Here is a 72,089-nt window from a genome sequence, read left to right as displayed (position 1 = left end):
ACCTGGACAAAAAATGATTCTAGACTTATGACAACCACAGGTCCCAATCTTCTATTGAACAGGAAGTGGGCCAGTAACGCTGCCTGCCCCAGTAAAGGATATAGTCCCTGATTCCCACTTCAGATATGACCAAAGAGAATAGTGGAAAAGGAAGAATCTCTTAGAGGTAGAATCTTGGTGCAATGAATAATAACAGATGTTCAAGGACCCAAGTCAGGACTCAATCAAAGGATAATCCCCACTTCCAGAAAAGGGGCTCTCTTCATGTTACCCAACCCGTGTGCATATTGAGTGAGGGGCAGATAACATTTTAGTTCACAAGTCTCCAGATCAAAAGAAGCCATATCCAGGCCTGATAGAGACTATTTATTAGGCATCACCTCCTTGTTCATGAACAGCCCATCACACATCACCCAGAGATCCTGGACTTTAAGTCTGGCTTTTGTTAGACTACAGAAATTTTGGGTAGTGTCCTTTGGAGAGGGGACAATTGTATTTTGAATGTGGAAAGGAGAGTGAAGCCAGTAATTGGTGACCAGGAAGGAGTTCTCTGGTAATTATTAGGACTGTTTGCAAATATTCCAGACCTTTCTACCTCCATGAGGAAGGTAGGATTCTTCTTAACCTTTAAAAGTTAAATGCAGACATATGACTTGCCTTTGCCAATGATATCTAAGTAGAAATTATATATATATCATCTCTGTAACAATACATTAAGAGCCCAGAATACAATTCCTCATATTTCCTTGGGTAATCATAATGACTGCAATTTAATGATAGCAGTCATTAAATAATTTTCCAAATGGTTGATATTCTGAAAGCCTGTATCCCTATGTGAGGAAATCCCCAGCTGACCCTCAGTTGAATAAGCAAGAAATAAGCTTTCATTGTTTTAAACCACTAAGGATTTGGGGTTTTTTGTTACCCTAGCAAAACCCTGAGTATTCTGGCAGATATAATGTGATTTGAGAAACCCTAGGAAAAGGGTGAGTTCTGCACTGAATGGCACAGGGCCAAACAGAGTCATCTTGTGAGGACTAGGAGACAGATGTTTTCTGGGACACATTTAGGGTATATGCATCTATGTTCATGTATATTCATTATTTTCTTTTTGTGCTATAATTTTTCAGTTTTTATATCAGTTATGCTAGCCTTAAAAATGGGTAGACAAATGTTATGGGTTCTGTTTTCATATGCTTTGGAAGAGTAAAAGGAACAAAGGAATGATCTGTGCCTTAATTCATTTTTTAAGTTCACCTATAAAACCATTTTGATCAGAATTATTTCACTCGCAAGTGAAGACTCCTAAATTAAACTAGCTTTAGCAAAAGAAAGAAAGAAAGAAAGGAAGGAAGGAAGGGAGGGAGGGAGGAGGGGAGGGAGGAAGGGAGGGAGGGAGGGAGGAGGGGAGGGAGGAGGGGAGGGAGGAGGGGAGGGAGGGAGGAGGAAGGGAGGGAGGGAGGAGGGAGGGAGGGAGGGAGGGAGGAAGGAGGGAGGAAGGGAGGGAGGGAGGGAGGAAGGGAGGGAGGGAAGGAAGGAGGGAGGGAGGGAGGGAGGGAAGGAAGGAGGGAGGGAGGGAGGAGGGGAGGGAGGAGGGGAGGGAGGAGGGGAGGGAGGGAGGGAGGAGGAAGGGAGGGAGGGAGGAAGGGAGGGAGGGAGGGAGGAGGGGAGGGAGGAGGGGAGGAGGGAGGGAGGGAGGAAGGAGGGAGGAAGGAAGGGAGGGAGGGAGGGAGGGAAGGAAGGAAGGGAAGGAGGGAGGGAGGAAGGGAGGAGGGAGGGAGGAAGGGAGGAGGGAGGGAGGAAGGGAGGAGGGAGGGAGGAAGGGAGAGAGGGAGGGAAGGAAGGAAGGAAGATGTATTGCCTCACACATGGGAAGGACAGGAGTAGCACCAAGGACTCAGACAATGCTGGAATCTTTGTCTTTTACTTTATTTCCACGTCTGAGTTCATGTCTGCATGTGTGCCTGTCTCCCTCAGACTCCATCTCTCAGTCAAAGAGTTTCTGACTGTGTGTCTGTCTGTCCTGTGTCACCACGCCCCTGCTCCTGGTCCTCTTCTCTCCCCTCCCTCTCTTTCTTGTCTTCCATTGCAGATGGGCTTAATTTGTATGGGAGGGAGTTGTTGCGACCACATGTAGTTACAGGCTTACATCGCTCCCATTTAGCAACCAAGACGAAGAGAACTTTTCCCACAGATGTGAACACAAAATTACCAGAAAAGACTTCGATTAACTGTACTGGGGTCACGTGCCCACCCTGGATCCTTATATACAAGGATATATACTAATACGGTTCAGCATGATTGGTTTACTTCTGTGGCCAGGAATCAGTGCACTATCCCACTATCATAATGTCATATAACTGAGGTGGGGGAGGAGCCACCCCCCAAAGGAAGAAGGGGTACTGACTGATAAAAGAAAAAGAAGAGAAATAAAAATGTAGGGAGAAACATGATAGTTAGGCAAATAAACACAGTAGATATACACCACCCCCCAAAAACTGGGCTCAGCTCTGGAGGGGAATAAATCTTTGGCAACCTTTTTCAACTCCCTCTGTGGTCATTGGTCTATTTGGGTTTTCCTAACTCCACTTGAGTCAATTTTGATAATTTATATTTTTATTAGAAAATCACTTATTTCATCCAGGTTTTCCAATGTACTGGCAAAAACTGAACAGGCTTTTCCTCATAATGTCCATCAAAACGAAAGCCAATGGCATAATGCCACGGGCAATTCCATACAAGCAATTCTCTGGGGAACTAAATCAAAAGTATTTCAGGCTTCAGCTCTCTCTTGGTTTGGTTAATCCAGGAATAAAATTGAGTGTGTCTAAAGAACAGATGGACTGAATATCCTTCAGGCAGTTCTCCATATATATTACTTTTCACGACTGAGCTTTTGATAGGTACTGGGCAGCAGAGATTTCTAGGTTATAACCTCTGTCAAGAACCTGGAGTACGAATTATTTTACAGTGCTTCATTTCATGTTTCATAGGTCAGTCAAAATGGAGAGAGTTGACATTCTCTTATGAAAGTTGAGACATCTAAAATAGGACACATGTCTGAAGAGAAGAGTCCTCAGGACCTTACAAAGGTAGGTCCATGGAATAAGTACTCATGGACAGGACCAATCTTTTCTCGGATCAACTAAACAGCTGAACGAACCACAAGACAGAACGACAGACAGCATTCTTTGAGAGCTTGGAAAGAGCCGGTGCACTGCCATCAGAGGGTATGGATAAAGCAGGTGGAAAAGAAAAATGACATACAGGTTTCATCACAAAAGTGGTAGTAGAGGGCTTCCCTGGTGGCGCAGTGGTTGAGAGTCCGCCTGCCGATGCAGGGGACACAGGTTCATGCCCCGGTCCGGGAAGATCCCACATGCCGCGGAGCGGCTGGGCCCGTGAGCCATGGCCGCTGAGCCTGCGCGTCCGGAGCCTGTGCTCCGCAACGGGAGAGGCCACAACAGTGAGAGGCCCGCGTACCGCAAAAAAAAAAAAAGTGGTAGTAGAGATGGGATTATAGGATGGGCGGGACTTCAAAGGGCAGAAGGGAAGCAGGGGGCGAGAGAGAACTCAATGAATGAGCACGTCTTGTGAAATAGATGCCTTTACAGTTTAGGGGATGCCTGAAGGGACAAAACAAAGGTTGGATGAAAAGAGAAACCTAACTATTGTCCGGCCACTGTGAGGTAAGGAGGTCCAGGCCGAATGATGTGGAAAGCGGCCACATGAATGACGCTAAAGATGATCTCAAGAAGCAGAGGAAAAGTGCAGCTGAGCCCGGCCTGAATTCAAACCAACGCTGAGAAATAATAAACTGTCGTGGTTCTAAGCCACTGCGTTAGGATGTGGCTTGCCCTATTAGGTATATGGTCAGGTCTGGAACTGCCTGCCCAGTCTTGTGCTACCCTTACACTAAGTAGTATAGTATACTACCCTTATAGTAATATATATTAGCATTCTGAATCTAAACCCTCCTTCACAAAGGATCCTGAATTTCTTCTATGAGAAGGAGGATGACAGAGGTCCATGGATACTGAAGAAAAAAAGTAAATTCAACACCAGGTTTGTTACTTATACTGTGTCTATTAACATTCACCTTGTGGGCACTTTCCCTTTCCCACATGATAAAATGTTTCCTTTTATTACGATTTCAACAATGCTTTGGATTACTGTCTAGGTGTTCAAAATCCAAGGTTCTATCTTTTTCCCATGAAGGTGTACATGATGACTGACATTGACACGAGGGACACATTCATGTGGGTTTATTGCAGGGCTCTGAAAGCCCACCCCTCTGACTCTATAATCCTCTTGCCTTCGTTCTGTACTGCAGCCAGTTTGGAGGGGTTAATTTTGTGAAATATTTATGAAATATTTGGGAAAACTTAGAAAGCAATTTGAAAAATCATGGAAAGTCTGTCGGAATAACTTGTTCCTTGATTCAACTTTCCTCGACAATGGGAGAAAAAAACACCCTGATTCTTTGCTTACACCATTCCCCTCTATGAAGGCGGCCCTTCCTTCTCTTTCACCCCTAGATAACTCAACCTTTGATAGCCACTTGCTCTCTCTAATACCTTCTCAAAAAGCAGAAATCAATTGTTCTTTCAACTGGTTCTCCCAGCCTTTTAAATGTACATCTATGACACGGAACTGCGTGTTCTTAAACTACTTCTGTATGTGTCTCTCACTGTGAGGGCAGGTCCAGTTATCACTTTTACTTTTCCAGTTCTAGGATCAGTGCACAACAAATAGCAGGCACTTGGTAATTCTCGGCAGAATTAAAATGAAATGTGAAAATTAAAAATGTTAAGTGTTTAACAGAATGTAAATAAATTTAAATGGAAGAAAACAGTCTCGATTAATTTTGGCAGGACCTTTTTAGAAAGAAATAATTTGTGAAATGATGGAGAATAAAAGAAAAAATCAGAATCAGAACAGCTCAAATAAACATGTAAAAATCGTGATTAATTCTAAAAAATAATTAATAATGCAGTGATAGCACAATTGCTTTTTTAGCTTTCTAGTATCCTCTATTCTTTCTAGAACTTTACATCTGGCTTATAATTTGACCCTAGAAACAATTACTATATTCCAAGTCAGTATATTATCTAAGACGATATGGAGATCCTTCATCGTTAATCACAAGGCACGGGCTGAAACAGCAGGAGAATGGAGAAAAGGGGAAACAAAAATGCTGACATTTAGGACTTTAATTCTTTTACTTATCTTTATGGCCACAGAGGAAATAGAGGTAAATCAGAGGCTGGAGAGAACTATTATAACATTCCAATTAATATCATCAGATAATTTGGGAGCTACAACCCTCACTGAAACAAGAACAGATATCAACACAAATTCTTAGAAATGCACAACCTTCCGAGACTGAACTAGGAAGAAATAGAAAATATGAACAGACCAATCACAAGCACTGAAATTGAAACTGTGATTAAAAAACTTCCAACAAACAAAAGCCCAGGACCTGATGGCTTCACAGGCGAATTCTATCAAACATTTAGAGAAGAGCTAGCACCCATCCTTCTCAAACTCTTCCAAAATATAGCAGAGGGAGGAACACTCCCAAACTCATTCTATTGATTTCTTTGCCATCCACCTTTTCAATCAACTTTACTGAAGTATAATTTACATATGATAAACTACATTTATTTTACGTATGCCGGTAGAAGAATTTTGACAAGTTATAACTACCACCATGTGTAACTACCACCATAATCCAGATACAGAACATCTCCTCACCCCAAAATGTTACTGTGGCTCTTTGTGGTCAACCCCATCTCACTCCCAGCCCTAGGGAACCGCTTCGCTTACCTGTTTTCTATCCCAGTAGGTTACATTTTGCATTTTCTAGAATATCAAGTAAACAGAATCACACAAAATGTACTATTCTTTGGCTTCTTTGCTGCATAATAATGTTTTGAGATTCTTCCATGTTGTTGTGTTCCTTTCTCTTTATCACGGAGCAATATTCTGTCATATGGCTATACTACAGTTTGTTTATTCACTCACTTCTTGATGGACCTTTTTTTTTTTTTTTTTTTTTTTTTTTTTTTTTTTTTTTTGCATTACACGGGCTTCTCACTGCTGTGGCCTCTCCCGTTGCGGAGCACAGGCTGTGGACGCGCAGGCCCAGCAGCCATGGCTCACGGGCCTAGCCGCTCCGCGGCATGTGGGATCTTCCCAGACCGGGGCACGAACCCGTGTCCCCTGCATTGGCAGGCGGACTCTCAACCACTGCGCCACCAGGGAAGCCCTTTGATGGACCTTTGAGTTGTTTCCAGTTTGGTGCTATTATGAATAAAGTTGCTATGAGTTCATGATTAAGGCTTTGTGCTGACACATAATTTCACTTATCTTAGGTAAATACCCACACATGGAATTGCTAGATAATATAACTGCATGTTTAACTTAAACTATATAACTGTTTTGCAAAGTGTGTGTACCATTTTATACTCCTTCCAGCAGTGTATAAGTTACAGATGCTCCACATCTTTGCCAACACTTGATATTGTTAACCTTTTTCATTTTTTAAGCATGCTATGGGGTCAGTAGCGGTATATCACTATAGTTTTTGTTTGCATTATTCTGATAAATAATAATGCTGAGCATCTTTTTATGTGTTTATTGACCATTTGTATATCATTTTTGCCACATATCTGTTCAAATCTTTTGCTCATTTATTATTGGGTTGTTTGTCTTCCTATTTTTGAGTTGTCACAGAGCTTTATGCATTCTGGATGCTAAAAAATAATCCAGAACAAGGATAAAAGTACCTTTTTCGTATATATGTATTGAGAGTAATTTCTCCCAGTCTATGTCATGCTTTTCACTTCCTTAATGGTGACTTTCCAAGAATAAAAGGTTTTCACTTCAATGAAATCTAATTTATCCTTTTTAAAGATTTTACAGTTTGTACTATCTCAAAAACTACTGCCTACTCCAAAGTCACAGAGATTGTCTCATACCTTCCTCTTAAGTTTTATAGTTTTGGCTTTTACATTTAGGTCTATGATCCATTTCAAGATAGTCTTTGTGTAAAGCGTGAAGTATATGCTGAGAGTCATTTTATTCCATGTGGATATCCAATTATCTCAACATCTTTTGTTGAAAACATTACCATTTAATCCACTGAATGACCTTGAAATCCTATCAAAGATCATTAATGTGTGTATATATATATATATTTTTTTTCTGGACTCACTATTCTATTCCATTCATCTGCGTGTCTACTCTTAGGCTAAAATTCATTATCTTAAGTCCTATAACTTTATGACATCTTGAAATTAGATAGCATAACTTCTAACTTGATTCTTATTTTTCAGATTACATTGGCTAGTCTAGATCTTCTGTATTTCCATATAAATTTGCCAATATCTATAAAAGAAAGGCTACAGGAATTTTGACTGGGACTACATTGAATCAATTAAACAACTGGGGGAATTTTGAAATTTTAATAGCATTGATTCCTCCAATCCATGAATCTAATTATGTGCATCCCCATTTGTTTAGATTTTTAATTTTCCTCAGCAATGTATGGTAATGTTCTATATGCAGATATTCAATATATTTTGTTAAATTTATTTTTAGGTATTTTATTTTTATGCTATAAAATACTATGTGTTTCTTTTAATTTGATTTCCCAATTATTTGTTGTTAGTATTAAAAAAATTCAATAAAATTTTGTATATTGAACTTGCGTCATCTGGCTAAATTCACTACTAGTTCTAGTAGTTTTTTTGCAGCTTCATTGGGGTTTTTTACGTATACTATCATCTTCTACAAATAGAAAGTTTTACTTCTTTCTTTCCAATCTATACACCTGTTATTTGGTTTCTTGCCTGTTGCAACAGCTATAATCTCCAGGAAAAATCTTGAATAAAAGTAGTGAAAGTACATACTCTTGCGTGTTCCCAATCTTACAGGAAAAGTATCCAGTATTTCACTATTAAATATGGTATTCGTTGCAGGGTCTTCATACTCCCTTTATCAGGTTGAAGGAGCGTCCTATATCTAGTCTCCCAAGGATCTTTTAAATCATTAATTAGTGCTGAATTTTTAAAAGTACTTTTACTGTACCTATGAAGATAATAATGCTTTTTCCCTTTTATTATTCTTTAATTACATTTGAATTATATTAATTGATTGTTGACTACTAAGCCAATCTTGCATGTCTGGGATAAATCTAATTTGGTCATGTGTGTTATCCTATTTATAGATGATGAATTTGATTTGCTAATATTTTGTTAAGAACTTTTCTGTGTTCCTAAGGAATAATGGTCTTATCTTTTAATATCTTTGTTATCAGAGAATTTCTGGTCTCATAAAATGACTTGGGAAGGGTTCCTCTTTTATTTCTTCAAGCTTTTATGTACGACTGGTATTATTCTTTCTTAAATTTTTGGTAGAATTCACTAGTAAGTCCATCTGAGACTAGAGTTTTCCTTGTGGGAAGGTTTTTAATTATAAATTCAAATTATTCAAAAGATATAATGCTATTCAGATTTTGCTTCTTTTTGTATCCATTTTGATTATTTGTGACCTTCACTTATGTCCATTTTCATTTATCTCAATTTTACTAATGTATTTCTGTCCTTTGTATCTTTTTTGTCTGATACAAACGTGTAAGAATTTCTGTAGGATATATACTTAGATGCGAAATTTAGTGCTTTGTTTATCCTCTCCGTTGTATCTTTATTTTTGTTTATATTAATCTCTGCTTTTATTTTTGTATTTTGTTTTCTTTGGCTTTCTTTTTCTTTATTCCATTTTTTTTCTAACTGTATGTCTTCCTCCTTGATTTTCAACCTACATTCTTTTTCTTTAAAAAGCATTTATTACTATAAATTTCCCTCTAAATACCTTTGTTGCCCATCCCTCAAGTTTTATCCTTAGTATTTTCATTATCATTGAGCTCTAAGCATATTTTAATCTTCATTATTATTCCTTTTTGACTTAGAGTTATTTAAAAATACATTTTTAAATGTTCAAAAGTGTGGGGTTTTGCATTTTTTAATATCTTTGTTATTTTGATTGTATACCAGATTGCATTACTGACAGAAAACATGAATTACATGATACCTAATCTTTGAAATCTGTTAAGGCTTGTTTTATGGCTTAGCACATGGTCAGGTTTGTTTGTTTGTTCATTTGTTTTAATGTTCCTCATATTCTCCAGTATAATATGCATTCTTTAATCAGTGGTTCTAGAAACATGGTTCTATAGATATCTATTAACTCACAGCTGTTAAATGTGTGATTCATCTTCCATATATTCATTATATATTTGGTCTACATGACCATCAATAATTGACAGTCATGTGTTGAAATATTCCATTCGAATATTTCATCTGTCCACTTCTCATATAGTTTTATCAATTTTGTTCTATATATTTTGAGGCTTTATAAATTTTACATTGTATTTTAGATATTTTATTGAGCTCTGTAAATTTAGAATTACTAGAACTTCCTGTTGAAATAAACCTTTTATCATTTTTATGACTCTCTTATCCATAACAATATGTTTTGTCTAAAAGTCTACTTTAATATAACTACAGAAACTTGAACTTTCTTTTGGTTAGTATTTTCCTGGTATGTCTTTTTAAATTCTTTTAATTCTTTTACTTTTCTTTCACTTTCAACCTTTCTTAGTCCCTATGTTTCAGGTGTGTTTCTTATAAACATGCAAATGGATTTTGCATTTTTATATCTAACAACCTCTGTCTTTTGGCTGATAAGTTCAGATGATTTACGTCTGAACTTGTTCCTATCATCTTGCTCTTTCTCTTTACTGTACTTTTTTATGCTTTTTTATTCTTTCTTTGAGCAAATTGTGGGTTTGCTCTCATTTAAAAAATAATTTTTACAGTGAAATACAAATAACATAAATTTGCCATTTTAATCATTTTTAAGTGTACAATTTAGTGGCATTAGTTACATTCACAATGTTGTGCGACCATCACCACTATTTCCAAAACTTTTTCATCACCCCAAACAAACTCTGTAACAATTAGACAATAATTCCCTTATTCTTCCCGTCCCCCAGCCCCTGGTAACTTTAATCTACAGCTGTCTCTATGAATTTGCCTATTCTTGATATTTCACATAAGTACACTCATGCAGTCTTTGTCCTTTTGTGTCTGGCTTATTTCATGTAGCATAAAATTGTCAAAATTCATCCATGTTGTAGCATGCATTGTAACTTCATTCCTTTTTATGTCCGAATAATATTCTATTGTATGTACATACCATAATTTGCTTATCCATTCACCTGCTGATGAACAGTTGAGTTGTTTCCATCTTTTCTATATTCTGAATAACTGTGCAGTAAAAATGGGTATGCAAATATCTGCTCAAGTCCCTGCTTTCAACTATTTTGGGTATATACCTAGGAGTGGAATTGTGGTTTGCTTTCTTATTTGATTTTTTCCTTCTACTGGCTGAAGATTACAGACTCTGTGTCTACTCTTTACTGATTATCTTTTAAATAATATTGGGTTAGCCAAAAAGTTCATTCAGGTTTTTCCATAAGACATTATGGAAAAACCCAAACGATCTTTTTGGCCAACCCAATATCTTGCATTCATAATAACTAACAGTCTATAGTTAATATTTTAACCCCCTCCAAACAATACAAGGAGTTTAGAAACTTAACTCTGATATCCTCCCTCTTGGCCTACATATATTTGTTGTCTAGAATTAGGTTTGTCTTCTTTTTAACCCCATAAATTATTTATTATCATCATTATAATTATTATTACTGGTATGCTGATATGATACAAGTTAAATAACACCACTGAAAGAGTATAAGTAGAGTAAGACTTAAAAAATAAACAGGAGAAGGAAAAATAAAATCTCGATTTAAAAAAAATTGGAAAAGTATCCAGATATTTTTAGCCACTAATAAAAAAACTAATTAATTAATTAAAATTCTCAAAAAAAAATCAACACTGTGCAGAGCAAACAAAACTCCAGGGTAGCAAATTTCTGCCCAAGTTTAAAAATCTGTGATGTTAAGGTGACATCGCCACTATGTCTAACTCTGGTTTGCTGATATTTACAAACTGATAGAATATATCATTTATCTTGACTGTACAAATGCGTTCTGAACTAAGTACCTAATTTCCTTCCTCAATGCTTTATCTGTGGCTTAACAGGTCAGTATGGTTCAATTGTTTATTCGGTCAGCATATAATCCTTGAGTGCCTGGTACATGGCAGCACAGTTCCAGGCATGAGTAACAAAGCACTGAATCCACAGATGAAACTCAATGCCTTCAGACATTATTAAACATTTCTCCAAAGACATACAAATAGCCAATAAGCACATGAAAAAATGCTCGATATCACTAATCATGAGGCAAATGCAAATCAAAACCACAAGGAGATTCTTCCTCACACCCATTAAGATGGCTACTATAAAGCAAAACAAAACAAAAAAAGCAGAAGATAACAAATGTTGGCAAGGATGTTGGGAAATTGGAATCCCGTGCATTGCTTGGAATGTAAAATGCTGTAGTCACTGTGAAAAACAGTATGGACATTTCCCAAAAAGTTCAAAATAGAATTACCATGTGATCCAGCAATTCCACTTTTGGGTACATATTCAATTGAATTGAAATCAGGGTCTCTGTGGGATATTTGGGATATCAGGGATATATGTATACCCATATTCATAGAAGCATTATTCACAATAGCTAAAATGCAGAAGGCATTCAAGTGTCCATAGACAGATGACTGAATAAACAAAAGGTGATATATACATATAATGGAATATTATTCAGCCTTAAAAAAGAAGGAAATTTTGACATAGGCCACAACATGGATTAATCTGGAGGACATTATGCTACGTGAAATATGCCACTCACAAAAAGACAAATACTGTTTCATTCTAGTTATATGAGATACTTACAGTAGTCAAAATCACAGGGACAGCGGAGCGGCTGGGCCCGTGAGCCATGGCCGCTGAGCCTGCGCATCCAGAGCCTGTGCTCTGCAACGGGAGAGGCCACAACAGTGAGAGGCCCGCGTACCGCAAAAAAAAAAAATCACAGGGACAGAAAGTAGAATGGTGGTTGCTAGGAGATGAAGGAAGAGGGAAATGGGAAGCTATTGTCTAATGGGTATGGAGTTTCACTTTTGCAAGATGAAAAGAGTTCTGGATGTGGATGGTGCTGATGGCTGCATAAAAATATGAATGTTTTTAATACCACTGAATGTCATACATAAAAATGGTTAAGACAGTAAATTTTATGTTGTGTATATTTTATCACAATAAAGAAATTTTTAAAAAATTATTTCAAGGAGTTTACATATAGTGAGAAAGAAAATGAACAAATACACAAAACATATGATGTGTCAAATCGTGGAATGTTCTAAAGAAAAACAAAACAAGGAAGGAGACAGGGAATGCTAGGGTGGCCTGCAGGTGGCTGCAGTAGTCAGGGAAGACTTCACCAAGGAGATGATGCTTGAGCACAGACCTTGTGTCGGAGAGGGCCAGCTGTCCACAAGCATTTGCACTCCCCTTCTTAGAGTAGAACTGTCGCTACGAGGTGGCCTCTGAGCCAGGATGACATTTCCCAAGCCCTCTCACATCTGGACATAGCCATGTAACTAATTCTCACAATGGAATTTGAGCAGATGCGCTTTCTCTTACCTCTAAGCTGGGGTTTTTATGAATCTGAAGTGGCTCCTCCACTGTCTCTTTCCCTTTCTGCCAGCTGAGGCAGAAGACTCTGAGGCTTTAGAACAGGGCTGTCCAAGAGAAATACAATGTGAGCCATACATGTAATTTTAAGTTTTCTAGTAGCCACACTAATACATGTATTATTACTTGGTGTAAAATATATATATATTATAGCTTTGTGTAGTGGCAGTACTGTAGTCGAGGAAGTTCATCCAAGATGTGATTATTGCTAGCAGAAATGGGTTAAATTCATTTCAATAATGCATTTTTGTGCCCAATATCTCCAAAATATATTCCAGTATACATTCAATATAAAGTATTCATGAATACTTTATATTCTTTTTTCAAAATCTAGTTATGTGTTTTGCACTTACAGCATATTTCCAGTACTGATGGCCACTTTTCAAGTACTCAGTAGCCACAGGTGGCACCACATTGGACACTGCAGGTTTAGAATATGCTGGAGCCAAGATGAAAAGAGGTGGGTCCCTGAATCTCCATGTGGAAGACACCCACCCACCAACAGGATATAATAACTTTTAGTGTTATATGAGAGAAAAATAAACTTCTTTTATGTTAATCTTCCAAAGTTTTGAGGTCCATTTGTTACAGAAACTGATTCCTTGAAGTGATGTCTTAAAAAAAACCCAAAAAACTAAAATATAGAGAATTGACTTAGCAATCAGGTAGAAGATGGCACAAAACAGACATTAGAAGCTGGAAATCAGAGACGCATGTAAAGTTAAACTATTATGTGTGCACACTTGTAAGACAAAACAAGTACCTAGTGATCCTGTAGCATTAGAATAAGTAGTTTGAAAGATCCAGAATGCCAAAAGACGCTGTATTGGTCTACTAGGGCTGTCATAATAAAATACCACAGACTGGGTGGCTTACATATCAGAAGTTTATTTTCTCACAGTTCTGGAGGCTGCAAGTCCAACATCAAGGTGCCAGCAGGGTTGGTTTCTGGTTAGTCCTCTCTCCTGGGCTTTCAGATGGCTGCCTTCTTGCTGTGTCTTCACATGGCCTTTTTTCTGTGCATATGCACTCCTGGTGTCTCTTCCTCTTCTTATAAGGACACCAGTCCTATTGGATTAGCATCCCACCATTATTACATTGTTTAACCTTAATTACCTCCGTAAAGGCCCTATCTCCAAAAACAGTCACATTGAAGATTAGGGCTTCAACATATGAATTTGAGGGGGTAAAATTCTGTCCAAAAAACATGCTGAATACTCCTCTCTGCACTGAACAAAGAGTTCAAGAAAGAAATGTGCTCAGGAAAGAACTGGCTAGCTTGCAAACAGAAATGGAACAGAATAAAGAAAATCTAGGAGGGGCTTCCCTGGTGGCGCAGTGGGTGAGAGTCCACCTGCCGATGCAGGGGACACGGGTTTGTGCCCCAGTCCGGCAGGATCCCACATGCCGCAGAGCAGCTGGGCCGGTGAGCCATGGCCGCTGAGCCTGCGTGTCTGGAGCCTGTGCTCTGCAACGGGAGAGGCCACAAGAGTGAGAGGCCCGCGTACCGCAAAAAAAAAAAAGAAAATCTAGGAATTAAGGTGGGTTTGAGGCCTTGCAGGCTTAGAAAGTTGACTGCTTCTAGACACCAAGCAGTAGGAGATAAGACCTGAAGTGTTTTGAGCAAAAGTACCCATTAAGTTGCTTTCGTTAAGCAGAGGTGTGCAAAGCTGAAACACAGATCATGGGAACTTATTCTCTTCTCATCAAGCCTATTGCTTCAAGGGGCCTCCAGTAGCCCCATTAAATTAAGGGAAGTATAGGGGAAAGAAAGGAAAGAAATAGAGCAGGTGTAAGAATCACTTCTAAGAAAGAACTTGGGATATGATTACTGCACATGGAACTAACTAGAAATCAAGGGAATAATGTTTCTGAAGAATAGTGGTCTGGGCCTTACAAAGCCTGTGACTGTAAAACTTCCTCCCCCAAGGACCTCAATATCTACCAGCAGGAAGCAGGCTGCAACAACTGTGCAAGCTCCAAGGAGGTCATATTCCTTAATGCTCATCTTAGGTATCACCAGAAAGGATAATGGACAAGACAGAACATCCCAGAGGCCAGAGCCAAGGACCACAGAGAACAGTGAACAAGCAAGTTCCGCCCACTGATCAGGAGCGTGGTCTAAGGAAGAATCTGCACCACGTTCAGGGCAGGGAGCCTTCACAGCACCTGCCCAGTCGCATTCCTCATTGTTATGGACCAGTTACCGCCAAGGATCTCCCAGTCTGCCCTTTCACAAATACAAGTTTCTGTTGTGGCTATCCTGTTCCTGGTCCATATTTTTTATATGAGGTTTGTTGGGAGTGGAAGGGAGAGGTGGCAGGCACTTTGTTTTTGAATTCATAGGTCTCTGGACCAAAGGAACACATTACCCAGAGTGCCTGGACTTTGTCATGGATGAGGCACCTGGGTGGTACTTTGGGTTGTTTCCTTTAGGGAGGAGGTCACACAGATATTTGGTGGCCAGAAGGCAGTCTGTGACAGAAATGACTAGCTGCCCCAGGAGTTCTTACTCCCTGTTCATAGCGTTAAATTTTTGCTAGGACATGCTACAGAGCCAGTGACTATGATCACAGCTCCCCCTTGAATCCAGCGTGGCCCTGTGACTAGTTGTTCTCTCAAGAGGATGTGAGTACAAGTGACGTATGCCATGTCCACTGTCTGATTTTCCTTCCACTAACAAGAAACAGAGGCCCTGGGGGCCTGGCCAAAGAGACTGTAGAGTCACAAAGAGAAGGAGCCTGGGTCCCAGAGTTGCCACTTACAGGAAAGCCACCTGCCATCCAGGTACACCATAATCAGCTGTTATAGGAGTGAGAGGTACACTTCTGCTTTGTTAAACGCACTGTAAATTTAAGGTTTCTTTGCTACAGAAGCGAACAGCACCCGAATTAATGCTCCTGAAAGAAGTGAAGGAGAGAGGTAAGCAGCTCTCTGGACAAACAGCATTCCAGGCTTCCGGGTAAGATGGCGGAAGAGTAAGACGCGGAGATCACCTTCCTCCCCACAGATACACCACAAATACAGCTACACGTGGAACAGCTCCTACAGAACACCTACTGAACGCTGGCAGAAGACCTCAGACCTCCCAAAAGGCAAGAAACTCCCCACGTACCTGGGTAGGGCAAAGCGGAGAGATTCCCGCACAGAGGAGCGGTGCCGAGCGGCACTCACCAGCCCGAGAGGCTTGTCTGCTCGCCCGCCGGGACGGGCGGCGCTGGAAGCTGAGGCTCGGGCTTCGGTCAGAGCGCAGGGAGAGGACTGGGGCTGGCGGCGAGAACTCAGCCTGAAGGGGGCTAATGTGCCACAGCTAGCCGGGAGGGAGTCCGGGAAAACTCTGGAGCTGCCGAAGAGGCAAGAGACTTTTTCTTCCCTCTTGGTTGCCTGGTGCGCGAGGAGAGGGGATTCAGAGCGCTGCTTAAAGGAGCTCCAGAGACGGGCGCGAGGCGCGGCTGAACGCGCGGAGCCCAGAGACGGGCGTGGGACGCTGGGGCTGCTGCTGCCGCCGCCAAGAAGCCTGTGTGCGAGCGCAGGTCACTGTCCACACCGCCCTTCCGGGAGCCTGTGCAGCCTGCCACTGCCGGGGTCCCGGGATCCAGGGGCAGCTTCCCTGGGAGAACGCACGGCGCACCTCGGGCTGGTGCAACGTCACGCCGGCCTCTGCCGCTGCAGGCTCGCCCCGCACTCCGTGCCCCTCCCTCCCGCCCGGCCTGAGTGAGCCAGAGTCCCCGAAGCGGCTGCTCCTTTAACCCTGTCCTGTCTGAGCGAAGAACAGACGCTCTCCGGCGACCTACACGCAGAGGCGGGGCAAAATCCAAAGCTGAGACCCAGGAGCTGTGCGAACAAAGAAGAGAAAGGGAAACCTCTCCCAGCAGCCTCAGAAGCAGCGGATTAAAGCTCCACAATCAACTTGATGTACCCTGCATCTGTGGAATACATGAATAGACAACAAATCATCCCAAATTGAGGAGCCAGGAGTCAGTGCTGTGCCTCTGAGGTGGGAGAGCCAACTTCAGGACACGGGTCCACAAGAGACCTCCCAGCTCCACATAATATCAAACGGCGAAAATCTTCCAGAGATCTCCAACTCAACACCAGCACCCAGCTTCACTCAACGACCAGCAAGCTACAGTGCTGGACACCCTATGCCAAACAACTAGCAAGACAGGAACACAACGCCACCCATTAGCAGAGAGGTGGCCTAAAATCATAAAAAGTCCGCAGACACCCCAAAACACACCACCACACGTGTACCTGCCCACCAGAAAGACAAGATCCAGCCTCATCCACCAGAACACAGGCATTAGTCCCCTCCACCAGGAAGCCTACACAGCCCACTAAAGCAACCTTAGCCACTGGGGACAGACACCAAAAACAACGGGAACTACGAACCTGCAGCCTGCAAAAAGGAGACCCCAAACACAGTAACATAAGCAAAATGAGAAGACAGAAAAACACACAGCAGGAGAAGGAGCAAGATAAAAACCCACCAGACCTAACAAATGAAGAGGTAATAGGCAGTCTATCTGAAAAAGAATTCAGAATAATAATGGTAAAGATGATCCAAGATTCTATTTCCAAGATCCAAAATCTTGGAAATAGAATAGACAAAATGCAAGAAACAGTTAACAAGGACCTAGAAGAACTAAAGATGAATCAAGCATCGATTAAAAACACAATAAATGAAATAAAAAATACTCTAGATGGGATCAATAGCAGAATAACTGAGGCAGAAGAACGGATAAGTGAGGTGGAAGATAAAATAGTGGAAATAACTGCTGCAGAGCAAAATGAAGAAAAAAGAATGAAAAGAACAGAGGACAGTCTCAGACACCTCTGGGACAACATTAAATGCACCAACATTCGAATTATAGGGGTTCCAGAAGAAGAAGAGAAGAAGAAAGGGACTGAGAAAATATTTGAAGAGATTATAGTTGAAAACTTCCCTAATATGGAAAAGGAAATAGTTAATCAAGTCCAGGAGGCACAGAGAGTCCCATACAGAATAAATCCAAGGAGAAATACGCCAAGACACATATTAATCAAACTGTCAAAAATTAAACACAAAGAAATCATATTAAAAGCAGCAAGGCAAAAACAACAAATAACACACAAGGGAATCCCCATCAGGATAACAGCTGATCTCTCAGCAGAAACTCTACAAGCCAGAAGGGAGTGGCAGGACATAATTAAAGTGATGAAGGAGAAAAACCTGCAACCAAGATTACTCTACCCAGCAAGGATCTCATTCAGATTTGATGGAGAAATTAAAACCTTTACAGACAAGCAAAAGCTGAGAGAGTTCAGCACCACCAAACCAGCTTTACAACAAATGCTAAAGGAACTTCTCTAGGCAAGAAACACAACAGAAGGAAAAGACCTACAATAACAAACCCAAAACAATTAAGAAAATGGGAATAGGAACATACATATCGATAATTACCTTAAATGTAAATGGACTAAATGCTCCCACCAAAAGACACAGAGTGGCTGAATGGATACAAAAACAAGACCCATATATATGCTGTCTACAAGAGACCCACTTCAGACCTAGAGACACATACAGACTGAAAGTAAGGGGATGGAAAAAGATATTCCATGCAAATGGAAACCAGAAGAAAGCTGGAGTAGCAATTCTCATATCAGACAAAATAGACTTTAAAATAAAGACTACTAGAAGAGACAAAGAAGGACACTACATAATGATCAAGGGATCGATCCAAGAAGAAGATATAACAATTGTAAATATTTATGCACCAAACATAGGAGCACCTCAATACATAAGGCAAATACTAACAGCCATAAAAGGAGAAATCGACAGTAACACAATCATAGTAGGGGACTTTAACACCCCACTTTCACCAATGGACAGATCATCCAAAATGAAAATAAATAAGGAAACACAAGCTTTAAATGATACATTAAACAAGATGGACTTAATTGATATTTATAGGACATTCCATCCAAAAACAACAGAATACACATTTTTCTCAAGTGCTCATGGAACATTCTCCAGGATAGATCATATCTTGGGTCACAAATCTTGCCTTGGTAAATTTAAGAAAATTGAAATTGTATCAAGTATCTTTTCCGACCACAATGCTATGAGACTAGATATCAATTACAGGAAAAGAGCTGTAAAAAATACAAACACATGGAGGCTAAACAATACACTACTTAATAACGAAGTGATCACTGAAGAAATCAAAGAGGAAATTTAAAAATACCTAGAAACAAATGACAATGGAGACAGGACGACCCAAAACCTATGGGATGCAGCAAAAGCAGTTCTAAGAGGGAAGTTTATAGCAATACAATCCCACCTTAAGAAACAGGAAACATCTCGAATAAACAACCTAACCTTGCACCTAAAGCAATTAGAGAAAGAAGAACAAAAACATCCCAAAGTTAGCAGAGGGAAAGAAATCATAAAAATCAGATCAGAAATAAATGAAAAAGAAATGAAGGAAACGATAGCAAAGATCAATAAAACTAGAAGCTGGTTCTTTGAGAAGATAAACAAAATTGATAAACCATTAGCCAGACTCATCAAGAAAAAAAGGGAGAAGACTCAAATCAATAGAATTAGAAATGAAAAAGGAGAAGTAACAACTGACACTGCAGAAATACAAAAGATCATGAGAGATTACTATAAGCAACTCTATGCCAATAAAATGGACAACCTGGAAGAAATGGACAAATTCTTAGAAATGCACAACCTGCCAAGACTGAATCAGGAAGAAATAGAAAATATGAACAGACCAATCACAAGCACTGAAATTGAAACTGTGATAAAAAATCTTCCAACAAACAAAAGCCCAGGACCAGATGGCTTCACAGGCGAATTCTATCAAGCATTTAGCGAAGAGCTGACACCTATCCTTCTCAAACTCTTCCAAAATATAGCAGAGGGAGGAACACTCCCAAACTCATTCTACGAGGCCACTATCACCTTGATACCAAAACCAGGCAAGGATGTCACAAAGAAAGAAAACTACAGGCCAATATCACTGATGAACATAGATGCAAAAATCCTCAACAAAATACTAGCAAACAGAATCCAACAGCACATTAAAAGGATCATACACCGTGATCAAGTGGGGTTTATTCCAGGAATGCAAGGATTCTTCAATATACGCAAATCAATCAACGTGATACACCATATTAACAAACTGAAGGAGAAAAACCATATGATCATCTCAATAGATGCAGAGAAAGCTTTCGACAAAATTCAACACCCATTTATGATAAAAATCCTGCAGAAAGTAGGCATAGAGGGAACTTTCCTCAACATAATAAAGGCCATATATGACAAACCCACAGCCAGCATCGTCCTCAATGGTGAAAAACTGAAACCATTTCCACTAAGATCAGGAACAAGACAAGGTTGCCCACTCTCACCACTCTTATTCAACATAGTTTTGGAAGTTTTAGCCACAGCAATCAGAGAAGAAAAGGAAATAAAAGGAATCCAAATCGGAAAAGAAGACGTAAAGCTGTCACTGTTTGCAGATGACATGATACTATACATAGAGAATCCTAAAGATGCTACCAGAAAACTACTAGAGCTAATCAATGAACTTGGTAAAGTTGCAGGATACAAAATTAATGCACAGAAATCTCTGGCATTCCTATATACTAATGAAGAAAAATCTGAAAGTGAAATCAAGGAAACACTCCCATTTACCATTGCAACAAAAAGAATAAAATATCTAGGAATAAACCTACCTAAGGAGACAAAAGACCTGTATGCAGAAAATTATAAGACACTGATGAAAGCAATTAAAGATGATACAAATAGATGGAGAGAAGTACCATGTTCTTGGATTGGAAGAATCAACATTGTGAAAATGACTCTACTACCCAAAGCAATCTACAGATTCAATGCAATCCCTATCAAACTACCACTGGCATTTTTCACAGACCTAGAACAAAAAATTTCACAATTTGTATGGAAACACAAAAGATCCCGAATAGCCAAAGCAATCTTGAGAACGAAAAATGGAGCTGGAGAAATCAGGCTCCCTGACTTCAGACTATACTACAAAGCTACAGTAATCAAGACAGTATGGTACTGGCACAAAAACAGAAAGATAGATCAATGGAACAGGATAGAAAGCCCAGAGATAAACCCACGGACATATGGTCACCTTATCTCTGATAAAGGAGGCAGGAATGTACAGTGGAGAAAGGACAGTCTCTTCAGTAAGTGGTGCTGGGAAAACTGGACAGGGACATGTAAAAGTATGAGATTAGATCACTCCCTAACACCATACACAAAAATAAGCTCAAAATGGATTAAAGACCTAAATGTAAGGCCAGACACTATCAGACTCTTAGAGGAAAACATAGGCAGAACACTCTATGACATAAATCACAGCAAGATCCTTTTTGACCCACCTCCTAGAGAAATGGAAATAAAGACAAAAATAAACACATGGGACCTAATGAAACTTAAAAGCTTTTGCACAGCAAAGGAAACCATAAACAAGACCAAAAGACAACCCTCAGAATGGGAGAAAATATTTGCAAATGAAGCAACTGACAAAGGATTAGTCTCCAAAATTTATAAGCAGCTCATGCAGCTCAATAACAAAAAAACAAACAACCCAATCCAAAAATGGGCAGAAGACCTAAATAGACATTTCTCCACCGAATATATACAGACTGCCAACAAACACATGAAAGGATGCTCAACATCTTTACTCATTAGAGAAATGCAAATCAAAACTACAATGAGATATCATCTCACACCAGTCAGAATGGCCATCATCAAAAAATCTGCAAACAATAAATGTTGGAGAGGGTGTGGAAAAAGGGGAACACTCTTGCACTGCTGGTGGGAATGTGAATTGGTACAGCCACTATGGAGAACGGTATGGAGGTTCCTTAAAAAACTACAAATAGAACTACCATATGACCCAGCAATCCCACTACTGGGCATATACCCTGAGAAAACCATAATTCAAAAAGAGACATGTACCAAAATGTTCATAGCAGCCCTATTTACAATAGCCCGGAGATGGAAACAACCTAAGTGTCCATCATCGGATGAATGGGTAAAGAAGATGTGGCACATATATACAATGGAATATTACTCAGCCATAAAAAGAAATGAAATTGAGCTATTTGTAATGAGGTGGATGGACCTAGAGTCTGTCATACAGAGTGAAGTAAGTCAGAAAGAGAAAGACAAATACTGTATGCTTACACATATATATGGAATTTAAGAAAAAAAATGTCATGAAGAACATAGGGGTAAGACAGGAATAAAGACACAGACCTACTAGAGAATGGACTTGAGGATATGGGGAGGGGGAAGGGTAAGCTGTGACAAAGTGAAAGAGCGGCATGGACATATATACATTACCAAACGTAAGGTAGATAGCTAGTGGGAAGCAGCCACATAGCACAGGGAGATCAGCTCGGTGACCGCCTGGAGGGGTGGGATAGGGAGGGTGGGAGGGAGATGCAAAAGGGAGGGGATATGGGAACATATGTATATGTATAACTGATTAAATTTGTTATAAAGCAAAAAAAAAAAAAAAAAAAAGAGCATTTCAGGCAGAGGGAACAGTCAATACAGAGCCCTCAGGCAACAGAGTAAGTGTGTCCAGGGATCAGCAAGGAGGAGAGTGTGGCCAAAGCCAAGCAAACAAGGGGAAAAGCTGAAGATGATAAGATCAGAGGTGTAAAAAGAGGTCAAGTCCTTAAGACCTTGTTGGCCATTGTAAGGACTTTGGCTTTTACTTTGAATTAGTTGGGGAGCCATTGAAGTGTCTGGAGAATGAGAACATGACCTTTTAAGTTGGACCACCATAGCTGGTGCTTAGGGATAAATTACAGAGGGACAACAAATAGAGAGATCTATTAAAACAATCCAGGGAAAAAAAAAAAAAAAAAAAAAAACAATCCAGGGAGGAGGTGAAGGTGGCTTGGAATCAGGAGGTGGTGGTGGAGGCAGGGAGCTGTGTTTGGATTCTGGGTATGTCTTTAAGGTAGTGCCAAAGGCTCCTTGTCGGAAATTCAGGCATAAATGCTATCTATGCTTCTGGTTGGCTCACGTCAGACTACTATATATGCATCGAGAGCAGAAATTGGCTCCCAGCAGCTCATAAAGTACTTGGTGTCCTCTGTAGTGAAAAGGGCTCTGCCAATGCAGAACAGCATTATTGTTTCATTACAGGTATTAATAATTAATGTGTAGGGACTTCCCTGATGGCGCAGTGGTTAAGAATCCGCCTGCCAATGCAGGGGACACGGGTTCAAGCCCTGGTCCGGGAAGATCCCACATGCCACAGAGCCACAAAGCCCAAGAGCCACAACTACTGAGCCTGCGCTCTAGAGCCTGCGTGCCACAACTACTGAAGCCTGCGTGCCCAGAGCCCATGCTCTGCAACAATAGAAGCCACCGCAATGAGAAGCCCACGCACCGCAACGAAGAGTAGCCCCCGGGCCTCCCTGGTGGCGCAGTGGTTGAGAGTCCGCCTGCCGATGCAGGGGATACGGGTTCGTGCCCCGGTCTGGGAGGATCCCATATGCCGCGGAGCGGCTGGGCCCGTGAGCCGTGGCTGCTGGGCCTGCGCGTCCGGAGCCTGTGCTCCGCAACGGGAGAGGCCACAGCAGTGAGAGGCCCGCGTACCACAAAAAAAAAAAAAAAAAAAAAAAAAAAGAGTAGCCCCCGCTCGCCACAACTAGAGAAAGCCCGCACACAGCAACCAAGACCCAACACAGCCAAAAATAAATAAAATAAATAAATAAACTTATTTAAAAATAAATAATTGATGTGTAAAAAGTAAACAAAACTAACTGAAGGTCTTATGAATGCTTTCTGAGCTACCCAGCGCATAACAACCTTTCACTGAGATTTAATACTATTAAAATATATTCATCCACAGTGCCGTCATTAATATTAACCCTGAAACTGCCATTAGCCTGAGAGACAAGATTGCTCTGGGTTCTTTCAAACAGCCAACTGTGACTGTTCTAAAACAAACAAAAATGGCAGGCTACCACTTTAAATAGGAAAACGATCAAGATGTCAGTTTTATAGCCATGAAAGTCGGTGAAGCTTGACTCACAGACTGCATGGAGGGTTAACCTCTCTTACTTCTAATTGCATATGTAACAAGAGAATTATTAGATAATGGTGAGAGCAAAATTAATTTCTTACTATTGTACAAATTTTAACCCATCTCTTGCTTTTCCTTTTAAAACTTTAGTCCTATCGTTACAACATGTGGTATTCCTCTCTGGCAATATTGTCTGCTTTCCTCTCTTTATAATATGTTCTCAGTTATGCCTCAGCTGAGTTTGTAATTTTTAGCTAGTTTAGAAGAGTCACTGAAAAAAAAAAGGAATCCAGTTACATAACTGTATTGTTCTCCAAGTAGCAACTTTGCCTTGTTTAGGCTGACACTGACTAAGGTGGAAACTTCTTGAAATCTGTAATTATTTTTTAAAAATCACAAGATTACAAAAGGTTTAGGAAAAGAGCAAACACAAAGTACCCTGAGGATACTCTAGCATCATGTCACTGTAATTGCAAACATCAATAAAATATTTAACCATGAGACAAGAAATCAGTAAAATGGAAAAATCAATTCCAGAGTAAATTTCAGCAAGCTTAAGACAATAATAAAAGTGGCCACATGGGAACATAATTAAACAATAAGAAATCCAGTAAACTGGGTGTTGGAAACAGGAAGAAGTCTTCCTTGAGTCAAAAGGATAGGCAGAATTTAACATCATCAGCTAAAAGCATGTTGAAAACTGAAACAAAGAGGAATTAGACACATACACACTCACAAAGGATATTAGACCAGTTTAGTAAAGAGGTGTAAGGCCTAAGAGGGGAGAAATAAATGCAACAAAATATTAGACATTATGTGCAAAAAGCAAAACACATAAGGAATAAGAAAATATTCTTGGGACTTCACTGGCAGTCCAGTGGTTAAGACTTCACCTTCCAGTGCCTGGGGTGTGGGTTCCATCCCTGGTCAGGAAGCTAAGATCCCACATGCCTTGGGGCCAAAAAACCAAAACATAAAACAGAAGCAGGGGCTTCCCTGGTGGCACAGTGGGTGAGAGTCCGCCTGCCGATGCAGGGGACACGGGTTCGTGCCCTGGTCCCGGAAGATCCCACATGCCACGGAGCGGCTGGGCCCGTGAGCCATGGCCACTGAGCCTGTGTGTCTGGAGCCTGTGCTCCGCAACGGGAGAGGCCACAACAGTGAGAGGCCCACGTACCGCGAAAAAAAAAAAAACAAAAAAACCCCAGAAGCAGTATTGTAACCAATTCAATAAAGACTTTAAAAATGGTCCACGTCAAAAATAAAAAAACAAAAACAAAAACAAAAAAACTTTAAAAAAAATTCTCACTTTACTTAAACTACATAAAGCATAAGATAAAGGAAACTATGCTGTCTTACAAATAAGGACTTACAACTTTAAAAAATAACATTAAACAAAAGAAATAATGTTTTGGCACTCCTTTGCACAAAACACAATCACTTTTTTTTTTTTTTTTTTTTTTTTTTTGTGGTACGCGGGCCTCTCACTGTTGTGGCCTCTCCCGTTGCGGAGCACAGGCTCCGGACGTGCAGGCTCAGCAGCCATGGCTCACGGGCCCAGCCGCTCCGCGGCATATGGGATCCTCCCAGACCGGGGCACGAACCCGTATCCCCTGCATCGGCAGGCGGACTCTCAACCACTGCACCACCAGGGAGGCCCCACAATCACTTTTGATGGGACTTTTATAACAGACAACATGTGGAGAGGGGAGAAAGAGAACTTAATTAAAGTAATTATGGCATCATTAAAATGTAGACCAAAAGACTATGTCCTAATTTGCAAGGCCTTACAGGTCCCTGTGCTAGATGGTATCATTCTTTATAGTAGGTGCAGCCAACTATAAGAACAAGTCTCTGTTGTACCATCATGGACATGGCAGTTTATTGGATAGGCATGCTGTATCTAGAGATTTTATTCACTGCAGATTTTATTCATATCTTAAATCTTTGACAAGAATAATAATCCAGGGATCCCAAACAATTCCATTAAGTTGGTCAATCAAGCCTCCATTTTCTCACACTCCTTTCTGAATCTTTCTCCTTTTCTCAGGAGATTCTTTCTCGTCCTACCCCACTAGGAACATAGTCACCTCCATTCAAGCTTTCCTCCTGCTCCCAATGTTACCTGATTCCACTTCCATCTGCCCCACTCAACTATGCCTGCCCTGAGCTCTCTCTCCGTGTAGGTCCTATTGTCTACAGACACGTTGATAAACTTATCTAAGTATAACGAGGACATTAATACACATCCACGAATTGGTCCTCTTAGTTTGCAACTAGAGGAGGAGAGAGGAGCATTTGGGGGAATAATTCAACCAAGGAGACCAAAATTTGGTCCAATTACAATGTCTCAACCATGGGGAGTGGGGAGGAGTTATGAGTATAACACAGTGCCTACCACCCAGATGTGGTCCCCAGCCTGAATGCTTAGGAATAAGGATAATAAGCGAAAAACAACCACCAAGAGGGATTGTTCTCTGACTGCCTATGTCAGCACAGAAAGGAACTGACCTGATAGGACTTTGCTGGGGGGTGAGAGGACGGTGCAGATGGGGGCCAAGGCCATCTCCCATACTCTCTGGCAGCAGCACCAGCGAAGAGCCAGATCTGGCTTCACTTGATGGCGGCGGCAGCAGCAGCTGGCGCCCTTGGCAGAGGACACAGTGGCATCACAGAGCATCCCTGACTTTCTGAGTGACAACAGCTTCATCGGCAGGAGTAGCCAGGCTACATGGAGATATCTGATGTCATGCATCCCCAGTAGGGGTAGAAAGAAACCAACATATTGCAGTGGAGGCCTTGGGTATCAGGGAGGTTGAAGGGACTTGTTTCAGAGTATGTGTGACTGGGGGCGCCCAGAATTCACGGGAGAGGCAGGAGTGAGTCTCTGAACAAGGCTAGAAGGTCCAGTGTTTTATAGAAGGTATTACAGAGAAACAATGTTTTGTACTTTAAGGTTAACCCAATTTTCACCCCCAGGTGTGGTCTGAGGATAAATGTCTTAACATGCTACATGGATGATGTTGGTTAAGTGACTACTCTTTCCAGGAACAGTCTGCATTTTAAGAGGGACTTCTTGGAGACAATACCTTAACCTTTGCATATCAACACTTCCCCCAACTGTTTAGTGAACTTGTGGGCTAATGTATCTCCATTTGAGCTCAATACGCTACTTGTCCAGTTTTTCCAAGGCTGAAGGCCCCTGTATATGATGAGATGGCTCTAGGTTAGGAAAAGATAATATTTGAAGTATTTAAAGTTATGTTTCCAGTCCCTGAGCCCCTAACCCCAAACTCTTCTTTCCACTTCACAGTGAAAACATTTTCATTTGGTCCTACAAAGCATTATAATGAAAAAATGCTATTAAAATAATGCTCTTAGGAAGGTATAAAAAGTTACCTGCAGCCATTTAATTCTAAGCTTAGAAAAATAAAGACGACAAATGTCAGTCTTCGGCCTGATGTTTTTTAACATTCTCATTATTAATGTATGTATGTACATAATGTAACATGATTAGTAGAGATGTGTCCAGTTTCACCAAATATGGAAATTAAAAAGTGCCTTCAGCATTCTTACACATCCACACTACGTGATTAGGCGCCCACAGCAAATAGTTTTAAGAGGATATCCTAAGTGTCCAATAAACACTTAGAATGACAGAAATGGAAGGTTCTTCAAAGGTCCTCCAAATCAGACAAACCATTTTAAAGAAAAAAACTGAGGCCTAGGTAGGCAATACCTTTTGTTCCACGGCCAAGCTTGATCTAGAACCTATGTCTCTCCACTACTCAAAGTGAATTCCTTCCCTTCTAGATAAGGCTCTGGAGATTAACGGGATGCCTGCCCCCCATTTTATCCAGAATCTCGGTTCCAGGGCAGTGGTCAATCTCCATTTTTACCCTCCAAACATTGAGGTCTCTCCAAACAACCGCGCCCAAACCTGCAGCATAAATGTAGCATCATGTAAAGGGGTGTCCCACTATACACTCTCCATTATCACATTATTCCCAGAAACACCCAGCCCAGCTCAAAATCCATCCTATCTGTTGTGGTCTGAAATGTTACAGCACAATCCACTCCCTGCATCCTTGCCTATAACATGCACACATTAAGTACACACACGCAAACATGCACACAAAATATGCCACCTTTTCATTAAGTGAGGACGCAAATCCCACAATCATTAAGGAAACTGACCTTGCTCAATAGTGCCCAGGATGACAAGGCGTCTGTAAAGATAAAGAATGAATTCCCTCTGTTCCCTATGGGACATGTAACCACAGCTTAAGCAGCTCTCTTTGAACAGCTGGACATCTGGATGTCATTTGAGATGGGAGCCATAACTGCCCTTTGGTATTAATATCTTTTTTTTAAATTGTTGCTAAGGCCATGAGTAGGAACCAATCATGAACTCATTCTCCTTCTGACATTGCTTATGGTCAGCCAAGAATAAATTTTCTGCCTTCTCTGAACCTGCAAGCAGTTAGAGAAGCAAATATATCACATTCCCAGACCCAGGAATAGCTGAAGACAAAGGCCATTTTAAATGGCAGCCCTCAGTTTAACAAGAACCGTTAAACGGATCCACTCAGAGACCTCAGAATTGCCAGGATGTGAAGTCAAGGTCCTTCTGTTATCCATGTGGTGAAAAATCAGTTTCTAATTCCCTTCTGTGACTGAACTCTTGCGAACAGATGTTACACCAAGATGACTGTGCTTGCAGTGTAGAAAGAAAGGAAAATATCAGAGGAAGCTGATACATTAACTGGACAACTCAGACTAAATGACATGGATTGCATTTCACTACATTTATTCTTTCTGTAAAGTGTGATAAATCTTGAGATTCAGAACCCCAAAAGGGCAAAAGACTATTTGCAAGTTTGAGAAGGCATGCAGTACGTCTTGTATACAGAGGAATGTCAGTCATCTGTGTATATTCTGATCACAGCTCTTGCTATTCATTCTTCTGTTAACCTCCACCTGCCCAGCAGATTTCTCATTTACAACCTCATCTCCTTCCAAAGACCAGTGATGACATAGCCATAAACCAGGAAGACTCAGCCCTTTGAAACCTCTGCATCGATTCCAGAGAGCAATACACCTGCCCAACTCTTCCTGTCCTCACTGATGGGACCTGAGGATCCATTTCTGAAACCACCGAGTCAGAAGCATCCAAAGGAATAGATGAATAACCATACAATTAGCATGTGCAAAGGAACAAGACACTAGGAATTGAAAAAAACTTAATACCCAAGTCCAATTCCAGATGAAGTACATTAGAAATCTCTGAGTGTGCCGTTCAGGTATAGGTATTTTAAAAAAATCTCTCCAGGTGATTTTAAAGCACGGACAGGATCGAGAACCACGGGCTTAGCACAATACAGAACCCTAGGGACTGTGGCCACGTAGGTAATATTATACTGTTCCGAAGTCAATGATCTTTCAGGCAAAGATTATCGAGGTAGAACTGTAAAATACTTCAAATAGCATGAAACGTGGTGTGGCGATTTTAAAATATGGCCCCAAATTCTTTGTTACTTCTCCCATTGAGAAGTAGGGTATATGTCCTCACCTCTTAAATATGAATGGATCTTTGACTGCTTCGTTTTAAAAAGTACAGCAGAATTTGATGCTATCTTAGTTCTGAGGTTACATCACAAAAGTGCACAAAGTAAAATTTCCACTTTGTGGGCTAGGAGACTCTTTTTGGAGCCCTGAGCCACCATGTAAGTCCAACCAACTTGAATCACCATGCTGTGAGGAAGATCAAGTCACATGGAGAAGGCACATTTTCTTGATGCCCGAGCTGAGCTCCCAGCCACCATCAGCTTCAACTGAGAAACTGACAGATTATTTACAATTCTGGGACTTGAAAACATCAATATAAATAAGTGGTACAATATAAATGGAGTACTGTCTCTGAATTTGCCCAACAAACATGCATTTTCTAGTTTTCTTCCAAATCTAAGATCACTCTTGCTTTAAGCAATCAAAGAAATTACAGGTGTTTGAGGCTCCATATTGTTTTTCGTGTTTTGAATAGATAGAGGCTACATTTTAATTGAAATAGATGGAGAAAATACTCTGAAAATGCTAGGAAAAGGTCTGTAACATAAAGCTGCCTAACTTCAAAGAAACAACCAATATTATTTTGAAATATTAGGGAAATGAATAGACTTTAATCATTGAAATGGTGATCTAGAAGGCTGAATGGGGGTCCCCAAAAAAGGCATATCCATGTCCTAATCCTTGGAACCGGTAAATGCTACCTTATTTGGAAAGGTCTTTACAGACGTAATTAAGGCTCTTGAGATGAGATCATTCTAGGTTGTATAGATGGGACCTAGATCCAATGACAGGTATCCTTTTTAGTGGCACACAGGAGAGATTTAAGACCCACCAAGAGGAGGCAATGTGACCACCAAGGCAGAGAGCTGAGTGAGACAGCCATACATTCGTCAGGACTGCTTACAGCCACCAGAAGCTGGAAGAGATGAGGAAAAGATTCTCTTCCAGCGCACCAGAGGGAGTGTGGCCTTGCCAACATCTTGATTTCAGACTTCTGGCCTCCAGAATTGTGAGAGAATAAATTTCTGGCTTACCAACCAGTCTGTGGTAATTAGTTACAATAGCCACAGGAAATTAATACAGTTGGAAAAAAAAAAATCTTCATCTAATTTTCTGCTTCTACACAAGTGCAAAATTTAATAAATTGCAATTTTATTCTCTATAGTTGTCTCCTTATGCTTCTACTTACAAGACAGATTTCAGTTTAAAATATCATTTCTATTATAAAAGTGTCAGATTTTTATAACTATTGTTATTTTTCTTTAAGTTTAATATTTCCCATGCTTTTTTTTTTTTGGCTTTTTAATGTATGATCTAGCAGTGATTTTTAGGCTGTATTTATCAGCAAACTAAATAGAGTACAAAGTGAAGCACTTGACTGAGCATTCTGAATTCTGCAGAAAGTTTGTTTAAGTACGTTTATATATTTAATATATAAATTCGGGAGGTGAGGGGTGGAAAGTGAAGCACTTGGTACAGAAAGGATAATAAGGAGAATGATATCCTTGCTAGAAAGGATACAGTTTGTAGGGAAATGTTTGCAGACATGCTTTAAAGAAGGCTGGCAAATTCTAATAGTGGAACATCCTACAAAATAACTTACCAGTACTCCTCAACATTGTCGAGGTCATCAAAAATGAGGAGAGTATGAGAAATTGTCACAGCCAAGAGGAGCCTATGGAGACATGAAGACTAAATGTAATGTTGTATCCTGGAACAGAAAAAAGAACATTGGATAAAAATTACTGAAACCTGAATAATGACTTTAGTTAAGAATAATATAGAAATATTGGTTCATTTAACAAACGCACTACACAGTAAAGATGTTCATGAATAGGTGAAACTGGGTGCCAGATATGCGGGAACTCCCTGTGCTATCGTCTCAATTTTTCTGTAAATTTAAAGCTGTTCTTAACGTCTATTAAAACACACACACACACACACACACACACACACACACACACACACACGGCTGTCTCTATCAACATTCCTATTTTAAGTAAGAAACTAAGGTTGAGGGAAGTGAAACATTTCATACAAATCAGCAATGTTGAGGAAATTTTCTCGACTTTCCCAGAATGCCAGTCCATACTGCAGAGTTATTTAATAAGGCAAATTATTGGCGATGTTCTGAAAAGGTAACAACACCAATAAACTTTTCTGGACTTGCAAAGAAAAAACAGCTGGTTCTGCTGGCAGTCGAGTTTCCAGAGCTAACTGGCGTGCCATCTGCTCGCAGCATAGAGTGGTAACCATGGTTCACGTGTCACACCAGCGTTCGTGTTAAGAAGTTTGCCTCAACAAGCCTGGACAACTTCGCTTCCGCGCAGGTTGCTGGGGGGAGGGGTGGCGGGCAGCATCCAGAGCGTGTATATCGTTTTTCCAAACTCCATCTGCTCTCCCCTCCCCAGGCTGTGCCCGCGGTCTCCCCGCGCCGCAAGCCTCTGGACGGGCGGGTCTTTTACGCATAACAAAAGAGTCCTCCTCCTCCTCCCGCCGTCCCGCGCCGCCCCCACCTTGGCTTCCCGCGGCCGCCCGGGCCCGCGTCCCCGTCAAGAATTGGCTCCCGGGCCCGAGGTTTCCAGGTACCCGGAAGGGGGAGGGGGCGAGGCGGCAACAATTGGGCGGGTGAGGTCGAAACGCGCGCCCAGGAGCGCCAAGACTCCGAGGGGCGGCGAGCCCGGGCCGTGCCGCCGCGCGATTGGCCGGGGCAGCCTCGCCGGCCGTCGCTGATTGGTGGATTCTCAAATTCGGTCTCAAGGCGCCAGAGGAGGTGTTTTAGCGGGGACTGCGATCCGGGGCTGGAGTCGCGCTCGGCGTGTCGGAGCGCTGGCGCTGCCCGGATGCCGCGCGGTCCCCGCTAGCGCAGGGCACTCGGAGCGGGGAACTGCGCGCCTCGCTTTCCCCGCCCGATGTCGCCGCCCGGCTGCTGATCGACTCGCCCAGCTGATCCCGCGCTGCTGTGGGGTCGTGGAGGTCCCGGTAGAGGCAGGAAGGCTCCTTCGCAAAGGGGGAGTAAGTAGCGTGAGGCCCCGGCGCTGGCGGGGAGGCGGGAATTGGGGCTCGGGGGACCCTCCCGCCCCGGCTGCCAGCCTGCCACCCCTCCCCTCCACGGCTGCCTCAGGACCAGGCGTGCGAGGGGTGTCTGGGCTCCAGCTCTCCCTCCGGCCGGGCAGTAGGGAACTTGCCCTTCCTCACGATCTGGGGGTTTCATTGGAAAAGTTTATATTTGGGGTCTGCTCAGAGGCCTGGGAAAGGGCTGCGCTGAGCGCTGAGTGGGTTTGGTCTAGCGATCAGGTTTCCTTCCCCCCTGATTCAAAACCCCTCGAAGCCGAATTCCTCCCCGTTCTTTGCGCCAAAATTAACTGACCTATAGGAGACCCTGTGCTTTCTGACAGATTTGCCCGACACTCTCCTGACTTGAAACTTAATTTTGTCCTGTTGCTTTTCATTAAAAAGTATTATTTTTGTCGGGGTTTTTTTCTTCCCAATTTCAGTAATTACTAAGCACACTTAAGTGTTTGTGCTCGTTCGTGTGCGTTTCGGAGAGTTGGAGTGGCCACAATCCTGAAAATTCCCAGGATGAGTTTAGGGAGCGGAAGTTCATGTTCATGAGCAAGTAATAGATATTTTTGTTGAAGCAAAGAGTATCCAATTTAAAGTCATTTTCTAATGTAACTGTGCATTACAGATGGAGGTAAATTGTTTAACACTAAAAGACCTGATCAACCCCAGACTAGATTTTGCAATTGAAGATGGCGAAAATGCACAAAAGGTAAGTGAACTTAAATACCTTAAGTTCTATCATATTTAGGATGGTGATGTCTAATTCACTTCAGGATTCCAACATGCCACTTGTATTTGTCTTATAAACATAATAACCTTGATGAACATTTTAGGACTATGCTTTTCTCTTTTATTTTTAATGGAGGAGGCATCCAACCATTATTGTTGAATTTCTCAGTCATTGTGCAGTGGTTAGATGTAATGTTGAAACTGACTTATATGAATCAAAGATATGCTAGACACTGCAATCAAAAGTTTGTAATAATTGTAGTTATCAAGAGTAGAATTAGCTAATGCTGGGCAGGAATATTAAGCCTCAGTTCCCAGGAAAATAGACTTTGTTACTCTAAATGCTAGATTATTAAAGTGCAGTGAAATGTTCTTCATCCTGATGGACCAGCTCCTAGAGATGGTTTCATTCTCCCAAGAGCATGACCAGTGTCTCCCATATAGGGAGATAAAGTGACTGAGCTCACCAAGGACTCTTTGACTATTTTACAGTGTTACTGCTGGTTTTGCACTGAGCTTTCCCTTGTGGTTTTTGCATGCCTTGTGATTTGTAAGACAGTAGTAGCGTCTTCAAGAAACATTACGAAGTAAACCAGCCATAGCAATGTCTAAACAGGACCCATGTCAGCACAATGCCCTCACCAGCCGGTGCCCTACCAAAAAGGTATAATAGCTTGTTAGTAGCGAACATCTAAGCATTTTTGGGCAGAGGCAAGTAGATATGACAAACCCAGGTTTAGAAAGTTTAAATATCAATCTGAGCATAGCAACTTCCATAGGCATTGAACTTCTCTGGTTCCTGGGCTTAATTTTAGGCTTAGCACCCACAATGAAATTGCCTGGTTGCAAAGCACCTGTTATATGGGCCTTTGAAGAATACTTGACAACCGTTAATTTTGGGTAGGTGTGAAACTGTATGCTTTTTCACATAGGGGTTTTTTCCCCCCAGCATTTGATTTATTTTTGTTAGGAAAAGAAGTATACCAAAACATTATTCTTTTAAAGAGCATTTTTAAAGAATTCACTATGCCATCTGAGAGTGGCAATGCCCAGACTTTAAAGGATATATTCAGAGTTTTGGCTTTGGGAGTTTCAGAGCAAAACTTTTTGTTTTCCTTCTAGTTTGGATGGGACAGCCTTGAAAGAATGTGTATACATTTATATAAAGTCAAAGTGTCCACCTCTTTCCTTCTGGGTCAATGACTTTTTATCATGCCTTCAACAAGGGTACTTCTCCTACTCTAGTTAGCCCAGTAAGTGCTGTGCCCAGCTGAGCTTCCATATTTTAGTGGGTGTAGAGAAAACCTCAAATGACGCCATAGAGATTTGGGAAAGTGGTTAAAATGTTTGAAATAGAATACACGAGCAGGGCTTATTTCACCTGTCAAAGAGACGGCAAAGGAAGAGAACAGAGTGCTCCTGCGAGATGCCAGGCTGGGCTTTTGTCTCTCTTTTCACATTGCTGTGAAGTAAAGGAAGGAGGATTTCTAGGGCTGCCGAGAACATGGGATTTGGAGTCAGAGAGATCTGGACTTGATTTCCCGCTTTACCATTTGTTAGCTTCATAACCTCAAATAAATATTTATTAAGTCTTTCAACAAATATTTATGTTTCAGGGGCTGGGGGTACAGCAGTTGAATAAGTCTCCTAGCTTCCCTAAGCCTATTTTTTTCTTCCATAAATTGAAATGAATAAGTAGCCTCTCCTCTTTGGGTGTCTGTAAAGCACCCAGCAACCCATACTGTTCACACCTTACTCATTTGAACTGACAGCCCAAAGATGAATATGATGCAGGCCTGGCCCTCGGTTACCTGAGACACTTTCAGGGACTGAGATGTAAAACTCACCAACTAGACTGTGATTTGGTAAGAGCTATAGGAGTGGGAACCAAGTGCCCCAGCAGAACAGAAGATTAAGAAAGAAACTCATGGGGAGTCTAGAGAAAGTTGGAAAGCTTCACAGAGGTAATATGTGGGCTGAGGACTTCAACTATAAGGAAACAAGGAGGAGTAAGACGGTCATTATAGGCAGAAGAGTCTATATGAGTATATGTGCTGTGGACATTCAAGAAATGTTCAAAGTTTCCAGAGTGGCCAGAAGCTAGTGGTACTTCTTTTTTTTTTTTTTTTTTTTTTGCGGTACGCGGGCCTCTCACTGTTGTGGCCTCTTCCGTTGAGGAGCACAGGCTCTGGACACGCAGGCTCAGCGGCCATGGCTCACGGGCCCAGCCGCTCCACGGCATGTGGGATCTTCCCGGACCGGGGCACGAACCCGTGTCCCCTGCATCGGCAGGCGGACTCTCAACCACTGCACCACCAGGGAAGCCCTAGTGGTACTTCTTGAAACCCTCTGGTGGGTGCCTGGAACAGTATCCTATGGGTCAGTCGGCATTTAGAGGACTTATCTTTCTTGACTGTCTGATCTTCATTGCTCAAGATCTATAGGTAGGCATGCATCTTCTTACCACTCACGGAGAAACTTTTCTTTAAAACATAAAGGAGTTTTCAACGCCATTACCCAATCTTACTGTGCCCAAGTTGTGAGATTATAAGCAAGACTCTTCTCTTCAGTTGTCTACAGTGCATTTAGGAATGACAAAAATAGAAAAAGGATGGTTTGGGATGAAGCGGTGGACAGCAAGGATTGAGCTGTTGGGAGGGCTTTGTGAAGGAGATAGCACTTGAGCTAGGGCTTGAAGGGATGAGTGCTAAGACTTAGGCAAGTAGAGAGGAAGGAAACTAGTAAAGAAGTAAGTCAGCATGGTAAATTTGGGGACATGCCTAGACTTAGTGGGCATGGGTTTTCTTTGAAGGTCATTCATCTTTTGGGAGTGGTTAAAAAAGGTGAGTTCAACTTGGAGCATATATTTGTACCCGTGTGATTACAGGTAAATAAATATGTGCAAGAGGCAGTTGGTTGCCTGATCTGGGAACTCACGGAAAGTCCTAGCCAGATACAAACCTGGGAATTAACAACATACAGGTTGGTTTTAAAGCCTTGTACATGAGTGGGTGAGCTGCCCTGGAGATAGCAAACAGGGAGGTGTGGACGGCTGAGTTTCTAAGAGTGGAAAAAGAGGAGCCAGTGAAGGAGGCTGAGAAGGAACAGTCAGAAGAGAACTAAGAGAGAAAAAAGTGTTAGCTCAGCAGGACAGAGAGTTTTTTTGTTTTTTTTTTTATGCAGTTCGTGGGCCTCTCACTGTTGTGGCCTCTCCCGTTGCGGAGCACAGGCTCCGGACGCGCAGGCTCAGCAGCCATGGCTCACGGGCCCAGCCGCTCCGCGGCATGTGGGATCTTCCCGGACCGGGGCACGAACCTGCGTCCCCTGCATCGGCAGGCGGACTCTCAACCACTGCGCCACCAGGGAAGCCTGGACGGAGAGTTTTATAAAGCAAATAGTCAACAGTCTTAACCGTTGCAGTGAGGTCAAGTGCAATATTTTGCCATTGACTTGTCAACTGACAGATGACCTAAGTGAGAGCAGTGGATCAGAGCGGACTGGTGGTTCGAGGAACCCCCTGGGAGACAAGGCAAGGGAAAGCCCTTCGTGGCTTACTCATTCTGGAAAGTGTGCTCTGAAGGGAAGGAGAGTTTTTAGTCAATAGCTAGAAGGAGACGCCTCCTGACGTGCCTGTCATATTTGCAATGAGTCTTAAACAGTAGGTCGGGTTTCAGTGGGCCAAGCTTAGCCCATGGCGTTAGAGTCAACGTGATGGTGTGAGCAATGGCTCAGATGTGATAAAATTCAGGACAGGTTTGAAGAAGAACAAGTGGACTGTTTGGGCAAAATGTGGGACGTGCATGAGATGGGACCGGAAAAGACATTGGCAAAATGTCTCCAAGGGCCTTGAACAGGCTGATGACTATGTACTGTTTGAGGTAACATGATCAAAGCTGTATCTGAGACAGAAGCAAGACTAGAACCAAGATCTTCTAATTACCAGCTCCTTTCCATGTCAGCTTACAGCTCAGTCATAATGCTGGTATAATAAATAATGATGATGATGATGGTGATGAACATTTGCACAGCACTTCACAGACTACAAACTGCTTTCACTCTCATTATCTGATCTGATCCTCACAGCAACTGCATGGCAGGTAAACCAAGGTGCATCACCTCCATTTGCACATGAGAACTGGAGAGCCTGTATCCTGGGGACTCTCTCCAGGCCCTCTCTAATTGAAGAGGTGATTTCCAGGGTGTTGCAGCTTGACTTCCTGGCAAGCAGATCTGACATGGAGGTTAGTGTGCAGGTGCTTTATTAGGGAGTGCCCTGGGGATGGGTGCACATTTAAGGGAAGGGAAGGCAGCAGAATTAGACAGACGGAGAAGCAGACCTGCAGAACAGTCTCGGTGGAAGTTGGGTTTACCCCATAGGGAGTTCTGGGACGACCCCTTGGAGTAGTCCTGAGTCTGGGTAAGGGGACCAAGCTGTTACACGTCAGTGCTGCCTCTCCCAGCCACTGAGGACAGTACCGGCCTCTCGGGAAGGTGTGTGATCCCGGATGAGTCAACCCTCTTCGGCCAAAGCATGAAGAGGCTTACTCTTGGCATTACTCCAGCAGCTGGGGAAATGAGTCATTCATCCCAGAAGTGAGCCAGGTGCATCCCAGTGTCCACCACATGGCTGGGTAGCCTTGCTGGAAAGCCTTGGAGATACATAATTTGGTCTGAACCCCTTATTTCAAAGATCTGGAAACTTGGGCCCAGACAAAATGAACAATTTGTGCAGTATCAGAAAGACACAGGGTGGAGTCAAAAACCGCTGTACTTCTGAACTCTCATTCCAGTCCCCTTTCTTTTGCCTTCTATAGTGTCAGGATTGCAGGATAGACAGACGGATGGGGCAGGGTGTGATTAGACTGCAGCTGACTTTCTGCCCACCTGAGACCTCAGAAAACAATTTGCTTGGCACTTGTTTCTGTTGAGTAGAGGTGTGATAACGATCGGAACCTACCACGTGACGTGACTCCCCGCGTACTTTAAGTATTACGTAAACTGTAGTGAAACTATGTCCACGTGCTGGAGGAAATAAGTCATCTGAATTGCTCCTTGGTAGGGAAAAAGTAGGAGCTCAGTGTTCCTGGGAGGACAGGTACCATGAGGGCCGTGGAGAAGAAGGATGGATCTCTGCACCTCAACAAGCCTGCGACACGCCCTCCACCGTTGGGATACCTTTTTTTTTTTTTTTTTTTTTTTTTTTTTTTTTTTTTTTTTTTTTTTTTTTTTTGTGGTATGCGGGCCTCTCACTGTTGTGGCCTCTCCCGTTGCGGAGCACAGGCTCCGGACGCGCAGGCCCAGCAGCCATGGCTCACGGGCCCAGCCGCTCCGCGGCATATGGGATCCTCCCAGACCGGGGCACGAACCCGTATCCCCTGCATCGGCAGGCGGACTCTCAACCACTGCGCCACCAGGGAGGCCCAAAAGCTATGTGCAGTTTTTTGTTTTTTTTTTGTGGTACGCGGGCCTCTCACTGTTGTGGCCTCTCCCGTTGCGGAGCACAGGCTCCGGACGCGCACGGTCAGCGGCCATGGCTCACGGGCCTAGCTGCTCTGCGGCATGTGGGATCTTCCCAGACCGGGGCACGAACCCATGTCCCCTGCATTGGCAGGCGGACTCTCAACCACTGCGCCACCAGGGAAGCCGGGATACCTTTTGAAATAACTAGATAATCAAGGCCCTGTGTTCCTTGAGCACCTGCGAAGGGGAAGGCATTGTGCCAAAAACTATGAGGAATGGGACGTGTGGAACTAGCTCCCTGACCTCCAGAAGAGCACGGTCTCGTCAGTGAGACAAGACACATGCCCAGGAAGTTAAATAGCAGTACAGTGTGCTATGTTATATTAGCTCTGAGGGCCAGGATGGATGGTAATAAAGAACAGGAAGTGGAGCGGGGGGAGAGAGAATAGCTTAGTTTTATTGAGTGATCACTATATGCCAGGAACTATTCTCATAACTCTGGAGATCAGTGTTTTTATGAACTTCATTTTCAGTTGAGAGAATTCAAGTGAGAAGGGAATTGCCTGCTCTCACCCTGCTGATAAGTAGCAGAGGCTGGTAAGCTGGCCCTACCAGCCCGCATGCAGAACTGCTTCCCATGCTGCCTCTCCATAGAGGCTAGTGGAGATCTGTGGCCTGCTGGATACCTTTTGTTGGAGCTGCGAAAAAGATTACTTCCTCCCAATTCACACCCAGGGCAAGCTTACTTCTAGATGCAGAATTTTGGAAACTTCTGCTGTCAGCTATTTCTTGCCTTACCAATGACTTTTATACTGAATGAGGTTGTATGTGACCTTGGACAAGGCACCCTCTGTGTGCCTCAGTTTCTTCATCTGTAGGCTAGAAAAATACTACTACCTCGGTTACAGGATTGGATGAGGAGTTAATAGGTGTAAAGTGCATGAAACAGGTATCATGTGTAGCACGTAATATGCACTCAGTACATTCCCTTGAGAGTTCCCTCGTAGAAGACTTCATCAGAATTGTATACTAGTAGGGATTTGTTAAGAGATGTGAATAGATGCACTGCCTCAGGCTGGATGCTTACTGCGGCAGTGGCATGAGAAATCGTCACCCCCATCTCCACACCTTTCCTGCTACCCTAGGACAGAACCTCACCAAGGCTAGCTGGCAGCTTTTGCTGATCCAGAGAACAAGAGTTGGCCTGCTACCACGAACTCCAGTTTCTCCCAAACAATTTATTTATTTATTTATTTTTGGCTGCGTTGGGTCTTCATTGCTGGTGCGTGGGCTTTCTCTAGTTGCAGAGAGCAGGGGCTACTCTTCATTGTGGTGCACGGGCTTCCCATTTCAGTGGCTTCTCTTGTTGTGGAGCACAGGCTCTAGGCGCACAGGCTTCGGTAGTTGTGGCACGCGGGCTCAGTAGTTGTGGATCGCAGGCTCTAGAGCGAAGGCTCAGTAGTTGTGGCACACGGGCTTAGTTGCTCCGCAGCATGTGGGATCTTCCCGGACCAGGGCTCAAACCCATGTCCCCTGCATCAGCAGGCAGATTCTTAACCACTGCGCCACCAGGGAAGTCCATCCCAAACAATTCTTTTTCCTTCTTGATATGTTGCTCGTTTATAAGAAAACACTTTTTTTTTAAACCACTGTTCAGCCAACATCCAAGCATGCAATAATCTATAGAGTGATATTGTGTACAGGAAAGGGAGTGACAAACATGTCATTCATCCACCTTCCTAATTTTGTAAAGGCACTATTACCTGGAGGTGAGTTCAACTATGGGAAGAGCAGAATCTTTCTGGGTTTGAATGACAAAAACTTATTTTAGGGGAAAGAAATTTGTTTCGGTAACTTAGTAATTCCAAACGCGAGTTGTGTGTACTTAGTCCTTTTTCTTAATGGATTAATGGACCCATCATTCATCTTTTCTTTTAATTATCTAAGACAGTCTACTCAAAGAGTCTGGGGGAAGGTGCTAGGCCACAAACGATTACCAAGCTGCAAAACATTAAGAACAGAACTTGAGAGTTTAGCACTTAGAGACCTCTACAGTAATTCCGTTGATCTTGCCCCTGTGACATCTAAGCCTGTGGTCAGTGGTCTCTTCTTGTCGAACAAGCTGTAGGTGAAGGTGAGTGGCAAACTCAAGGGGAGAGTGATGTGATGGGAGTTGCATGTGAGTCCTGCAAAGTAAGACCATGTGTCAGAGTCTCCGGGAGTTTTCAGTCTGTGAAAAACCCTGGTCCTTCCCCAGGGGTAGTTTGAGACGCGCTGCTCTGGGGGAGTGACCCTAGATAGCTGGGTGGCTTGAAATGTGGCATTTTGTTGGATGCCCTTCCATTAATCTGTCCTGGTAGTTGCTCTATTAGCACTGGTGGACATTCAACAAAAGCATAATTGCTCTTCTAGTTAGTGCAAACTCGTAAATAGTGTTTAAAAAAACATGTCACTTAGAAGCAATATGGGCTCAACCCACATTTGCTCTTATCATCCCCGCCTATTACAGGCATCCACCAGTGACGCATAACACTCATGACTTCTTTCACAGAGGTGCCGTGAAAAATATGCTTAAAAGGAGTAGCAGCCACTCTTTGGTTCCCATGGATCCTTCTGTTTATTTTCATTAGTCCTATCCTGATACTTTTCAGCCCTGAACATATAGGTCTGTTTGTATTTTCATGACTCAGTGAATAATGGGAATAAAGTGTACTCTTAGCTGATACCTGCCCTTTCTCATTTTCGCTAAAAGGTCTCTTTTTTAAAATAGGAAAATATATTTGTTGATCACTCAAGGATGGCCCCAAAGACGCCAATAAAAAATGAACCAATTGACTTATCGAAACAAAAAATCTTCACTCCAGAAAGAAATCCCATCACTCCAGTTAAGCTTGTCGACAGACAGCAGGCAGAACCATGGACACCCACCGCTAACCTGAAGATGCTCATTAGTGCTGCCAGCCCAGACATCAGAGACCGAGAGAAGAAAAAAGGACTGTTCAGGCCCATTGAGAACAAGGACGACGCGTTTACAGACTGTCTGCAGGTAAGCAGGCTGTGCTCCGAAGACCTTTCATAGAATTTGTAAATGTTTACCTGATTATTAAAAAGTCACAGAATTCTCAATTTTTTGGTTACTATTGAGTCAAAAGCAGTACTCCACTTAATCTTTTTATTTATTTACAGCTGAAGTGGAACTCTTATTCTATATCTCATTTTTCATAATGAATGCTTTCTTTTCTTCTGTATGATACTGTCTTCACCAGTACACATTTTTAAATGATTAATTTTTTAAGCAATGATATTTAATAATTTTGATTTAATGAAGAAATTTGGATTTTTTTTAATGCTGCCATGAATTATAATTTTTGCTTTGATTTTAAGGGTAATATTAATCTACGTGGTTTTGACTTGGGGAATTTTATCATTCTCATGTATGTTCAGTTCGTTGGTTTGGGGCTTTAAAGTTAAATCATCTTTAAATTACCTGTCCTGTAGGGAACCAGAGCTACTGAATAAGCAGCATATCTATACTTTAAAAAAAAAGTTTTTCTTGGGGCTTGAATTGAGCCTTTTTCAAATGTGAGTTGATAAGACAAGGACACTAGTTTAATGCACTTACAATAAGAAAGAATAAGGAAGAATAAGATTTAGCTCCCCCTGTTCAGTTCCATCAACCCTTGGTAAATTGTGAAAAATAAAGAGTTTGGTGACACAATGCAGGCCAGTACATCTCAGATTTTCACGTTATAGGAATTACATAGGACCTTAGGAAGAGACAGGTTCTGATACATCTGGTCTGAGGTGAGGCCTGAGGTTTTATATCTCTTAACATGCTCCTGGTGTTGCTGATCTCAGCCTAACAAGCACGCTAGTAGCAAGGGTGTAGCAACCTATAAATCAAGGCTGTAGCAACCTATAAATGACTGCACTGTTCATTTTTTTTTTTTTTTTTGCGGTACGCGGGCCTCTCACTGTTGTGGCCTCTCCCGTTGCGGAGCACAGGCTCCGGACGCGCAGGCTCAGCGGCCATGGTTCACGGGCCCAGCCGCTCCGCGGCATGTGGGATCTTCCCGGACCGGGGCACGAACCCGCGTCCCCTGCGTCGGCAGGCAGACTCTCAACCACTGCCCCACCAGGGAAGCCCTCATTTTTTATTTTAAACGGTAGACTCAGCCTCAAATCACAAAGGAGGAAAAGTTCAGTTCAGAGAAAGCAATAGGTAAAATGTTAAGAAAATTAGATTAGGAAATGTATTTTAACCAGAATCTAGGCTGGTATGGATTTGCATGTTCCCCTCCACTCGCCAATACCACCCATTGCAATTTCTCTGTTAAGATGTTAACTGTGACATTTCCACCCCCCTCTGTCCGCCCTCTGTAGCTTGATGTTGTTGGGGACAGTGCTGTGGACGAATTTGAAAAGCAAAGGCCAAGCAGAAAACAGAAAAGTTTAGGACTCCTGTGCCAGAAGTTTCTAGCTCGCTATCCAAGTTATCCACTGTCAACTGAGAAAACTACCATCTCCCTAGATGAAGTTGCTGTCAGTCTCGGTATGTATCGTGGGATCACCTGGAGGCCTGTCTCCAGTTACGGTGAGAAGTTGATTCCTCGGGCAAGCCAAAGGCTTCAGATCACCTCCTTTACTAAGTAAAGAGCTGACCCTCAAAAGAGTGAGGACAGAGCAGCAGGTAGAGCTTTTCTTCTGTCATCGTCATTATGCATAGACTTCCAGGGAGCCTTTTAGGCCTGAGGGTCAAACAAATATTTGGTTTTCTTAACCTTAAAAAATATATTTACAGAAGACTCACATTACAAATTAATATCTAATATCGTAATTCCATGTTATTTCAGACAGACTCAAAAGATATTTAGAAATATCCTTCTGTTTATTTTTTTAAATGCTTCAAAGAGTTCAGAACTGGTGTTATTTTTGTTATAAAGCACGATTTGAAAGCAAGAGCATTATGTTTGAAGCCCTGTACTGTGACCTTCACAGCAAGTCTGCCCAACTAGTAAAGGCACATCTGGATATAACTCAAACAGCTAAGCCTTATAACAAAGAGGAATACACGCGTTCACATGGCGTGGGTGTGTGTAATGTGCAGTGGTGTCTGGACTATAAATATGCAGACCGCTGATTCAGAATAGAGACTCCTAGTGGACGTGGATTGCAGTTGGTTTCAGGATGAACATACTGTTGACAAGTAAATAAGTAGAAATCACACGAATCGAAGATGTCAGAATGTCCCCTTAAAAGATTAGTAGGGTTTGCATACAGGGGGAAAAAAGGCTCGAAGAAATCAGCCCAGTAGGCTTTATGATAGAGTATATTTTTAATTTGTTTATTAGTTCTATATCTTCCAGTAGCCCAAAGAATGTGACCCAGTAGATGATGATCGCTCTGAATTATTCAAACTGATGGCTAAAAAGATTTTATTTGCTGGAAATTGAGGTAATGAGGAACCAGTGTGTTGTGATGGGAAGACCATGGGCTGCACTTTGAGTAAGACAGAGCTAGATTTGAAGCCCAGCTCTCTAATTTATAGACTGTGAGAGCTTTAAAAAGTTAATTATTCTTTTCTCAACTACAGCACAGGGACCATAGCACCTACCTTGCAGAAACTTAGAAAAGTTGGGGATAATGTCAGTAACATGCCCAACTCAGAGCCTGGCTTACTCTTATTGCTACGTGGAAGAGTTTCTACTCGGCTCTCATTAGAGGTACTCCCCCCACCCCCTCCACCATCCTCAAGCCATCCTGTGATCCTCTACAGCCAGGAGGAAGCCGAGGGCTTTGACGGGGAGCCCTTTGAGAACCCAGAAGTAGAACAGAGTATTCTGGCATTGGTAGCAATGAAACAAGAAGGGGAAAGTGAGCCAGCTGGACAGAGGCTTCGTGTAGACATAGCTGAGGAACTGGGTCCTGGAAACTAGTCTTAAGAAGATGAGGGTAGGGACTTCCCTGGTGGCGCAGTGGTTAAGAATCCGCCTGCCAATGCAGGGGACACGGGTTCGAGCCCTGGTCCGGGAAGATCCCACATGCCACGGAGCAACTAAGCCCGTGCGCCACAGCTACTGAGCCTGCGCTCTAGAGCCGCGAGCCACAACTATGAGCCCTCGTGCCACGACTACTGCAGCCCGCGCGCCTACAGCCCGTGCTCTGCAACAAGAGAAGCCACTGCAGTGAGAAGCCCGTGCACCGCAACGAAGAGTAGCCCCCGCTCGCCGCAACTAGAGAAAGCCTGCGCGCAACAACAAAGACCCAACACGGCGAAAAATAAATTTTAAAAAAAAGAAGAAGAAGAAGATGAGGGTAAAACAACAGATCATACGATGTCTTTCTCATTGGGGTTCATGAAGCCACCTTCCTCCATATACCCAGGCCTCATCAAGAGTCCTTGCACTGACATCAGTGCAGAAGACAAAAGATTAGATGTTGGAAAGCTACCTTACAGGTCCCAGGGAGGACAGAAGACTGGGATCCTACTCTCATATGGGCTGTAAATCCCCATGTTATAACCGCCTGGAGCAGAATGCCGAAGATTTTTGCAACAGCTTCCTGCTGTCACAATTTCCAAGACCTGCCAGATGAACTTGCCATCTCTCTTCACGTGAGATCATAAAAATGGAGTCCCTTCCTAGAAGCTGTTTCGGGGGTAACCATCTCTTGGGATTGAGTCTAAACTCCTGCTGTATCCCAGGTCACAAGCTCTAAGACCATATTTTAACCAAGGATGTGCAAAGCATTCAAATTGCATTCATTCCCAGTTTCTGGTCTCATGTAGATTCGATACTGATACAGGTAAGAGGTTAAAGAACTGGGAGTGACTTTAGTAAATGGAAAGTTACACAGCCTAGGAAACTATTTATTGGGCTGAGATGCACTTGATAAGCTCTGTGGGGCATAAGGGAAGCATGGTAACAATTGGTAAATCCTCAAGGGCATAACTAATGCCATGCCTACGATTAATCGGATTGCCTTGAATACAAAAGAAAAAGAAGGCTCAGTGCCAGGCAAGACTTTCCTGGCAGAGCAAGCCCCAGAGTTACCTGCAGGACTTGAGACCTGTGATGTGGGAAGTTTAGGCGCACCCAGCCAGTGGACAGTTAGTCCAGATTGCAAAGGCGAGTGATTATTCAGGCAAGTAGCTGCCTATGGGCTTTTGCCAGCACAACCTTCTGAACACTTCTGGTGCATATCAAGCATCTTCTTCCTCTCTTAGTTGTCCAAATCTTCCTTTATTTCTTGAGATGTCTAGCCACTAGATGGAGACTTAGCAGCTTGTGTCTAATACAGAATAACAAAACAGCCAGACATATGGCTGGCCCTGGGCTGTCTCAGTTGCATTCACATGACATTTCTAATGGGAAGGTTTATAACGTTCCACTCTCAACAAGATGTGTTAATATATGAAAACAGACTGGAATAAGGAGCCAGGCAGATCTGGACAAGGGGCTGCTGACTGCTCTGTCCAACACCTTCCAGCAGGCATCTGGCACCAAAGCCTGAGCTTTTGAGAGTGAAGAGTCTTTCAGGGTCATGAGCCGAAATGTTCTGATTGACTGCAAAATGCCTCTTCATGCATGGGGTAGAATTTCCTCTCAGCTCCACAGTTTTCACTGTAACCTGGTTTATTTCTTGTGTTAAATCTTTGAAAGGCCGAGAGCTACGTGCACCAAGTCTGCCCTGATTATAGAATAGCACTTGGCAAGTGAAGAGAAAGAAGGCATTTTTGTAGCTGGGCCAGTCTTCTGGGAGATGCCTGGAGGCTTTTGTTACGGATACTTAGGCGAGAGCACAAGGGGCCAGTTGAGTCCCCAAAGCCTAAGGGGCCTATTGCATAACAGGATGAGTCAAGATGGAAGATTTAAAAATCTGTTTCTAGTGTCACCTCTTATGCTAGCAGGAATTTTAGGTATCTCCAGTGCCACGCAGGAAGTACTGATATTTATCAAATAACATACAAAGAGTAGATAAACTAACACCTCTCAGAAACCCTTTAAGTTTATGATCACATTTAATCCTCATCATTTTATGAGATAAATACTAAGGCACAGAGAGATTAAGTAACTTCCCAGGCTCGCCCGACTAGTAAGGGATAACACAGGGATTCCAGTTCATGCAGTCTGACCCTGAAGCCCCTGCACTTAACCAGCATAAATATTTTTAGTAAATTCAATAGACTGCTCGTAATCCTGTCTATTTAGGGAGTGTTGGGGAAGTGAGTAGGGGATTGATGAACTGGATGGTCAGCCTGTGCTAGGGTTTCTGTGCTTTATGAATGGGCTCTTCGGCAGGATACAGTGAATGGGAGCACAGGGAGAGTTGTCCACAGGTGTGATGATCAGAGGGCGACCTGTATGTTGTTCCAGCCCTGGCACTAGCTTCCTCCAGCAACTTGAGAAGGGTGCCCAAGCCCTTGACTCCTGAGTTGCCAGTGCCAAATGGGAAACAAAATATTTACCATCTGTTTTCCTTACTGGCCATTAAGAGAATTAACAAGTAATTTTTTCACATCATTCAAACTCCAGGAAAGGAGAATATGGTCCAATAATGAGTTAACAGTTAACTGGACACAGTTCTATAGTCTGTATAACTAGGAATACAAGTCAAAATCAACCATCCAACATTCATCAAGCATTTATTACTATGACGTGTGTTGCTCAAGCCCACCAGTTTTAACGCACTGAAATGTTCATGTGGTTTGCCTAACAGGTCCAAAGAAAAGTTGCTCTACTATTTATGTAATACAGATGGAACTGTCATCCATCTCAAGGTGGATATTGATCCTAGATCTTATCGAGAGTTGGATTCCAAGAAGAAAAAATTTTCTTTTGCTTGCATTCATATAGTATGAATTTGTTGAGCAATTATATTTGCTGGGCAAAGTATCACACAAAATAGTCCACAGACAAGGTCCAAGCCTTCAAGGAATTTATACTCAAAAATGTTGGTCGGCATGATGATGGCTGGCTTCTCTTTTTCAAACAGGCGTTGAAAGGAGACGCATCTACGACATTGTGAATGTGCTGGAGTCGCTGCATCTGGTCAGCCGGGTGGCCAAGAATCAGTACGGCTGGCACGGACGGCACAGCCTGCCGAAAACCCTGAGGAACCTCCAGAGGCTAGGAGAGGAGCAGAAATACGAAGAGCAGATGGCACACCTCCAACAGAAAGAGCTCGACCTGATGGATTATAAATTTGGGGAACGCAAAAGAGATGGCTGTCCAGATTCCCAGGATCCACAGTTACTGGATTTCTCTGAACCGGACTATCCCTCTTGTGAGTCCACGGTACCCACTAATGGCAGGGAGAGGGCGATGGTGTCTTCTGAAGAGAGTCACTGCTAAGATGGGAGGAGCCAAATGGACCACCCTGGAGGGAGATGTCCTCTTATTCTCTCTCCTGAAGACAGGGAGACAGATGGCTTCCCGACTGGGCTGCCCACTCGACCTCACTGAAAAACTGTCTAGTGGCAGTTTCACTCGGTATTTGGTGTGTTTGGACCGTAGATCTCGAACGGCGCTCCCGTTTCAGATTGACAGCCCCATGCTGATTCCTGCTTGTGAGCCTTTAAGGAAAATTTACTTGGAAAGAATTTCTCTCTTCAAAGGATCCTATTTGTTTAACTATATACTGGGGTAGATGACGTAGAAAAGAACCCCATTCACAGAAAATACTGATTAGAAAGATAGACAACCTCTATGTGAAGCAGAGTGTTTTGTTGTACTTATATTACCTTGTTGTGTTCCCCTCCCAGCTCATATGTATGCTGTCCCTCCCCTAACCATTGATATTCATTCTCACCCTGCTGCTCCTCGCTAAGATAATAAAGTGCAAGGATCCCTAACGTTTCACTTGCATTTATAAGCAATAGGAATGGAAGGGCGGGCCTGGCTTTCATTCCATTTACTACCTCATGCCTTTCAATGCCACCCTATGAGCCAGCTCTCATCCCCATAACCGGAGGAGACAGCCATCTGTCGGTGATGGTTTGCCTGCCATCTATGGCAACACACATCTAATCAGTGTCTCCTATTTACTTATTGTTTATTTCTTCACTTATGTCTGAAAAGCAGTGGAAGAGGTGGGTGCCTACTATGTGGAGGGTATAGTCTAGCTATTGTGGGCTCAGAGAAATAAAAGTGGAGACCTTGCCACTGAAGGAAGAGTTGATGTTCTGAAAATAGTTCCTGGTCCCTAACTCTATCCTTTAATCCCTCTCCTTAGATCTTTTCCAAAGTTGCTTCAGGAAAACTACTTCATGGCTTCTATTCCATGAAGTATGAATATAAAGCATTTCAGAATTTATACCTACTGTAATTTTATGACCCACAAGAAAATCTGTCTCATTTCTTTGTGAACCATCTTTTTATGATGTCTGTCCAACAGGCTTCCCCTGATCACCATAACAAGAGTGATGTTTCCATCTGCTGATACAGTTAGATAGGTCTGGCAAACTAGAGGTACAGACTCTCTTGTGGTAAATTACGTTTTGACGCTTTTGTTTTATTCCCTTTGTAGCATCTGCAAACAGTAGAAAAGATAAGTCTCTGAGAATTATGAGCCAGAAATTTGTCATGCTGTTCCTGGTCTCCAAAACCAAGATTGTTACTCTTGATGTGGCTGCCAAAATACTGATAGAAGAAAGCCAAGATACGCCGGATCATAGTAAATTTAAAAGTAAGCATCTTCACCTAAATCCACTTATTAGCACAGAAAGAGTGGGATGTCATATGCTGATGTTTGCTGCCTCAGAGATTTAAAAAATTATTTTTTATTTGAGACGTGCACTCCCTCCTGCCTTCATAAAGGTTCTTGGTGCTGTGAGAGGTAAGCTGGTCGCATACTAGAATTCCTGTGAAACTTCTGTCCGATGCCTTTTCCTCGGCAGAGCGGATGGTGGAAGCAGCATGGCATCCCACAAATGCAGGTCAGGGAGGATGTGAGAGGCTTTGCGTTTCTCTTTAGTGTCGCTGCATCCAAGACGGCATGTCTGAGTTTTCTTTCCCTTCTTTCTTTGCCCCCTGCCTACTCTTCTGATGGGTGGACATGAAAGTTGTCTACAGGTAAGAACCAGAGGAATGAGCAGGGTAGGGTATAGGGGTAGTGGGACATGGCTGCTGGACGAGGAAAGTGTTTCCAAGTTTCACACCCCGTGCATCTTCCTTTTCCATCAAGCCTGGGTCCTGAGCCAAAGGCCCCTGGCTCCTGGTAGCTCATTCAAGCCCTGAGAAACCATGAGCTGAACATTCTCTAGCTTTCTTTTGCTTCTTTCCAGCTAGAAGTATAGCCACCCTGTGGGAGAAATGACTAGATAAAATCCAGCTCTATCAGGTTTGGGAAGACTATGGCATCTAGGGTGAATGCTTGATGTTTCTGGTGGTAATCAAAGCCCTTTGCTTGATCCTAGCCCTAAGTTCAAGTAGATTTCTGACCTATAAGTTGATTTCTTGAATAGAACTTACTTTGTGGGCATCATCCTGCCTGTTTAATGTGTTACCACCCCTCTGAATTTCTCCTCCAATCCCTGTACTTTCAAATGTCTCTCCCAAAACCTCTTCAGACTCAGGGAATGCCCATCCCACCCCTCCCCCGCTGGGTGGCCAGAACCCTGGGATTAAAGGTGAGGTGCTGCCTGTCTTCAGCACAGTCGTACCTCGTAACCTTGAGCCCTAGACTGTCTGTGTGCCTGGCAGTGCAGCCTCTCAGGAAGCTCTGGGGAATCCCTGTCATTTTCACAGCCTAGCTGCCTGATGGAGCAGGTGCCACCACCTCCTGCTGGAAGAAACTCCAGGCAAGCTTTTGACGAGCCACAGATCAGAATTACATTTCCTAAGCCTTTCATTACAGCCCATTTCCCTCTCTTGGTACGTTTGCAATCACAGCGATCCTGGCCTGTCACCAGGTTCCTCTTGTACGAGGTGTGAAGTTGTGGAAATGGGAGAACACAGTGACCTTCCCTTAGTAGTGTCATCAGATACATAAATCCTGGGTGATTTCACGCCGGAGCCACTGGTCTCTTCATGCTACCCCACTGCTCTCTGCTAGAGGCTTATATATGGTGGCTAGAAAGTGACCTGTCACATAAACTAAAACGTAATGGTGTTGCTGACCAATGTATGGCGTGACCGCAATCGTCTTTATATCTTCTAGCAAAGGTACGACGCCTCTATGACATAGCCAACGTTCTGACCAGCTTGGCGCTGATAAAGAAAGTGCACGTAACCGAAGAGCGAGGCCGGAAACCTGCCTTCAAGTGGATCGGGCCTGTGGATTTCAGTTCCACCGGTAAGGCGTGGTTTTGCTAGGGACCATTGTATGTATAATCCCCAGTTCCCTTTCCAAATCATACACCTACTACACAGTGAGGTTGATCCTCACCTTCATTTCCCCTCATCCACATCACATTCAAAATTAGACTAGTGACATCAGTCTTGGAACAATGAGCCTTAGTCTACAAATGGTTGTGCTGGTTGGCTTACACACAGATAACTTAGAACCTGGCGGTTTCTGGAACTATTAAATCACAGCTCTTTTGCATTTTTTATTTTATTCCAAAGTTCCTGGAAGTTTGGGACTGAGGATTAAAAAGGACACTTCATAAAAGAAACGTTTTTTAAATTTTTTAAAGGACACTTCTTATGAACTCTGGTTGTTTCTGCATTAGCAGAATAAAACATTGTTTTTCTGTGAAATGCCAGATAATGTAAAAATTATATCAATTACTATCCCAAAACTAATATGTGGTAAGGTGGCTTCTAAATATAGTATGGATGTAATGAACACCTTTTTTGTAATTTATTTAAGAGGTTGCTAATGTCACAATTTTACTAAATTAGAGCAAAAGAGGTTATTATCTTCTACTTACTTCAAAAGTAATATTTGCACAACTGGGGACTGGATCCTTCTGCACCAGCTACTTTATGTGTGGCCTGGAAAAAAGCCATTAAAGTTATTTTTAAGTTACCTTTCTAATTTTAGTCTTAGTAGTATAAATTCCTGCACTTAACCCAGGCTTATAAAAGATAGAGCTCTCTTCCTCACTTGTAATACATTATTCACTTAGGAACTAGATGAAACCACTTAAAACCAAGTCTAATTAATTCAACCCAGCAAGTACTTACTGCATGTGGACGATGCAGCCATACTTCATTTTATCGCACTGCGCAGATACTGTGTTTTTCCCAAATTGAACGTTTGTGGCAACCCTGCGTTGTCGGGTGATGCTTAGCATTTTTAGCAATAAAGTATTTTTTTAACTAAGGTATGTACATTGTTTATTTAGATATGATGCGATTGCACACTACAATATAGTATAAACCTAACTTTTATATGTACTGGGGAACCAAAAAATTCATGTGACTCGCTTTATTGCGGTGGTCTAGAACCAAACCTGCAGTATCTCCGAGGTCTGCCTGTTCTAATGCCGTGAGAGATTCAAAGACGTATGTGATACAGCCCCTGCCGGCGTGAAGTGTACAGCTTTGCCACTTTCTACTCCTGCTTCTGGCTTCTCCCAGTCTTTTCACCTGTGAAGCTCTCTTCCCCCTTTCAACATAAAAATATTCTACTCAACCTTCAAGATCTCACTCAAACATCAGCTCTTGCATGAAGTTTTCCCTGATCACCCAGAGCAGAGTGTCTCATCTAAACTACTGCAGTTTAGCATCATGCTATTGTACTTGGTGATGATATTATGCTTTGTCCCTGCTGTACAATTTTGAGGGCAGACACAGTTTTTATTCACCTTTGATTACGCCCTAGTACCCAGATCAGTGCTTTATGCACTTCAGTTGGTTAATGAGCTTCTATTGAAGGTGTATAATTAGCACACATTTGAAAATTAGATAACTCTTAAGCACTACACATGGCAGTACTGGCTCGGTAGGAATTCAGAGAGGATATGGGTTAAGTTCTTCCCAGTGATCTCTAAGGGATCACTGTCCTGATGTCCAATGTCTTGAGAGCCATTGTTTTATATATTTTGTCCAATATTTTATTCATTTCAGGAAGGAGGGTAGATATGATCCATTACTATCTTGACCCATTTTCTTCTTTTTGATTCTATAACTTCTGATTTTTTTTTTAACTTCGGATTTTCTAAACAGAACATCTGTTGGGTTTTTGTTATAAGAAAAAGAAAACTATAAGGTGATTTTCAATATTTGTGTGTTTTAGAAAATGTAAGTCTAGCTGGGCCTTTCAGTTTATTAAATCAGTCTTATAATTTAAATGTACATGCTTTGAACTTACAAAAAAGTAGCACAGATGAGCAGGGTAGGAATGACTATCTGAACAACAGGGGTCATTTCTTTGTAGAATATAGGCCTGGTTCTGTATAGAAATTTCTGTCCTGATTTCACACAGGCTTATTTAAGCATAAAATGTGCCTCCAAGGCCCAGCTTTCTATTATCCTCACTGTACTGTGGCATTTCAGCCGTGAAGTTTCTGCTGACCTTATTCCTTTGGTCACTTAGTAACTGAGCTAAGAAAGAAATAATAAAGAATAATAATAGAAAACAGAGGTTCTTATACTCATTGCCCTAGGGCTGTGGCGTAAGAGGCTGATCTCAATTAATGTTAAAATCTCTAAATATGCATGTTGGGCTGACTATGGTTGGGTTTTTCTTGGATATCTCTGCCCAAAGAAAGCATCTAAAATATCAGGTCCGTTCTAATTTGGGTTATAGAACATCCTGTTCTACTTTTGTTGCAGTTTAGATAATTTTAGAATATATATGGATCCAGTCTTACTTTAAAGTCATCCACTAACTTTTAAAAAGGACTAGTACAATACATTGAAAGAAATTGGGGTTTGACACAAGGCTCATAAAATTCCTTTGATTGTCTTAGTTTTTAATTTATAGGGTAGCTCCATTACAATGATAGGTCCTCAAAGCCATATCTTAAAAAGGCTAAAATTATCCTGAATTATAGCTGTATAACAACACTACCAATTCTCTTATTTATTTAGATGAAGAACTAGTGGATGTTTCTGCATCTGCCCTACCAGAATTGAAAAGAGAAACATATGGCCACATTCAATTCTGTGCAAAACAGAAGCTTGCTCGACATGGCTCTTTTAACTCAGATCAGGCTTCTGAGAGGATCCAGAGGAAAGTGAACTCAGAACCCAGCAGCCCTTACAGAGAAAAACAAGGTATCTGCCTTTACTTAATCCATGGAATCCATCGGTCACCATGTAATTGTAGCCCGACCCATGCACTGTCATTTTAAAGTGAGCTGACTCTAGGCTCTGCCTGTTTTTTTCACTTACCTCAAGTGAAATTATTTGGGGGGGTAAAAGAGTTGGTGACTTCAAGGTTATAAACATAGCCCCATGCCTGAAATTGATTCTAGTCGGCCTTAAAGATTGAAGATCATTTGGTTTGCCATGGTTGGCCTGTTTGGTGCATCTCGGCAATTCATCAGACTTAAAGCAATACTTGTTTTGTTTTCTTACTAATCTTTGATGAGACCTGCATTCACCATGAACAGCTAGCTTCTGGACATTTCTCTATTTGAATCAAAACCAGAATGGATTTGAGATAGTCTTCTAATCCCTGAGCTGTGAATAATGAATCCTGCTGTATATAATTGTTGTGTATAAGTCCCTTGCTATATTCACTAGACCTTCATTTTCCTTTTTAGGATCAGGTGGCTACTCCTTAGAAATTGGAAGTCTGGCAGCTGTCTACAGACAGAAAATAGAAGACAATTCACAGTAAGTAGTCTTAAAAGCTCCAAGTATATTTTTTTCTATTTCCTAGTCTTAACTTTGACTAAATTTAAATGCCACCCATCAAAAGGTAAAATTTAACAGTCCTGCTCAAAAGTCAGCCGTTTGTTTACTAAGAATTTTGTAAGTTTCCCCCTTGTGCCCAAGGATACGGCATCAGGGACACAAAAGTATGAAAAATTTATTCCCCTAGGCCATGAAAGCTTACAAGGAAAAAATAAATAAAAAGACACATACAATGAGAAAAGACAAGTCACTACTAATGTGACACTGAGAAATGACACATCATAGTCCCATGAATCACTTCGTCATCATCGTAGCTAACGTTGTTTATGAACTACCAGGTACTATTCCTGAAGTTTTATGTGTATTATCTAATATCACAAAAACAACCTTTGAGGTTGGTACTATTATCCTCATTTTACAGAGAGGAAACTGAAACCCAGAGAGGTTAAGTAACTTGCCCAAGGTCACAATGCTATTAAGCAACAGAGCTGAGTCAGATTTGGGGTCTGATTTTCAAGGAAATAAGAGGAAGCAGAGGAAATGCTAAAGCGAAGACAGGAGGGGTTTATGCCAGACATGGGAAGAAAGAGATTGTTGAGCCAGGATCAGGGGGTGGAGGGGAAATAAACTGGTTAGTCTGGCCCTAACGATTTGTCCAAGTAGGATCCTGAAAGGAAGTATTTATAAGAAGAGCTTGGGATATTGGAGGTAAGTAGGTCAAGCTGGCAGAAAGCTTTGAAAGCCAAGTTGAAGAGTTTGGATTGATTAGATGGATGGTAAAGAGTGTTTGTAGGTTCACTGGAGAAGACCATGCTGGCTGCTTTAAGCAGGTGGGGTTGGAATAGAGAAGGGCTTCAGGTTAGATCACAGAATAGAGCCTTCCTAGTCATTCTGGTCTGCTGTGGTGCTGGTCTGAGCCGTGTCCGCTGGGGATGGAAAGAAATGGAAATCAGTATAAGACAGTGAGTCAGCAAGAGTCACTGAAGTAGAAAAGAGGCATCACAGAGAACACCTGGGTCTCAGGTGACGGTGCTCTTACTGGTGGAGATGGGGAGGTTGAAGGTGACTGGCCAGAGGCAGGGCAGTGGGCGCGACCATCCGCGTGGGCACGTTGTCTCATGGAGCTGAGTGTTTCATGGAGCACTCGTTCCCGGAGGCTGTGGCTGGAGAGCTTGACTCACCTCTGCAGCCCCGTGCACTCCGCTTATTCCCAGCACCACAGGGGCCGAGAATGGGGGCAAAATGGCTCTCAGTGATTCCCTCACAGAGGTTTAGGGAAATCCCTGTTCTCTATTTACTAGTCCTTAAAGGAGTCTCAAAAGAGTCTTCCTCATCTACTTGCAAAATAATACTAAAAGGGTTTCCCTGGTGGCGCAGTGGTTGAGAGTCCGCCTGCCGATGCAGGGGACACGGGTTCGTGTCCCGGTCCGGGAAGATCCCACATGCCGCGGAGCGGCTGGGCCCGTGAGCCATGGCCGCTGAGCCTGCGTGTCCGGAGCCTGTGCTCCGCAACGGGAGAGGCCACAACAGTGAGAGGCCCGCGTACCGCAAAAAAAAATAATAATAATAATAATAATAATACTAAAAATCTAAACGTGCTTTCTAGTATTTGGAAATTTTTCTCTATAAAAGGCCCAGACATCGTTTATAATCTCCTAGATTGAGGGGACTTAATTTTGAATGTGTGCTGCCTAAAAATTCTGCAGTAATATGGAGCAGAATGGGACAAGAATGACAGAAAATAATTTTGTAGATAAATTTATTTCCTCACTCACTACCCACTTCATTTATCTCACAGTGGATTTGAGACAAACTAGGTGTGTCCTTTAAATCAATGTCTGGCCTAGACTCTGTTATCTACCCAGGATCTCTCACAGTGACTGACTGTGAGGCCCCACTGGGTGACCTTCAGTGGGTGGATTAGCCTCTGAGCTTCAGTTTTCCTCCCTAGTAAACGGGGGCAGGGGGGATGGATGAGAGTAGCTAGTGTTACAAGAATTATGTGAAATTATTACCCTATTATGCTAGTCATTGTAGCATCTGCGTGCCTGGGAAGGGGTACGTGCTGGGTAGCTGATGGCTACTGGCTGTGGGAGAGGCAGGGGAGGAGCCTCTATTAGCCCTCACCTGAGATCCCCGTACCCCACCCCTAGCCATCCATCCAGGTGATATGGTCATCTGCCTCTGGAGTCGGCTCACGGGCTCAGAGAGTGCGCTTTAACAGCATCCTGAGCGGTATTCTCTCACTCCTGCTTTGGTACATCTCTCTCTGGGAAAGCAGAGTCGGGAGATGGTAGAATGTGGTAACTGGATGGGCCCCACTCTGTTTCCTTTATTCCAGGGCAGAAGCTTTTGCCAATCAGAGAGCGATACCTCCTTCAAGCAGCCTGGAGGCCGCTGCTCCTTTCCCCGGCCTCTCTGTTGACTCAGAATACTGTGTTAATGCCTTGGCCCACCCAGTACTCTCCGTGGCTCCAACGGACTTGCAGGCCTTCTCTGCCCAGAATGGTCTGAATGGACAAGGAGGTGTCTCCCTCACCTCTGCCGCCTTAGACGCGGAGAGCCTGAAGCCAGCTCTGCTGGCCGGCCGGCCCCTGGTGTACGTGCCCTCCCCCTCGCTGTTCATGCTGTGTGGGAGCCTGCAAGAGCCGCCGTCCCCGGGGTCGGGGTCAGGGTCAGAGAGGGACAGCAGGGGCTCGGAAGGCACAGCCGAGCGGTCAGCCACGCCCTCAGTTCAGAAGCGCCTAGGGGAGGAGAGGAAGCCCCAGGAGGAGGAAGAGCCGGCCACCAAGAGACAAAGCAGGGACTACGAAGACAGTCCCCTCTCCCTCGTCATGCCCAAGGTAAGGGGTTCCGGTGGACGTGCTAGCTGATGGCCCGTCGACCCGTAGTTCCTTCCCAATAGAGACACACAGATACGCGACTGAGTCCGGAATAGGAAGCAGTGCATGTGTCACTTGGATAATTAAGCCCAGGACTGGCTGCCCCAAATAATCTTGCCGTGAAGCAGTCCTGTAACAAAAGTGATTTTTATAAAAATCACACTTTGCATAAAACGCTAAAAAGTATAAAGGGAAAAAAACCTACCCATAATCCCACCACATAGAGGCAATCACTGTCAACATGTTTGTTTATTCTTTCCAGTCTTGTTTGCTCTACTTTTTTTCTTTAACACATTGATGAAATAATCATCTTAATCCAGGGTGCACCTGAGGTCCAGTCAGGAACGTAGGTGCCGTTTGGCCCTCAGTGTCTATGTCAGTGCTCGTGTCACTGCTCAGAGAGCCCGTTTCCCTAGCCACAAAATGAAAAGAACAAAATTCTGAGCTGTCCACAGTAGCCTTTCGGAGGTTAATGAGATATGACTGGTCAAACGCTCAGAAAGCAGAAGCACCCTCCCTGCAGCCGTTTGTAGAGGATGAGTGAGGCACACCGCATGGAAATCAGTCCATTAATTAAGACCCTTCCTCCTCCATGCCTTCCTCCTGCCAGAATGAATTTTTCTAATTCTGTATATAGCCTGGGGTTGCAAAACAGAAGGGAAAGACTGACTGGTATATCTATATATACGTGTCTTAGATAACCAAGACAGCTTTGGGTCAGCCCTGCAATTCTTATCAAGCCCTAAGAGCCTGCAGCATCAACACCCTTTATGTGTTCCGGCTCAGAAATTTATTTCACAGTCTAAACACCATACCCAGTTTCCCATTATTAAAATCTCCATCGTTTCTGTGCTTAAGAAATCGTAAGCCTACAGAAGCCCATGACGTGACAGTGATCTTCAGGCCATTCCTATAAATATGACAGAAACAACTGACGTACACAAATCAGGGTGGCGCACAGCCGTGTCTGACCTTTTTGTTTATATGTTAGCTATTTGGAGAGAGCTGTTATTATAATTTACTGCTGGGATTTTGACTTGCTTTTCTGGTTCCTGGTTGGGTTGTGCTTAGAAACCCTCAGATTCCACAGACATTGCCTCTTCCAAGACCATGGATAAAAGGGGACCTGCACCCCATGAAGACATTCACATGAATGGACAACTTTCTGCTGCAAAGGAGGTTTCGGGAAAGGCTACAGCAGACTGCTTCATTTCTTCTGAGTGGGGAAATCCTTCTAGAAATACAGAGATAGAAAAGCCTTCGAAAGAAAATGAAAGCACCAAAGAGCCCTCTTTGCTGCAGTATCTTTATGTGCAGTCGCCAGCAGGTAAGGGGTGTCATGTCTTCGAGTCCCTTGGGGGTACTCGGGTCATAAATTTGATGTTTAAATTTTTGTTCATGTCACCCGACCAAGCTGGTGCATAGATGAGCTGCCTCTGAGTCATTTCACTCCTAGCCCCTTGCTTTCTCCATCGACGAAATGAAGGCAGAGGCTGCTTTCACTTTCACCAACCTCACGGATAAGGAGAAAACAGTTAGGGCAGGTAATTTATTTTTAATGCATTCACTTTTACTTGGTAAAAAGCACAACGTATTCAAAAGATGATTCTGTTTTTATAATTCAGCTGAATCTGGCAGTGGTTCAGTTTAGCAATATGAACGTCCTGGCCACCGTGTGCAGCTCACATGCTGATCTCTTAAATATTCAGAAGTGCTGACATGTCCTTGTGGTCGAGTGCAGGGCTGGACAGTAAAACCACTTACTATCTGCGTGAACTTAAGTATTCAGCCCTCCTCGTTGGTAAAACAGTAATAATAAGAGCACCTGCTTCATGGGGGTGCTGTGAAAATTGGATTAAATTTAATAAGATAATACATCTAAAGCACTTAGAATAATAGTGCCTGACGCTTAGTAAGACTCAATAAATGCTCTTACTCTTGAAATAAAGCTGAAATATAACAGGTACCTAATTTTTAAAATATCCATTGTGTACATGAAGCTGCTCTCTTGCAAAGAGACTTAAAGTGATTTTCTTCAATTCCTTGTTCCCATCACAGGTTAGGTAGGTGTCTGTTATTTCTCATTTATCTCGAAAACATTCTTTATTCCTTTAGCAAATATTTTGTGAGGGCTTCGTCTAAGCACGCTACTCAGTGTTGCTGATACCTTAATAAATAAAAAAACAGACCCAGCTTCTTCAGAATGAAAATGACAGCCCAGCATAGGGATCAGTAGCTTTTTCTGGGCCATGGGCCCTTGGACACTATGGTGAAGGCTGTGGATTCCTCCTCAGGATGTTTACAAATGCAGAGAATTAAATACATAGGATTACAGAGGAAGCCAATTATAGTGAAATCCAGTTAGAAAAGGAATTATTTTAAATTATAGTAATAAAAAGATCTGACAGCAAGTGCAGGCCTCTCATAACTTCAAAGTTGTGGGGACCGTTAGACTCTTAAGACATCTGCCATTGCGGTAACATTACATGAATACATCTGTGCTTTTTACTAGTGATAAAGTCAAGGTACCGTTCATTCTGTTGTGATTTGTTGCCCGTAGTCTTAATTGAGGGAAATATAAATTTCTGTTAGAAGTTTGTAAAAAGGAAGCTATCATTGTTCCCAACCAAGTTCACTTTCCTCCTCAATTTGGATTCAGTGGAGCTCATGTTAATAAAGTCTCTCAGGAGACTCAAGCATCCACCAAACTGTCACATAGGAAACTGTGGGAATTCAGCGGTGGCCACTGTGGCAAGGAGGCGGTGCGGGGCTGGGAGAGCACAGAGGGGGTGGCCAGGCTGCGGCGTGAGGGTTGATTGACAGTGGGCTCCCGTTTGAAGGGGCCCCGAGGGGCGGGAGCTTGGATGGTGTCTTCACATTGCCCTGACTTTCTCCTTGTTCTGCTCCTGTTCCAGGATTAAATGGTTTCCGTGTGCTCTTGTCTGGCAGTCAGGCCCCCCATGCTGTGGGCCCGCCTTCAGGCCAGCTGCCACCGCTCAGCGTTCCGTGCATGGTCTTGTCATCGCCGACGCTGGGCCCGTTTCCTGTTCTCTATTCACCCACGGTGCCCGGGCCGGTATCCTCTGCTTCCAGTGCTCTCCCAAGCACGGGACCTGTGAATCTTGGCTTGCCTGGCCTTGGATCAACAGCTCATCTTCTCATCGGCCCTGCTGCCCTGGTTAATCCAAAATCCTCGACACTCCCCTCCACAGATGCTCAGCTCCAGGGTCCGCACTCACTTAACCTGAGTCCGGTGATGTCAAGATCACACAGCGTCATCCAGCCCGAGTCCCCCGTTTACGGAGGACATCCAGCCTCTGTGGTAAAATTACAACAGGTGAGTCCTGAAGGTTCGTTTCAGCTCCGCAGAAGAAGGAGCATCACTCCGTGATAGCATTTGCCTGCGTTGAATCAGATTTCAGTCAAACAACCGTAGGACAGGGGTTCTACATCAGATTCTACCTGGCTTCCGTTGTAGACCCAGAGGTATCTGCTTATTTCATAAAGCATGGAGACAGAATGTGGGAGATCCTGTGCTTTAAAGGCAAAACTCGTTTTAGGTGTCAATCTGTTTCTTAGAATCAGAAGGAACTACTTAAAGCATAGTTCATGGGGATTTTTGATGCAGGCTGAATATTCAGATGATTCCTCCAAGCTCTCATTTCATTAGGTCAATAACGGAGACCATCCTGAATTTTAATTGTGCAGCTATAGAAACAATCAAGGGAAACGAAAGTCTTGATACTAGCTCAAAGATTTTTAGCATCTATCATTTCATAAAATGCATTGTTTAGGAGGCAATGGCTAGATGTTAATATATCCATTGTTTCCTTGATGTGTGTATATATACATATACAAAATAGATACAGATGTACATAGATGAATGTCTGTAATCGATATAAATTAATCAGTACTTTATTTGCCACACCCAACTCCATCTGTAGTTCAGTCAGTGAGCATTTGTTGAATTCCTGTTATGCATTAGGCATTGTTCAGAGTAATTATTTCTCTCCCAGAGAAAGAGTTACGTTGTGACCAAAAGTATTTTAGATAAGTAATTCAGGGCCTCAAAAGTTTGTTAGACATTGAAATATACATGTTAGTTTTTAAACAAGGCGATTATAATATAGCATATGCTTCTTGATCACCAGTTATGTGCCAGGCACTGACCTAGGCAGTAAAGATATAACAGTAAACAGGATAATGGTCCCTGCCCTTTTAGGGCACATTAAAGGGATAAATATTCAACGTGAGAGGATAAATATTAGCAAGTAAACAAAAAGAGCAAAGACACAGGCACATACTACTTGCCTGGCATGATCTAAAGCGCTTTATTAATATCATCTCCTTTAATTGTCGCAACCCTGCTAAGTTGGTACTTTTATCATCCCCGTTTATGGATGAAGACACTGAGGGACAGACTGCTTAAGTAATTTGCCCGAGGTCACACAGCTAACTATGGCAGAGCCCAAACCTTGGCTGCAGGTGCCAGTGCCACTCTTGAGACCTCTTCGCTAGGCTGCCTTTCTGCACACAGAATAAATCAGCTAATTTCCAACTGTGGTAAGTGTTGTGAAGGAGATACACTGGAAGAGTGTGACAGAAAAGCAAAGAGGATGGAACACCTGCGTGGGGATCACAGCGACACAGGTCAAGAGGGGGCTCCTACACTGTTAGTGGGAATGTAAGTTGGTGCAGCCACTATGGAAGACAGTGTGGAGATTCCTCAGAAAACTAAAAATAGAATTACCATATGATCCTGCAATCCCACTCCTGGGCATATATCCAGACAAAACTATAATTCAGAAAGATACGTGCACCCCTATGTTCATAGCAGCACTATTCACAATAGCCAAGACCTGGCAACAACCTAAATGTCCATCGACAGATGAGTGGATAAGAAGACGTGGTACATATATACGGTGGAATATTACTCAGCCATAAAAAAGAATGAAATAATGCCATTTACAGCAACGTGGATGCAACTAGAGATGACCATACTAAGTGAAGCAAGTCAGAAAGAGAAAGACAAATACCATATGATATCACTTATATGTGGAATCTAAAATATGGCACAAATGAACCTATCTACAAAACAGAAACAGACTCACAGACATAGAGAACAGACTGGTGGTTGCCAAGGGGCAGGGCAGGACTGGGAGTGTGGGATCAGCGGATGTAAACTATTATATGTAGGATGGATAAACAACAAGGTCCTACTGTACAGCACAGGGAATTATATTCAATATCCTGCGATAAACCATAATGGAAAAGAATATAAAAAACGAACGTCTGTATGTATATAACTGAGTCACTTTGCTGTACAGCAGAGATTGGCACAACATTGTAAATCAACTCTAGTTCAATTAAAAAAAGAAAAAAAAAGAGGGGGCTTCCAGTTCAGAGACTGGGTACAATTTGACTTCACTTCTGTTTTTAGGTACTCTTTTTTTTTTTTCCTATTTTAGTCACCAGTTCCAGTGACCCCCAAGAGCATCCGACGCACACATCGAGAGACGTTTTTCAAGACGCCTGGCAGCCTCGGGGACCCTGTCCTTAGGAGAAGAGAAAGGAATCAGTCACGAAACACCAGCTCAGCACAGAGGAGGCTCGAAATCCCCAGTGGCGGGGCTGACTAACCTGACACTTTGCCCAGCAGGGGTGGGATGGAGGTGCCTGAATTTCCCTGTGTTACAGGTCATGTCCTCATGGTGAATGGAAACTAGAATGCAAACCATCCGGTCTTCAGCATGCATCCTTCCTCTCTCCTGCATCCCCTGGTTCTAATGTTAACTATCCATCTTCAGGAAGCATCTATTTTCCTGAAAGTAGTTGTTCCTAATCGTGCATTTCTTACCAGTTAGAGTCCAGACTATGCGTGGTGTCACAGTGGAAGTACCAACTGACTGTTGTGGTTTTCATTCAAGAATCATCTTGTTGCTGGAAGGAGATCTGAACAGCCTCCTGGAGCCTTGTGGTTTTTCTAAAGTGAGGGGGGGCCGTCTAGCACTTAACTGGGTTGAGCGTTCTTGACGTGTAGTCCCACTCACCCCGAGTAGATCTGTGGTGAGAGAAACTTCCTTTCTGCAGTTTGAAAAAGCTACTGCTTCCTTCGGCTTCATCAGGAAGCCAACTTCAGTTTGAATCCTATGGTATTATTTATTTTTTTCCTGAAGTGGGATTTAGTGCAAAAAGTTTACAACGACAGCAAAACACATGTTTTTCAGGGTATGACGACTTGAATGTTTGTACTTTTTTCCTATAATTTGCCCTGCACTTGCTTTACAACCTAGTAATAATGTGGATAAGTGTATATACATGACGGAATGTCAAGACCAAAATAACTGTGAAGACACACCTTGCTATAATGAACTGTGCTAACCTGAGCTGGGCCTGAGAATTAAGATGAACTCTAGCAGCCAGATAGCTGCTTCTCAATAACTGTGTGAACAGTGAGGTTTTACTGTTCATTTGTTTAAAAAAAAAAAAAAAATCCTACTATGTTCAGTTTCCTTCACTACATGCCCTTGTTTTTTTTAATTTAAATGTTAACTGTAGAACGTCAGGTATGGGATGTCTTCTAGCAATTGCTGTTTATTGAATAAATCAGGATGGTAGAGAGGAATTATATGGAAAATTGGAACCTAGTGGTACCTTTTAGTAGAATTCTGAAGAGTGACAGTGTAGAAATTGATGTAGGACAATAGGCGATACTTTCTTTTTTTTCTTTTACTTTTTTTCTTCATGTTGGGAAGAATAAGAGGGAAAACAGATACACTGATGTTCAGAATCCAAGAATACTCAAATCGGAGTTATTTTTCATAGAACTGCAAAATAAGAACAGAGAGTGCAGGGGATCGTTGTTCTAGCATAAATATAATTCTGGAAACTTACCAGTGTCCCTTTGTTAAACCATATTCCTTTAGGGTTTCATTAAGTAGCCAAACTAGATCTTTGTATGCCTAGATGTATTGTTTACCTCATTGTCTCTTCAGAGTAGATGGCTTCCTCCCTCCTTCCCCCCTCCCTCCCTTCCTTCCTCCCTCCCCCCTCCCTCCCTTCCTTCCTCCCTCCCTCCTCCCTCCCTCCTCCCCTCCTCCCTCCTTCCCTCCTCCCTCCCTTCCTCCTCCCTCCCTTCCTCCCTCCCTCCTCCCTCCTTCCCTCCCTCCCTCCTCCCTCCCTCCTCCCTCCCTCCTTCCCTCCCTCCCTTCCTCCCTCCCTCCTCCCTTCCTTCCTCCCTCCCTCCTCCCTCCCTCCTTCCCTCCCTCCCTTCCTCCCTCCCTCCTCCCTCCCTTCCTTCCTCCCTCCCTCCTCCCTCCCTCCTCCCTCCCTTCCTTCCTCCCTCCCTCCTCCCTCCCCCCTCCCTCCCTTCCTTCCTCCCTCCCTCCTCCCTCCCTCCTCCCCTCCTCCCCTCCTCCCTCCTTCCCTCCTCCCTCCCTTCCTCCTCCCTCCCTTCCTCCCTCCCTCCTCCCTCCCTTCCTCCCTCCCTCCTCCCTCCCTCCTTCCCTCCCTCCCTTCCTCCCTCCCTCCCTCCTCCCTCCCTCCTTCCCTCCCTCCCTTCCTCCCTCCCTCCCTCCTCCCTCCCTTCCTCCTCCCTCCCTTCCTCCTCCCTTCCTTCCTCCCTTCCTCCTTCCCTCCCTCCCTTCCTCCCTCCCTCCTCCCTCCCTCCTCCCTTCCTTCCTCCCTCCCTCCTCCCTCCCTCCTTCCCTCCCTCCCTTCCTCCCTCCCTCCCTCCTCCCTCCCTCCCTCCCTTCCTCCCTCCCTCCCTCCTCCCTCCCTTCCTCCTCCCTTCCTTCCTCCCTCCCTCCCTCCTCCCTCCCTTCCTCCTCCCTTCCTTCCTCCCTCCCTCCTTCCCCCTCCCTCCCTCCTTCCTTCCTTCCTCCCTCCCTCCTCCCTCCCTTCCTCCCTCCCTCCTTCCCTTCTCCCTCCCTCCCTCCTCCCTCCTCCCTCCCTCCTTCCCTCCCTCCCTTCCTCCCTCCCTCCCCTCCTTCCCTCCTTCTTCCCTCCCTCCCTCCCTCCTCCCTCCCTTCCTCCTCCCTCCCTTCCTCCCTCCCTCCTTCCCTCCCTCCTCCCTTCCTTCCTCCCTCCCTCCTTCCCTTCTCCCTCCCTCCCTCCTCCCTCCTCCCTCCCTCCTCCCTTCCTCCCTCCCTCCCCTCCTTCCTCCCTCCCTCCTCCCTCCCCTCCCTCCCTCCCTCCTCCCTCCCTTCCTCCTCCCTTCCTTCCTCCCTCCCTCCCTCCCTCCCTTCCTCTCTCCCTCCCTTCCTCCCTCCTCCCTCCCTCCCTTCATTTTTCCCTCCTTTCCTTCATTGCTTCCTTTCTTTATTCCTCTCTCCTTTTTTATACTTCTTAGATGTGGAATCTTGGTGTAGGATTTTATTTTTATTTTTTGGACCGAAGAAAATGTTATATGAAAGAATAAAAATATTAATTTAAGAGACTCTGGGAGTCTGAATAAAGTAGCTTTATATTAACTACAGGATAATATTAGCCTTATCACCCCCACAAGATTTTTGAAAACTTGAGGTAGGTAGCAAGATTAAATAAATTTGCTATTATATAAAATTTTTATCAACACTAAACTTTTAAAGTTTACAAGATGGTATTTTTTCCCCCTTGTTCACAGTCTTCTCTAGAGATAAACTGATAAAAAATGTGATTCTCATCATCCACTAATCTAATTGCATGGTAACGATTACCCTGAACTAATATGATAGGTTCCCTATCGAAACAAAAATATGCCTTTTTCAAGTAGATTATAAGACACATGGCATATAAATCTGCACAGGATACATGCATTTTAAATATATCATGCTTCAGACCTTTCACAAAATATTTTCACTTGAGAGGTCTATATTTAGATGAAAACACAGACCGATTTTCCCCTTACTTTTCTTGGATGCCCGCCACTTTAACTTCTCTGCTATCCTTTTTTTTTTTTTTTTTTTTCTGTTCATGATATGACCACATAAACCTCAGAGGATTCACAGTTCTTGAGGGGTGTTAAGAAACAAACCCATAAATGAGATTATTATTCTGTGACCATACTTAGCAATAGAAAACCAAGAGCAGGTTCCTTTTGTATTCAGTACCCACTTCTTCATGTGTCTTTGTGATGTGTAGAAATAATGATGCAGTGGTTGTTTCTGTCGGGAATATGAATCTGTTTGTTACAGAGCAACTGATGGTAGTAGAGCAGCTGAGGTAGACGTGGGTATCAGGGGTGGTGAAGAAACCGTGGCAATCGTGAGTCTATCATTGTATAATTTCGTAAAAGAAAAAAAAAAAAAGATTGTCAGTGATCCTGCTAAGGAAATGCAGTTTTGAGTCAGCACTGAGGGAGGTGTGTGTGTGCCCTACACTGTCCAGGGTTTGTGAAACCCTTTCATTTTGGTACAAGAGTTGGGGGTATAACTTTTATACTTGAATCTACCTACCAAGTTTACATTTCTCAGTTCCTTTTTGTAAGGTGCTATTTCTGTATTTAAATACCTTTTTTCCCAGTGTAAAGCTGCTTTCTGCTTTATCTTATTGCACTGCTAGTTTTGTGTAGGTATTAATTTTATTGCTGCTTACTGCTTTTTTTGTATCACTTAACTCTGCTCTTTCCTCTAATGGCTATATTATCTATATAATTTTTTCCTTTAGCAAAGTATTAAGCTTTATAAAATAGCAATAAAAGTTAATTCATTTTAACAAGAGTTGTTGGTTGTGTTTGTTGGGCTTTCTGTGGGTACCGATTTCAGTAAAACCATTCACCGTTGCAGAACAGCCAACCAGACCTTCATAAACCCAAGTCAGATCCTTTTGCTGAGCCCTTCCAGGGGTTCCCAAACGCCAAAACTTACTGTATCAGAATCACGTGGGAGCTTGGGAGGGTTGAGGGACTATACTGTTGAGCTTTTGATTTCTACCAGAGATAGAATCACTGGGGGTTTGGAGCTTCCCGATGACTCTGAAGCTTCACCAATGTAAGAATCACAGGTGAGACTACCTCCTGATTTCTCATGTTACCTGCAAGGTTAAATGCTTCTCAGTCTAGCAAGTGCCCACCTGTAGTTCAAAGCCAGATTCTATTGTTAACCCTCACTTGTAAATGAACCTCCACGCTGACCTACTCTGACTTTCCTTAGCTCGTATGATCTCCGGAGTCCGTTAGCGGTTGCGTTGTTGTCAGTCTCCCCTGCTAAATTGTCAGGTGCTGGGGAAACAGCTTTGAAACCCCAGCGTCAAGCCTGGTACTTGGGACTCGAAGCCCCCAGAATGGTGAATGGAGGGACCGTAGGACCTGCTGCAACAGGTCTCGCCCCTCAGCCAGCCTTCAGTTAGACTCAACACATCACTTCTTGTCCCAGTCTTTAGCCTTCATCTTACAGATGTGTCTAAAATAACCCAGGATAGATTTGCTTCTACACACACGACAGGATTAGGATTTTACCAGCCTATATTTAGTGGCATGTTACGTTATAACAAGGCCCTGCTGTATTGCAGGCATCTACCAATATCTTCTCACACATGCCCGTCTTGGTTGTCTTTAACAGTGTAAAAAGGGTACATTGAACAAGCAGAACTCATGGGGTAATCGTGGAAGCAACTTGGTTTTGTCTCCCAGTGTCCCTTTAAGCCTGGTCAGTGGGGGTAATGCACTAACCCTTGTAGGAACATGAGGTCAGGTGCTGTGACCTCCTTGTTACTGTAAATAATAGAAGTTCTATAGTCATTTTAAGTTAAGACAGTCTCGGTTCACGATGCAGAATGAGCATTTAAAACTTCTGCCACCGGAGCTCGCTGTAGCCTGGTCACCGATGATGGTCCTTTGTCTTTTCTCTGCTGGGCATCTCTCCTCTCCCAGTGAGCTGACCTAGATTTCTGTGCCCAGCAAGGTCAAAGCAGGGGCAGTGGGACAGGTAAAGGCCGCAGCATATCAATGGTTTAACAGGCACTGCCGTAAGCAGGCTTCTCATACAGTGGGACTGGCAGAGGTTGGAGCTGTTTTGTGTGGACAGTTCCTCAGAAGCCTCAGCTTGGGAACACTTGCCGGAACTTTCTGTGCTGCAGGCAATTCATTGTCCTCCAGCTGATATTCTCCCCCAGTCTCTGGTTTTCCTGCATCCACTCAGATAGCCTCCTGGGCAGGATTTAGAAGAGCCCCAGGCTGGCTCTACCTGCCGTCTTAGCCCACATCCAGGGCTCTTTGCCCTGATGCTTGGAGAGAAGGCCCAGCCAAACTCACGCAGCCTCCCCGCTCTCTGCCAAAGCTGCGACCCCACCCAGATCCCCCAGGCCAGTCATACAAGAGAACGCGTCTCAACTGCAGGCAAGAGGTGAGGCAAGCAACACCCCACAGCTCCCCTTAGTGGCTCGAGGGAGGCCTCCCTAGAGCCACAGATGAAGAACCACAGCATAACTCTCCACAAAATCCCTTTCTGTTTCCATTTGCTCAACCCTTTCGAGGCTCTTTCAAGGCCTTGTGGGTAAAGGGGTTCCATAGTGTGTAACTGGTCTGCAAAACCTCCTTGATCAATTTTTTGGAATGCAACTATAATTTGCTGCTGCGGCCAAGCTCACCATTTAACATCCTGTTGAAAGAGTTATAACCTTCCACTGTCCAAGGTTTGCATCTTCCTAGATGATTGTTATGGCACTTAATATCTCATCCTTAAGAAATTAATTTTTGATAGCTATTCATGTTTTTAGTATTAAGATTGGTTTGATTAGTTCAATGTCCTTTCTGTCCTGCAAATGCTTCTGAAATGAAGAAATCATACCTGAAGCTACAATCGTTTTCTTCTTTTCATTCTCTCATATCTAAACCCTTTTTTGTAAATAGCATAGTGGTAGCCTTCAGTTTGATTGGCTCTTCTATACAAGCAGCAGGTCTTTCCCCAACTGTGCTCTGAAGAACTCAACTGCTGATAGATATTAGGAGTCAACAGTGGGTAATTTTGGTAAAACAAAATTAAATAGTTAATTTTTTACTACAGGATTTATTAGAGGTTGAAATTTGCAAGAGGAAATAAAATACAAATTCTTTAAACCTAGTTTGATAGCGGGACCATTTTTTTTCTTAGCATCTTACAAGATGTTCATCTTACAAGGTTCAGCAGAAGTCACTCTGAGAATCAATGAATTAATCTACCAAATAACCCTCTAAAACTTTCTTAGTCTTTACCGAAAAGAAAAAGGACATTAGCTTCTTAATGTCAGAGACCATGGGTGCTTTTTATCTGTATTCACAATGCCTGCCACAAAATGTGCGCCCAATTAAAAAATGGGTGATGAGTTAGCACAAATACAGTTCACGCTTGAATGACGTGGGCATTAGGCACGCTGACACTCCATGCAGTTGAAAACCCAGTATAACTTACAGTCTGCCCCTTACCCTCCAGATGTGATGTTCTTCCACATCCTGGTTCTGCATCTACAGAGTCAACCAACCCAAGATCGTGTAGTAGTACTCTAGTATGTATTTATTTATTTATTTATATTTTTTTTCGGTACGCGGGCCTCTCACTGCTGTGGCCTCTCCCGTTGCGGAGCACAGGCTCCGGACGCGCAGGCTCAGCGGCCATGGCTCACGGGCCCAGCCGCTCCACCGCATGTGGGATCTTCCCGGACCGGGGCACGAACCCGTGTCCCCTGCATCGGCAGGCGGACTCTCAACCACTGCGCCACCAGGGAAGCCCTCTAGTAATTATTTTTGAAAAAAAAAGTGCAAAAGTGGGTCTGCACAGTTCAAACCTGTGTTAAGGGTTAACTGTACCTAATTTTTTAAAAACCTTTAGAGGACTTTTTCATTGCATGGTTATACATATATTATTTATTTAATAAATCATTGTGGTATAGAGCTTGGGGTTTTCTTCGTTTAGAAGAATGGCATCTACTATGCCATCAATGCTTATAAAACCGATTGAATGGTGAAAATCCTGCTTTTAACTTTCAGTGGCATCCCATGCAGCATTTTCTGATACTTTTAGCATGCCTTTCCAGTCCCCTCACAGTCTGGTCCCAACTTGGCTTCCCAGCTATGCTAGATATTGTCCATTGACCCTCAGCATTCATTCCCAATCCCTTTCTGATTTCTTTATCACAGGGTCTGGGAGACTGGGAACTACATTTCCCAGATCCCCTTGCTACCAGGTTCTAGATGTGATCCTGTCAGTTAAATACACTCACGCAGGATTTGGTAGAGAGAAAGGAAGCTGAAGTTGTTCTTCCTCTTACACTATAGTAACAGATGGCATCAGGCTGAGTTTTGTACCAGCCATACTTTATTCTACTGTCCAGTCAAAGACTATGTACCAGCTGTGATATTGGCAGTGGTTTCACACTGTTCCCAAACATTGTGAGGAAACAGCATCCCCCAACCTCTGCGTAGCAGCCGTGGTGACATGATGTAAACACTGCACAACAACCGCCTACTTCGTTTCCCTCCCTTCCAACAATTTTGTAAGCCCCTAATTCTCTCCGTTAAAACCTTCCTACTAGAAATACCTAGAGTGTTTTCTAAATCCTCCCACCACCCATCCTCTGTCAATCTCTCCACTCTCCGTGCTCTTCATATTCTTTTCTGCATCCATGCCTTTGCATCAGCCATCCTCTCTTCCTAAAATGCCCTCCTCCCAACCCCATTTCTCTTTCTCTATTGGGCTATCTCATATGCATTTTCCAAAATCCAGTTTAAATGTCCCCACCTTGGGAAGAATGAATTGTTTTCCCCACCACGGTGGGAGATCCTCCAAAGCAGGACTTGAGTTTTTCTCATCTAGTGCCTAGCACTGTGCCCAATGAGTATGTGAATAAATAGTCAACCAAGCTGAAGAATACATAATAGGGTACCCTAAGTTATCAAGGTAGCTATAGCTTAATATGCAAGGTTAACATGAAAACAGCGAGTACAGTAAACTGCAGCTTCTTACCAGCATCAGTATTTGCATAGCTCTACCTACCCCACCAAAATCATGCTAATCATTTATTCACTCCATAAACATTTATTGTTACTATGAAAATGGCAATAGTCTTGGGGGGGTGCATTTTTCTCTCCCTTAGTTTATCTCTCTTTGATATGGTAGAGAATTATAGAAATGTAGAGTTCAAAAGTACCTTGAAAATTCATATTCACTGTATTTTACAGAGGGGAAATGGAAGGGGCTTAAGTGACTTGGCCTGGATTACACTGCTACTTAACCACAAAGCTGGACCAGAACACAAGCCTCCCAATAACCTAGTCCAGCACCCTTGTCCTATGCCGTGCCAGTTATCAAGTGAAGGCAAAATCTTCTAACAAGATGTTGAAGGAGACATCCATACAAATCTATCCAATTTTCAGGATGTATGAATTTTATAGACTCACAAACTTGGGTGTGCAGAAAGTTGTGACTTTATTTCCCAGGCAGTCCTCTCTTTACACAGCAAGCTGAAACTGTGCAAAGCAATCTTAACACCTGACCTGGGTTTTGAGAAATGCATAGGAGATTGCCAGGTAGAGAAATAGAGGTGGGAGGAGAGGCAGAAGGAATGGCTGGTGCAAAGGCGTGGAGCATGATTACAACTGTTCTGTGATCTTTAAACATTGTAATCAAAACGTTAAAAACTTTCTTACTGTGACTATAAATATTTAGGGAAATGAAAAAGTAGTAAAACTAATATTGATTTAGTATGTAATTTAAAACATTAGAAACATTGAGAATTAAAGTGTTTTATTTCTGTATTAAAAAAAACTTATCAAGAATAGCTTGGGGGGCTTCCCTGGTGGCACAGTGGTTGAGAGTCCGCCTGCCGATGCAGGGGACGCGGGTTCGTGCCCCGGTCTGGGAGGATCCCACGTGCCGCGGAGCGGC

At 43.0% G+C, this 72,089-nt stretch overlaps 1 protein-coding gene across 1 annotated transcript; it reads left to right on the top strand.

Moving 5' to 3' along the window:
* Nucleotides 1-31,657: 31,657 nt before the first annotated feature.
* E2F7 (E2F transcription factor 7) lies at nucleotides 31,658-62,891 on the top strand (the record flags this gene model as incomplete). Its single annotated transcript, XM_079715628.1, has 13 exons — nucleotides 31,658-31,948; nucleotides 33,055-33,138; nucleotides 41,389-41,664; nucleotides 43,002-43,170; nucleotides 47,613-47,903; nucleotides 49,146-49,304; nucleotides 50,778-50,912; nucleotides 53,600-53,785; nucleotides 54,277-54,349; nucleotides 56,712-57,213; nucleotides 58,324-58,579; nucleotides 60,168-60,589; nucleotides 62,721-62,891. Exons 2-13 carry the CDS (start codon nucleotides 33,055-33,057, stop codon nucleotides 62,889-62,891), a joined length of 2,724 nt encoding a protein of 907 aa, XP_079571754.1. The 5' UTR covers nucleotides 31,658-31,948.
* Nucleotides 62,892-72,089: the final 9,198 nt, after the last annotated feature.

This window comes from Hyperoodon ampullatus (assembly GCF_949752795.1).
Source record: "Hyperoodon ampullatus genome assembly, chromosome: 11".
In the NCBI taxonomy this organism is placed as follows: Eukaryota; Metazoa; Chordata; class Mammalia; order Artiodactyla; family Ziphiidae; genus Hyperoodon; species Hyperoodon ampullatus.
Note: the sequence above shows the minus strand (reverse complement) of the source record. Positions and strands in the feature narration are given on the sequence as shown.